Source organism: Heloderma suspectum, chromosome 1, assembly GCF_057233095.1.
Source record: "Heloderma suspectum isolate Gila_16-S chromosome 1, 16-S_ref, whole genome shotgun sequence".
Taxonomy (NCBI): Eukaryota; Metazoa; Chordata; class Lepidosauria; order Squamata; family Helodermatidae; genus Heloderma; species Heloderma suspectum.
The window spans coordinates 273716770-273777717 of NC_139458.1; the positions used below are offsets into that span (position 1 = coordinate 273716770).

A 60948-nucleotide genomic window follows, 5' to 3' on the forward strand; every position below is an offset into this window, starting at 1 on the left:
GAAGGCATTTTCTCCTTAAGAAACATGGAAGAGCTACCCCAGTGGCTCTGAACAGTCTCTCCAGGCTTTTCAAGAGTGTCATGCTAAAAACTATTGATCATCTGCTTCACTTTTGTCATATGGCAGCAGCGTCCAGACTATTGTGAAACAAACACAGAGCAAGTCCATGTTTAATAAGTTGTGGCAGGGGGAGGTTAATTGTAAGCCACCTTGAGGGTTTTTGTGAAAGGCAAGATAGAAATATTTTTTTTATTATTTTTATTTATTTAATTTCTATACTGCCCAATAGCCGAAGCTCTCTGGGCGGTTCACAAAAATTAAAACCAAACACACAATAAAACAATTTAAAATATATAGAACATTAAAACCACAATATAACAATACAACCACAATAAAATCCAGCAGCAGTGCAGGAGTTTAAAATACAGATTTAAAACAGCAAAGATAAAAATTTAGAAAGCTAAAATGCCTGGGAAAATAAAAAGGTCTTCACCCTGGCGCCGAAAGGAATACAATGTAGGCGCCAGGCGAACCTCACTAGGGAGCTCATTCCAGAGCTGGGGTGCCACAGAAGAAAAAGCCCTCCTCCTAGTAGCCACCCACCTCACTTCCTTTGGCAGGGGCTCATGGAGAAGGGCCGCTGATGATGATCTTAAGGTCCGGACAGACACATATGGGAGGAGGCGATCCTTCAGGTAACCTGGCCCCAAGCCATTAAGGGCTTTAAATGTTAACACCAGCACTTTGGATCGGGCCCGGAAATGGACTGGCAGCCAGTGCAGCTGGAAAAGTACTGGCGTAATATGAGCTCGCAGGCCAGTCCCTGTTAACAATCTTGCTGCCCTATTTTGGACCAGCTGAAGTTTCCGGACCGTTTTCAAAGGCAGCCCCACATATAACGCATTGCAGTAATCCAGACGAGAAGTTATCAGAGCATGGATAACTGTAGCTAGGCTATCTCTGTCCAGATAAGGGCGTAGTTGGTATACCAGCCTAAGCTGATAAAAAGTGCTCCATGCCACTGAGTTCACCTGTGCCTCAAGTGACAGTTCTGGATCCAAGAGCACCCCCAAACTATGAACCTGATCCTTTAGGGGGAGTGCAACCCCCTCCAGAACAGGTTGAATACCACCTGGCCGGGCAGAAAAACCACCCACTAACAGTACCTCCGTCTTGTCTGGATTGAGTTTCAGTTTATTGGCCCTCATCCAGTCCATTACCGTGCCCAGGCACTGATTCAGAACAGCCACTGCCTCACCTGGTTTTGATGAGAAAGAGAGGTAGAGCTGGGTGTCATCCACATATTGATGGCACCTCAGCCCACACCTCCGGATAACCTCCGCCAGCGGTTTCATGTAGATGTTAAACAGCATGGGGGATAAAATAGAGCCCTGTGGAACCCCATGGCACAATTGCCATGGCACAGAGCAATAATCCCCCAGCACCACCTTCTGGAATCGGCCATCCAAGTAGGAGCGGAACCACTGTAGTGCAGTGTCTCCAACTCCTAACCCAGACAACCTATCCAGAAGGATACCATGGTCGATGGTATCGAAAGCCGCTGAGAGGTCCAGGAGAATCAACAGGGTTGCACTCCCCCTGTCCCTCTCCCGGCAGAGGTCATCCCACAGGGCGACCAAGGCAGTTTCTGTTCCAAAACCAGGCCTGAAGCCCGACTGAAATGGATCTAGATAATCCGTTTCATTCAACAGTGCCTGGAGCTGTCCTACAACCACCCGCTCAAGCACCTTGCCCAGGAAGGGGATGTTGGCCACTGGCCTATAATTGTTAACATCCTCTGGGTCCAGGTTAGGCTTTTTCAGGAGTGGTCCAATTACCGCCTCTTTTAAAGCAGCAGGCACCACTCCCTCTCTCAAGAAGGAATTTACAACCTCCTGGACCCAGCCGGACAACCCCTCCTTGTTTGATTTAATAAGCCATGAAGGGCAAGGGTCAAGCACACAAGTGGTCGATCGGACTTGGCCAAGCACCTTGTCCGCATCCTCAGGCCTCAGTAACTGGAACTCATCCAATAAAACTGGACCAGACGGTGCTCTGAACACCTCTACCTTACATACCTTAAGTAAAAAAACAAACTCATGTAGCATGTGAGAACTTTGATTAGGCCTCCCAATGACTTTTTCTTTTGTCAATTTAAATTGTCCTCTGAAGATGCTATTAGCTGCAGAGGGGTGAGGTGAGGTAGGGAAGACAGGTACTGTATGTACCTTCCCCCTTGCCCACTTCATGCCTATGTTAAGGAAATGAAGCAAAGGAATCATGTTAATCCTTCTCTCCCCAGCACCACAATCCAAATCCCCACCCTACAGCTCTTTTACCACAAAAAGGGTGCTTAAAGATCAGATGTGCCACATCACTTCTGGTTTGGGCCTAACATGGGCTGAACTGAGAGTGTTAAAGGAAGGATTCACCACAAATTTTTACCTATCCAGGGCCACATCTACACCAGGCTTTTACTCCAGGGCGGGTGCAAGTTGAGGTCCCTCATGATAGTTGACACAGTCGGGACTTTGCAGCCACCCGTGGTTTTCGCCCGGAAAATGTGGAGTTCCAAGGAGTTGTTTTACTGCGATTTGGGGGATTTGCTGTGGGTTCCCCTGTGGTTGCGGGACATCTGTTCCTTCCTCGAACTGACTTTGCATTTTGCATTGCACATGTTGTAGGCATGCATAGTGCCTGCGTCACTCTGTGACACCCCTTTACTCCCCCCATCCCTTCGCAGCTGCGCAGTTACAGAGGTACAGAGGGCTGTTTTCATCTATTTAAGCACAGTTTCACACAGTTTTGCAGCTTCGTATCTTTGCAACAGTTGTGGACTCAGTACCCAAGCGCTGGGGGGAGGGTTTCTTGGGGAAGGACCAACATAATTCCGGCCACCATTTCGGAGTGATGGCTAGGCACGTAGTGCTCACGCTTGTGAGTGTGAACCATCGCGAGAGTCTTGGGCTGGGGAACTGACAAACTGATGGTATGGAAATGAAGATGCACAAAACACCCACATTTTACCTAAAAAGGGACGGAAAGACACAGCAGAGCCCCTCAAATACAAAACAGCCACTGAAGTTTCGCACCCCCACACTCACGGGACTGCACAGCTGTGCATTTCAGTAAAATGGCCAAACAAAGGGGGGACGGAGAGTCTGTAAGGGAAGCACGCTATACATGGCGAGTGTATCGCAGCGCATGCTGACTCAAAGCCGCATTGCTGCTGAGTTGCGACAGGGTGGGAGGTCAAAGCGGTGCCATATAGTGATGAAAGAGGTGAAGCAGCATAGGAATTACAGTTGAAGAGAATAGCCTATGAGCACTGCTGTACTTCAGTTTGCAAACTTCATTCCAGAAGCCTGACTAAAAGGTAGGCTTAATGATACATCTGTAGTGGGCGGCACAATGTCCTTAACAGGGCGGAAAGTGAGGCAAATTCTTGCCTGAGAAATGCTGCAGTTCAAATCCAAAGCATTTGCTTAGTTAAAGGGATTTTGGCCCACTGAGCCCCAAGAGGGTGGCTTCGATGCCATTTGCAAAATGCTACCAGGTTCTTCTTGGCACCTTTCATCCTGTGAGAACTCTGAGAACTTCAAAGCCTATGCAAGCAATTGTTTCTCAGGTGATAGAAGAAAGGTTAGAATCCTTTTAAAACAACATCAGAGGATGACATTTTAGCCAAGGACAGAAGGACAAACCTTTCCTCTGAAAACATTAAGGGACCTTAAAGGTTTACTGGAGTGGCTCTTTCACCCACGCTGCAGCTTTTAAACAGAAATGAGAGTCCCCTCCTCCAATAACAGGACATCAACCCCCCATGGAAGAATATAACATATGACAATCCTATGCAAACGTACATTGCAGCACATATGCACACTGAGGAGCTCCAATTGGCCATGTCTTCCCAGAGCATGTATGGCACAGGTGTCATAAATATATAGTTAGTTATGCATGCTTTGGATCATCACAGGTTAGATAGATATACAGGATTTGTGACATTCCCAAAGAAATGTAACTTCCATGTAGAAACTGTATGAAATGTGAAGCAGGCCTCATCTAGTGACTCAGGTGAGAGGCATACGTCCCACAAGCACAGCATAAAGAAGTTAAGCCATGGATCCTTTACTCCAGCGCTCCCTATCTGGGTGCCCTCCAGATATTTTGGACGGCAACCCCCATCAGCCCCAGCTACCATGCTCAGTGGCCAGAAATGCTGGAAGTTGTTGTCCAAAATATCTGGTGGGTACCATATTGGGGAAGGCTGCCTGAATTCACACTGAAGGGATGTCAGCTGATGTCACAAAACTTGCAGGATTTGCAAATACTTTAACAGCACAATGCTATACATTGAAGTAAGTCCCATTGAGTTCAATGGGTCTTACTCCCAGGTAAGTAGGTGCAGAACTGCAGCCTAAGAAAACATGAATAGTATTGCACTGTAAAGCTTAAGAACAGAAGGAGAGCCCTGCTGGATCAGACCAAGGGTCCATCTAGTCCAGCATTCTGTTCACACAGTGGCCAACCAGCTGTCTACTGGGAACCCACAAGCAGGACACAAGTGCAAGAGCACCCTCCCACCCATGTTCCCCAGCAACTGGTGTACATAAGCTCACTGCCTCTGGTGCTGGAGGTAGCATATAGCCATCAAGACTAGTAGCTATTGATAGCTTTTTCCTCCAGGAATTTGGCCAACTCCCTTTTAAAGCCATCCAAACTGGTGGCCATCACCACTTCATGTGGCAGTGAATTCCATAGTTCAACTATGCGCTGTTTGGAGCAGTACTTCCTTTTATCTATACTGAATCTCCCACCCATCAGCTTCCTTTTCATTCTCTTGGATACCTGAATAAAGCAAGGCCTTTCTTATCTCTTTTAGATTTTTCATTTCCTTCTAGTGTCCTCAATCTAAAATCAGATTGCTTGTGCTCTGTTCACCTTCTTGAAACTGCGTGGGCTGCAAAAAGGTCATTGCTTAATTCTGCTGTTTCGTTTGATCCTCTCTAATCCTGCTTGATTCAGCCCAGAAATTGGTATGAATCTCATAGAATGTCTCCTTTTGATCCAGTACGGTTCTTGTACTCTCCAAATATATTCTGTGCACAAAATGATGATTCTACAGAGCTTCTGACACTTTGATCTAGTTCAGACCTGTGAAATCGATCCCCCCAAGGTCAGCTGGTACTGAGGGAGACTAATTTTGTCCTTGATAACCCTTCAAGAGATTATTGTCAAAGTGCGAATACATGGCTGCTAAGTTTGTGTGTCAGGTTTTGAATCACACACAGTTGTACTAACAGGTTCTTTGCTCGTTTATTTATTTATTCAAAATATTGATACCCCACTTTTATTAATTATTTATCAGTATTTTTATACTGCCCTTTAATCCTATTCCCGGGGTGAACTAAGACAACAATAAGACAAGCATCCCTCATGATATATATATTATTACAGAATCTCTTTTTTGACACAACTCTGGCATCAAAGCAAACAGCACCATCTGCTGGCTATTTTGGTCCCTTGCACTGAGCCTCTGGAAACGGCAGCAGTACAACGAAACAACCCTCGCCACATACTTTTTTTTCTACAGAAAAACATCTCTGTATTTTCACAATAGTTGTTTGCACCTCCAGTTGGGTGCAACAGTATAGGGAGACGGTAGGTCTCCAAATGTTTTCGACTTCAACTCCCACAAGTCCTTGCCAGCATGGCCAATGGTCAGGAATGCTGGGAGTTGAAAGTCCAAAACGCCCATCCCTGCAATAGTGAACACAAATGTGCCTATTTCTCTCTCTCTCTCTCTCTCTCTCTGTATAGATGCTTTTGTGCCACCCTTTCCATGCTGCAGCTGGACGCTGTGTAGAATGTCATATATTGAGGGTGCTTCCAGGCGAAGGCTTTCATCACACCATTTGCCCAGCCTCATTCATGGAATCTTACCGGAGTTCCAGACTTTGGTGTTTTCTCACTGCTTCTTCCATGTTTTTTCTTACCACAGAAAAATCCGCTCAGGGAAAACGATGGCATTGCTGCCTGCTGGTTGTTAGGACTAGGAGCCCTCTGTCTGGAAGCACCCCCAGGCCAATATCCAATGCTGCCTGTCTGCAGGCGGGGCCCACCACTACTTTCATTCTACTTTCATTCTCAGCCCCGCTGAGTCCATTGCATAGGTGGCACCCACCAGTTCTGTGACAGAGATTTAGCACTTTCAGGGACACGCCCCAGAACAAGTGAAAATGCTAGTTTCTGGAATGCAGCAGGTTGGCAGAACAGCCTGATGCAAACTCTGCCAGCCTGTCCTTCTCCAGAGATGGGCATTCCAGTCATTGCAGGGCTTGCCTTCAGAAGCGCTTAATCTCTGTTCCACAAGTGGTGCGGCTTGAGGAATAGAATTGGTGAGGCTGGCCGTGCGCGGGTGGTCACTGTTGGATTCTGCCCTCAGTGTCTCCAGATAACTCTAGCTGTAGTAGGACTGAAAGGTATGTTACAGGACTCATTTCCAGGGAAAGAAAGTGATCATGGAATGAGCTCATGGGTTCCTTCACACAGAGCTTTTATCCTGTGATTGAGATTGCTCCTTCACGGAAGTTTGCAGGCTCTTTACATGAGGCCATGATCCTCAGGGGCGTCTCTTGCACTAAATGCCTTTTTCCATTTTTAAATAGATCACACAGATAATGAGCTATCAAATTACCCCGTTGTGTTCCCATTCAGTTCCCTCCATCAAAACAGTAAAAATGTCAAGAGGGGGAGCGAGATCAATGAAAGGGAATGGAAGACTCAGATACAGGGAGAAGTGGGGGGAAGGAAGCATGTAAAAAAGGGAGTTGTCGTGATTCTACATTTAAAACGGAAGCAGAAAACCTAGTTTTAAATGCCGGATTTTAGGCTGGTGTAGAGATGCCCAATGTCAAAACTAATTGCGTCTGTAACTTAGGACTACTTCTCATGTTACGCAAGTGTCATGCCTTCACTGGAAGACTCCTCCCTGGAGAAAGAGCTGGAGGACCAGGAACCTCCTGCCACCAGGAGAAACCTGGGCCCTTGGGGTGACTACCATGAGGGCACCACCTTTGGAGGATAAGGGGCTCCATCGCACGGGTGGAGAATTCCACATCAATGCTGGTTCTTTCCCCATCCAGTATCACTGCAAGACTGGATCGTTCTCTTTAGATGGCTGTGCCCCGTGGCTTTGTTTGTCATTTCTTTCCTTCCCACGGGGGTGGTGATGCCGTCTGGGGTGTAGTGATAATTCCTCTGCGGTTCCTGCCCCTTTCCCTCCCCTTGCATGTTACTGGTGGATATGGACTAACATGCTGTAAGTCTGCAACCCTCAGCACACTTACTTGAAATGAATGGGGTGCTCTGAATCAACAGAGGATGTTGATTCTGAGCTTGGTGGGGGATCACATCTGTCCCCGTTTATTGCAGGGAGGCATTGTACCCTCTTCTCCCTCCAATCAAGAAATGGGCTCCAGGATTTGGGCAGTTTGGCAGGGGGGTCGCCCTGAAGCAAAGGGGAAAATCACCAGCGGGGCGGGGGGTTGGGTGCAGATTGTTCCTTCCTCAGCAAGACTTGAGTGGAGGCAGGAGTGGCCCTCAAACCGGGCACGCTCCCCTCCTTTCAAGGAAGGGAGAGAGCACAAGCCCTCCTGCCTGTCAGATCTGCCCACAGCCCATTCTCAATGCCTTCACTGTCCTGACCACGCCCCCAACAACTGAAAACAAAGTGCCCTTAGCTGGTTTCTTCCGGTACTGGAGAATTTCACAAGGGAGGTCATGGCGCTCCTGTTCTGTGGGCTGGAAAAAATACATTTTTTGCATTTGGGGAAAACACGGCATAGGCTGGGGAAAATGGTGGGAGACACCCTGGAGGGTAACAGCGTTGTCTAAAGAGCCCACGCACTTCCGTGACAGAGACATCTCAACAGCAGGATTAACGGTCTGTGGGAAGAAGCCCAAAGCTTCTGCCTCAGAGATGGAGGCAAAGAAACCCCCAGGCCCTTGGGAGAGATAGGAACTCAGAAGGAGTGCTAGATGGTCTCCTCGTGTGAAAAGATCTCCTTGCATATAGGAGGCTTGCTCACAGGAGGACCTTTTCAGCTGCAGTCAATAACAGCTCACAGCTGAGGCTGAGGCATGCGCTCTGACAGCCTCTGCATAAAACAACAGTGTAGAGCAGAGAAAGCTACTGAAACAACATTAACCAGATCTTCCCGCATCCAGCTTCCCTGGACTCCAGACTGCTTCCTGGTGTGAGTACTTCTGAACTGAACTCTGACCTGCCCACCCCTTGTCTGTTGTGTTGTCTTGGAACCTTGTTGCCTGTGACCTGAACTGCTGGGACCTTGCCTTTTGCCGGATTGGTTTGTGCTGACTGCTTTGGAAATCTTGAACCCCTGAACCTGCAACTGCTAGGCACAGACTCTGGAAACATGACAAGAAGTATACTGAGGAGCAGAGAAAGGCATGTGACTGTAATATGGCTATGCCCTTATATCAGCAAATAGCTAGCCAGGTTCAGGCTGCATAGTGGTTTGTAGGGTGGCCAAGTGTCCTGCTTTACAGAGGACAGTCTTCTATTTGAAGGGCTGTCTAGTCTCAGTCTAGTTTAAAGACAAAGGAGCATAAGGAAGGTGAACAGGGGCCCAGTGGAGGTTGGTGGCCAATCTGATGGGTGAGGGGAAGAGTGGAGCAGTCTCTTAAATCCCCAGCAGCCCCTATCACAGAAAAGGGAAACTGGGATGTATGAATTGTAAGATCATTAGTGGGGGAGGGGGGAATCAGCCACAAAGAAGCACTCCTTTGGGCCCACATTGTCCTATTTCAGGAACAACTCTCATTGCACAGAGAACAAGTAACTTTAAACATGACTGCAAAATGGCGAGGGGAATCTACACAGAATAGGATATTGTTATGAGACCCACAAAGGGGGAAACAATCCCAGGTCTCCCCACCCCCAGAAGTGAGTCAAGAAGATCAGCAGCCAGCCAGCTGTAGTAAGAAACTAAAAACAAAACCCAGTCATGCTAGCATGATGCTCATGCAAAAATTGGCTGGGCTGAAGCAGTAGCCGCTGCTCTCTGTACCATGGCCTCAGGAGTCTAGCATGCTGTCTGAGCCACTCTCTATAGCCAGTGGCTCTGCCAACAAGAGCTCTGATTGGCTGCTGATCCGGCCGATGAGCCAGCCCTGTCAAATCGAGCTGCAGCAGTTGTGCACCCTTGTTAGCACCCTTCTGACCCCATCCATTTCAGAAGGGTCAGGATCAGATATGATTGGCTGCCCCATGGCACAAAGTCCATGCCTTTTTTTTTTTTTTTTTAGCAAAGCCTTGCCGCTTCAGAGAAGCTTGCCCTCCAAGAAGCCATTGTTTGTTTTTAGCAGTTGCATGTGCAACTGGTAAAAATGATGCTGCAGACCAGGAGTTCCTTCCTGGTCTGTGCACTGCAGCTGCCAGTGTGTTCGCCATGGATTACAGCAACAGGAAGCAGAGCATGCAGTCGCTCTGGGTCAGTCAAGGGAGAGTGGAAGGGAAGCAGTGGTTCTGCACCCTCCTTACCCCTGCGGACCAGCTGTGCATGCAGGAGCCTTGAAATTGCTCATCAACAGCACCAAGACATCAGATGGAGTGGTCACCTGGTCACAGTCTTCCCCACTATGGTGATATGTACTGTATTTCTATTTAAATTATGGCAATTTCTAATGTACATCTATACATATAAATTAGAATATGCAAATCTGTATCCTCTTTTGTCCTCTTTTTTTTGTATGGTGGAATTCCTCTTTTTTGGTAATGCACAGGTGGGCACTGTAGTTGTCTGTGTTGAAACATTCTGAGCATACCTTGTAAGCATACTCTTTGGTTATGAAAATGTTCCTCTCTGTATAGGTTTTTGATAATAGGCCAGCACTTGATGGGAAACGAGAGAGTCCCCACCTGTCAAAATGCTGCCTTAAAAATAAATAACTGGGTTTCTAATTTGGATGTAGATAAAAGACAGAAAACCAGCCTGGATTTGAAGCATGCTGGATGAAAAAGTTGCTTTTGTAAGAGATCCCCGAAAATAGCTTTTATAATACTGGGGAGCAAAATTGTCATGTTTTGGGGACCATTCTGCCTGTTTGCATGACCACTTCCCATCTCCTGAACTTGTACATTTGTTATGACAATGGCACCATATGTCCCCAGTATGGTCTCCTCCATTAAAAAAACAAGCAACCCCAACCCTGTTGAGCTGCCCCTGGAAGCAGGAAAGTGTACAGCGCAAACACTTAAATTTGGGGGAATGTAGTATGCAAAGCAGCATTTATATTTCGCTCAGTATGATGCACAGCTATATCAGTGAATAAAAAGTGCAGGCTCTTCTGACATAAAAACCAGGACTGCACTGTATGCTTACTACAGAGTTAGGGCTGAGGCATTGATCCAGTTTGCATGATCACCACAGCCCACTGTGGCTTACTGCACAGGCCAAGCAACTTTGGCATCTTCGAGCCACGACTGCAGCTTGTCATGTGAACCTGGAGAGGGTGGGTTGTTGGCATGGCTAACAAATCACCCACAACCCTAAAACAGCCCATGAGTTCTGGGTGATTTGTTAACCATGCTAACAACCCATCGTCACAGGGTTTGCATGATACGAGCTGCAGTAATGGCTTGAATATGCAAAATGGCTGCCCACACACAGCCTAACTCATGGGCTTGAATTAACTCATCATGGCTTAATGTGATGTGCAGACCAGCCCACTAAGTCAGGAACTACATTCTGCAACAAACTTCTGTGCCAGCTTGGTATATGGAGTTAGAGATGGGGTGTGGGGAGAAAAGAGCATTCAAGACTCTTGAAAATCCCACCCTGCTGAAGAAAAAGTTTTCTCATTATATTCCAAAATGCTTCTTCATGCTTGTGTGCTTTCCTATTAGGAACTATGGGCACAGTACCAGCTGCTGGGAAAAACTAAGCTATGCTGGTCCCGGTCCAAGTATTTTCCAAATGAAAGGCTTCTCATCAGTCAATACAAACTAAACTAGTAACTGTGTCTGCCAAATGCCCACATCCTGATCATCCACAATCTCACTGATGATGAAATACTGCCTGCTTGCACTGGGACAAACTTCAGATTCTTTAATCCACAAATGCTTATGCCAGGAGTGGGCAACTTCCAAGGTTTGCCTTGGAACCTTCCAGGGGGCTGCACACTCCTGCTGGTGCCAAATTTTCAAGGCAAGTGCCAGCACCAACACCCATCTGCAATTCTAAAAGGAAAAAAGGCATATGGGGTGCCTGTTGTGGATTTTTATGTTTTCTATGTTTTTTTCTTTTTGGTTTTTATTTTCTGAAATCTTTCTAAACTACCTTGGCTGGCCTCAGAAAGGCAGTATAGAATACAACAAATAAATCAATAATAGGCAGAATTGTGCCCCCAGGTGGCATTCAAGAACACAGTTCTGCTAACAAACAAGGCACACGCAGCATGCCTTGCTTCCTTGCAAAATCACTGAACATTTTTGTTGCCACAACAACAAATTCAATAGTGAGGGGCTTGCAAAACTGGCCAGGGAAGCCATGTGTTGCCACCTGTGGTTTATGTCATAATAAATTGGTTAGTCTTCAAGGTGCCACAAGACTCTTTGTTTTTTGCTGCAACTGACTAACATGGCTACCCCTCTGGAAATGGCTTTAAATCATTCCTCATGCCCTCTGTCTTCATGTAATGGTACAACACCTCTGTCATCTTTTCTTCATTTCAATATAAGTCTTTTGTTGGGGCTGTATTTGTGGGTGGCATAAGGGGAACACAAATGGCTAATCTCCTGGAGATATGTTAACCATCCCTGAGAGCCATAACTGAACGGCAGAACCTTGCATGCATAAGGCCACAAGTTTGAATCCCCAGCATCTCCAGCACAAGACCTTAGGCAGGAAGCTGGAAAAGAGACAACCCTAACCTAATCTAGATAGAGCAATGGTCTGGCTCAGTATAAGGCAGCTTCCTATGGTATGGCTCACATGCTCTAGATTACAGACACAGGGGTCAGCACTGCAAGTTGTTGCTCTGTGTTGTTAAAATTTAATCTTCTAATCTCTCAAATGCTTTCAATTCTGGCAGTTTTCCAGCAGAAATACTGGCACCTGGTGCTTGTTTAAACTCCAGGTGAGAGAAAGATCTTGGCATCAGTTCTTGACCACTTTCTGTGTTCTTTACTGCCCTGGGGCAGCAACTTTTCAACTGCCCACTATTTGCATACCATGAAAGAGAAATTAGCTTTTGCCTCTTGTAGAGAAGTAATCCTGCCAGAGATGATGTGGATGTGCCAGGCTGTACATCTTTCTGCTACACAGCACTGCCTGCTAGACTTTGATTACCTTTTGCAACTATACTAACTAAAAACAGATACATAGGAATTTGGCCCCAGACAATGTGTAATTTATTTTAATGCTGTGAGTCTTTGAGATTAGTATTAATTACTTTTGTTAAATTCCAAAAATTAAGGTCAAGTTCAGTTCCATTTTAAAACAAGGCTCAGAAATCATTTATCTTGTATTTATTTATATACTTCTATTAGACTGCAATCCTAGAAGTCCTGGGAGGGTGTCTTAGGGGCTGAGATCTCTAACGTGGTGCTTTTGGGTTCCAATATGCCCATAGATATCTTTCTTGGTGCCCACCTGGCTCCCTGCCCCTCCTGCTTTTTATTTTATTTCTTAAAATGTTTTTATTCTATTTTGTAAAGTCAATTTAGGTCCAAAAGAGTGATTTTGGAGCTCAGATCATACCTCTGCCTTGTGTAGGTTCTTGTTACTTAAAAGTTAAGTTAAAAGTCAAGTTACTTTTCTTTCAGTCTCACCAGTTTGCCTTCTGGGAAATGGGTGTTTTATGAACAGCCAGACTCAACTTGGTAGCCATTTTATGAATGGGCAAGCCATGCTCTTGGCACTTATTTTGTAAGAGCACCCACAACACCCTCTCAAAATTCCAAATGTGCCCACTGACCCCAAAAGGTCAGGAACTCCTGTGCTATAGGAATTTTCAGATCTTCCCCTCTGTCGAGGTTCCACTTATGACCTGGACCCCCTGAGCAACTCCTTAAGAATCTCTTGTCTCCTTAAGAGTCCCTTCTTTTAAACTTCCCCTTCTCAGTAACACGGGGTTTATGTGGGGTGACTGATACTCTAGACACAGGGTTTAACCACAACAGTTTACTCATAGATTTAAAGCAAGGTTCCTCCTGTGCAAGCACCAGGTCATTACTGACCCCTAGAGGGACGCTGCTTATGCTGGTGTTTTCATGGCAGACTATAGTGGGGTGGTTTGCCATTGCCTTCCCCAGTCATGACTATCTTTCCCCCAGCAAGCTGGGTACTCATTTTACCAACCTCGAGAGGATGGAAGGCTGAGTTGACCTGAGCCAGCTACCCGAGATCTGGCTTCCGCTGGGATCGAATTCAGGTGGTGGGGAGAGTTTCAGTTGCAATACTGCCGCCTACCACTCTGCGCCACCAAATTATAATTAAAGATATTTACACAATAGAGCTGAGTGATACAAAAGGCATTACAAGAAAATAAAAGTGCAAAACACAAGTTCCTTTACCCTAGCTAGACTTTTCTAGGCTGCTTCTTCCTGCTCACTCCTTAGACTCTGTTCTCACTTCAGGCTCTGGCTGTCTCTGCTCTTACTGGCTCTCTCACTCTCTTTACATAGCTTCCTCCCTCAAAACTGAAAGTACTGCTTCAAACGTGGAGAAATGAAGCTTGACACTTATCCGGAGGAATGAAACTACTCCTCTCAGGGTTACCCTCTCCCAACAGAAATCTCCAGGCCTCTAAGCCTGACATTTTCCCCCTTTGCTTCTGTAGGCCTCAAAACTTCACACCCTCCAAGGGTAGAGAGAGAAGCCATAACACATAATTGCCCCTCCAGCAGCCTCCACAAACCTTACCTTTTTGCTGTTAGAGGGAAAAGGAGGCATGCCAGGGGTAAGCTAGTAGATATGCTGGGCATAGTTAGGGGATTCAGTGCTGCTGATCTACAACAGGGGTAAACAGATATGATGCTGGTTTGGGGGTAGCCCCACAAACACATGCATACACACACACACACACACACACACACACACACCCCTGATACAGATTGCTCTTTCCTCACTGCTAGCAGTGCTGGGTAAAGAGCAATCTGTATGAGGATCCCTAGTCCCCAAGAGAGTGGAGAGTACAGACAGCAGTGAAGGGGGGGGGGATTTGACAGCAGCGGTGGGGTGCAGGGCACCCTTGGGGGAGCACAGTAAAAGCCTTGGAGAGCCACAGCTTGTGCCCCCCCCTTTTGTAAATGAAAGCTGATGTAAAAGAAAAACAGAGCAAGATGTTAATAACATACCGATGACACCCCACTCCATTGCTTTGGATACAGCAGCTGTGTTAAGAGGGACAAGTGGTATGTTACCACTTTATGGTGTTGCATAGGTTGGTAGGACTCTCCACACCTTAATATGCTGTTAAGAACATATGAAGAGTCACGTTGGTTCAGACCAAAGGTCTATGTAGTCCAGCATTCTGTTCCCACATTGGTCAAAGTCCAGCCCCAGACCAGCCTGCCCCCCTCCCTCCCTCCCTCCCCCATGTCCAGAGAGTGGCAGATGTCCAGAGCAGCAGATGCAAACTCCCATTTTATTCCTTCTCCCAGCCACTTTCTCCACACCATGTTTAATAATATGCTTCATATTAGTATTATCTATTAATATTTCTAAACAAGCATCTGAACTGACCGTAAACCCCAAGATGGGTTACTTGCTATCTGATCCCAAACAAGTACATGCATTGACCTGGAGGGACAGAGGCTCTTCCATCATTTAGCTGTTCAGGACACAAAGTAACTCCACTGGATGGCTGGGTGTTGATGTGATGGTGGTAGAGAAGAAAGGCTTCTTCAGTGTCAGCACTGCAGCAGCATGGGCTTTCAAATGCAGCTTAAGCTACACTTGCTTGGACTCATCCCATGTCTTCTGCCACTTGTGCTCAATTCTCTCCTCCAAATTCTTTTCTCACAGCTCCTCATTAAACCAAGCAGAAGCCCAGTTCAGCTGGTGAGAAAGAGAATGCCAAGGAAGAACCATGTCAAGGGGCTGTGCTAGTTGTTCATTCCAGTGGACTACCAGGCAATTGACAGGAAAGTCAGGGACACCAGTTGATGAAATCCTTAAACTGGAACATTGTGGAATTCCTTAAGACCTGTAAGTCTCTGGGGTCCCCTACCCCGGCCGAGGTTCCAGCAAACTCCACCTAGAAAACTCTCACTCTTCTGCCTCTTCCCTAGTTCAAAGCTGCAAAACTCCAGACTGTTTTTCTGCCCCCTCTCTCAGGTGGGAGGGTAACTATGTTGCTGGGATAAATAAATGAGACATGCACCATTTTTTCTTATAAGGAACTGATTCAAAATAGTTAATACATGCACAGATTATCATAGGTCAACCCAGACTGCTGAAAGAAACTGGATTCATACAGCCTGATACCGAAACTGAGAAATAAAAAAAAGTGACAATTTCTTAATAGAGTAACAGGGGCAGCGGGGAGACACTGAAGAACTGTTAGAGCCCCCAAATACCTCGATATGTATGGGTGTAGTCTAAAGATTGTAAACCTGAGGGCAGGGCCTGACTTTGTAAGCTGCTTAGGGGGCCCTTTTTGTCTGAAGAGTGTGGGGGGACATGCTTTAAATAAATAAAGCAAGCATCACTTGAGGCACAATCTTATGCATGTTTAGGCAGAAATCCTACAACTCCCAGCACTCCCCAGCCAGCATAGCTGGCTAAGGAATGCTGGGAATTGTAGGACATATTTCTGTCTAAACCTGCATAGGACGGCGCTCTTAATTTTAGAACTTGATACTTCGAATAGATACTGACAAGATAAATACAGGTATACATTGTATGGTGGGGAAAGGGTTGGAAATGAAATGGAGTTTGTCTTTTATTTTTTTTTAGCTTTGTTTTATATCAACTACTTCACTTAACCAATAGTTAAATAAACCAAAGGCTTTTAACAAAGGCTCCACAAAAGTCAATGGTTTCTACAAAGGCGCAGCCTGAGGCGAATCCTGAGCTCAGGACAGCGATGGCCACTGCTTTTCCCCCTAACTCTTCGGCTCGTCATCCGGGGGCCGAGACGTGCAGGAAGCAGATGGTCGCTCCGCGCCAGCTCCTCCCGTCACGCCGAGGCGTCTCTCTGACTTCCTCTCGCGAAGATGGGAATTAACTCCTCCCTCCCGAACGCTCGCACGCCCCGTTCCGGCCATGAGCCGTCCGACTCCCATTGGTTATGCAAAGGAGAGAACGCCGAGAGCACCAATGAGCGGCGGCCACGGCTGGGATCGCTGAAGCATCTGGCCCTCTTGGTGGAGGGGCTGGGTAGAATAGCGAGCGCGGGGGGGAAGGCGGGGGGAGTGTGCTGGAGCCTCGCGAGGGAGCAAGATGGGCGCGTTTGGCGGAAGACGCTTTTTGCTTGGTACGGGATGGCGGTGGGTGGGATGCTGTTGGTGGAGGAAGACAAGGTTAATCTCTTATTGATTGCAGGGGGGTTGCAATCGTTGCAAGGTGCTGGTGGGGCATGGGGGCTCCTAGGCCGATGGGGTGGGGGTGGGGAGTCAGTCCTGTTACCCGCAGTGTACAACCCGCATTGGTTTTCAATCTCGGGATCAAATATTTAGATTTAGTTCTGGATCACTGTGTGGGTCGGGAAGCTCTCCTCTTCCCCCCCCCCCCTTGGAATCGTCGCTGCATGTTGGAGTAGAATGCAAACATGTTAAAATCGGGGCAGGCGGCCGGACTACAAGTTCCGTAAAGCTGCTGCCCACTAGCCTTGCTGGTTGGGGCTGATGGGAGTTGTAGTACAAACTCTGGAGAGCCGCAAGTTGCCCACCCCTGTTTTAAAGGAAGGCGGCTCTGGCTTTTTACGCAGAATACTTTAGTTCAGCCTTCCCCAACCTGGCACCCTTCGGATGTGTTGGACTACAACTCCCAGCACCCACCAGCCAGCATGGGTGGCTGGAGGGTGCTGGGCGTTGTAGTGCAACACATCTGGAGGGTACCGGGTTGGAGAAGGCTCTGATTTGATGCTGACAGAAACAAAAGGGAGGTGCCTTAGGAGAGGCGTGAAGGGGAAGAGGACTGTCTGCTGCTAAAGAACATTACTTTTATTTATGTATTTATTATATTTGTATCCTGACCTTCTTTCCAAAGAGCTCAGGGTGGTGTGCAGGGTGGTTGTCTCCCCTTTCCTGCCTGATTTGTCCACGTGACAACCCTCTGAGGTAGGCTAGATGAGGCTGAAAAATAGTGAGTGGCCCAGGGTCAGTCAGTTGGCTTCATGGCTGAGTGGGGATTTGAACCTAGGCCTAGTCCAGCACTAACCATCACACCACATTGGCTTACAGTTATTCTGCATCCCTTCATCATTGTAGAACCAGAGGGCATCCAATGAAGCTGAATTGTGGGAGATTCAGCACAGACAGAAGGAATACACACAGTGCATAGTTAAACAGTGGAATTTGCTTCCTTAAGATGCAGTGATGCTCACCAACTTGGATGCCTTTATAAGGCCACTAGTCAGGACGGCTATATATTACCTGCAGATTCAGAGGTAGCCTGCCTCTGAATGCCAGTTCCTGGTGAACCCAAATGGGAGGGCGCTATTGCCTTTATAACCTGCTTCTGGGCTTCCCATAGGCAACTGGGTGGCCACTCTGGGAAGAGAATGCTAAGACAGGCTTTTGGACCGATCTAACAGGGCTCTTCTTACATTCTTACTTACGCTTATTTGGGAGTGAATCCTGTTGCATTCAAGTGGGACTTGTTCCTGACTAAATGCGTATGGTAGTGCAAGCCTTCTTGGTCCTGGTAAGCAAATGTAAGGTGATGAGCTTTCACATGTGGCGAAAGTTCTGTGACCTTAAGTCGTCAGCCTGTCCAGTGTAGCGGTCTCTCCTACGCATGCTAAGCTAGGCACATGCTCCTAAAATGCAGAACATAGAACAGACCAGGTTTCTGTGATCTTTTTTACAGGAAACGGCTTCAGTGCTACTGAAGGTGGTGCAAATGCTTTTGTAAGGCTTCTCTGTTCATACATTGAGTCAGACCCTTTCTAATCCAGAGCAGATACAATAGGTCTGACCGTTGTTCTGCAGCAACTTTGTATGGCTCGCCAGTTGCGGAAAGTAACCACGCACATCACTTGTAGACTTCATGCAGTGAGTTCTCAGGTTCTGATTTGGGAAGCTCTCTAGCAGGAAAATATAACTATTCTTACATTTTATAGAATGGCCTCTGTATGGGTGCATGTTGTTGGAATGAGTCATCACTGCAGCTTGCTGGTGGCCAATCCCATTAATTGGGTTATCCAGGAACTCTGTTCATGGAATCATCCACTCAGTAGGTTCTACTAGCAAGTAGTGAGGGGGACCCATTCCAACAAAGTGCTTTTTGCTTGGGATGGGTGTAATGGGTGGGGATTTTTTCTGGCACCCATCTCCAACCAGCCTTAAAATAACTGCTGATAAGCAGGATGCTTTGGCTGCAACAGGCTAACCTGGGCTCAACCTTTAGAACTGGATATGTGGGTACTAAAGACTGGATTTTCAAAAGGGATCAAGTGCTGACTGAGCTTGAATTTGTTTTCTTCATATCTTTAAAAAGACTTCTTGAAGAACACTAGGCATATTTTAATTAAATGCAGCTTTTGATTCAAATCCCCAGGCTGGTTAACAGTCATTTTAAAATGCCTCTAAAGCATAGCAGTAAAAATATATGCAGGATAATCAAGCATGCAGATTGCGCCAACCACCATTGGAAGCAGCGGTGCCTCTCCTGCATAGTGTGAGGTGCAGCGCGTTTCTGTGCGTACTTCCTTGGAAGTGAGTTCCACAGTGCCTGGTGGGGCTTATTCTCTAGTAAGTATGTCTAGAATTCCAGCCTTAGTTGGAGTGAATCCAGTCTGCATACAAAACCCTGGCTTAGGCTCAGTCCATTTAAGGTTAAGCAGTCAGGAGCGTTACCTCTGCGCAGTGCTAGCTGTGCCACGGTGTATCTTCAGGTAGCGTGCAAAAGTTATTTCGACCATACAAGCACATACCCAGTCTCTATGGCAGACCGGTTTATTTTGATTTTATTTGTTACATTTATATCCCACCTTTTTTCTCCAAGGAGCTCGAGATAGTGTACGTGATCCTCTTCCTCTCCATTTTATCCTCATAACAACCCTGTGTTGTTAGGCTTAGGTGGCCCAAAGTCACCCAGTGAGCTTCATGGCTGAGTGGGGAGTTGAACCCAGGTTTCTCGAGTCCCAGTTCAACACTCTAACCACTACACCATGCTAGCATCTTTATGCTTTGAGCTGTGGAGAGAGATTGTAAGCACCAAGGTATATCTCTTGTGGGTGTGTCGCTTAACCTCCCAGCAGTTCTTGTCCTGTTTGGATTGGTGGCACTTGATCAGGTTTCTCTTATGTTACTTTACCCCTTGTTTAGGGTTCTCTTGGCCATAAATGTAGCAAAGCTGCTGATTGTCTTTTGAAAGGTCTTTAATGTTGCTCTCTTTTTTTGTATTCTAGGAACTGTGAGCTGCACGCTCTTCCTAGCTGTTAACAGCTTGTATTCTTCCAGTGATGACGTTGTAGATCTAACACCAACAAACTTCAACAGGGAAGTCATTCAGAGTGACAGTTTATGGCTTGTAGAGTTCTATGCACCATGGTAAGCTTTCATTGACCCGTGTTCTTTGGACAATAATTACTACTGGCATATGTTCAGTTTACCACCTTCTCCGAATAGCTATGGGCTAGCCATAACCCTATGAACACTTCCTTTTATCCTGGCACAGAACGTCTGCCTAGAACTGCTGTGGTTACCATTAGGGATCTGGTTAGGCAAGTGTGTCCATGACAGACAAAGCCTGCTTCCACATGTTCACTGAACTTGTGAGTGGAGAGCAGGACCACACCTGTTAGTCCTGATGCTGACATGCCACTGGCCACACCCCTCTGGCAGCCATGTGTACTGTTTTGGTGAAAGAGTGTGTAGGGTTCTTTGTGCACTTGTGAACCTTGGTCCGTGTAGAGTTGCCAGTCACATAGAAATGGCTGCATGTTCAGGGAAATGTGTAACGCCAAATTTGTGGCTGCTGAAGGGTAGGATTTGCAGGGTGTACCAGTGGGCAAGGCTCCTGTTCTCGCACACGCACATACACCCATATGTATTCAATGTACATATAAGTGGAAATGTCTGCCACCCCTTATGTCTGTGTTTATCTTTATTATTTATTCGTTCGTTACGTTTATATCCCACCTTTCCTCCAAGGAACCCAAGGCGGCATACATGATCCTCCTCCATTTTATCCTCACAACAACCCTTTGGGGCACATTTGGCGGAGAGTTGGTGACTGGCTCAGTGTCACCCAGCGAGCTTCATGGCTGAGTCAAGACTTGAACCCGTAGCTCCCCAATCCTAGTCCAGCTCTCTCACTGCTACATCACAGTTTTGTGCACTACTAGCTTGCTGAAGTCTGTAGAATTTGAGAGCCCAACAGTAGGAATGCAGCCTTCTTATCAAGCCTGATTTGGCAGTCTTTTAAAATGAGTTAAACCTTGACAAACCAGGTAGTGTGCTTCTTAAAGTATGTATCATCTATGGGCATGTGACAGGAGAATCTCTCTTTTAACTTGCTTTTTCTTTTGTGTTTTTCAGATTCCCACCCTGTTAAATTTAGGGGGGCGGGATTAGCTGGAGGGCTGTACCAAGATGTAACCTAATGATTTTAGTTTCTTTGGCATGTGCAGAAAATACTAGGAAGGGTGTGGCTTTCTCTCCCAGGCTTTGATGAAGGTGAAAGTAGCACAAGTCTGTGACCTGGTTCACATGTTATGACAACCTTGAGTACAGGTTGTCGTTATGTGCAAGCCCTGCACTATGGTTTAACTATAACCTGATTTCACATGACACAACTGTGGCGTAATTTACTCTCAGGGGCCGTCGCATCATACATGGCACCCGTGGGTGCCCTTCCTTGCTGTGGCACGTCATGAATGCAGAGGGTTGTCTAACCCTCGAACAACCCTTTCTGCCTGGGTTCACAAGACATGACAAGCCACGGCCAGCCAGGCACCCATGGATTCCTTGCAGAAATAGTGGCTGCGGGTGCCCACACAGTGCAACAACCCCTGCAGGTAAGTTAAGCCATGGTGGCCTGTCGTCTTGTGTGAGGCAGGTCATTGGGTTGTTAACTATGAACAAGCTGTGAAGAGAACCCATAGTTGTCGTGGGTTGTGAACTCTGGGTTGTTCATGGTTCGCAACCCATAGTTAAGCCATAGTGCAGGGTTTGCATGTAGCAATAACCTATGATTCAACAATACGCCATACTCAACCCGTGCTCTGGATTGTCGTTACATATGAACCAGGCCTATGTCCCACTCTGTGCTGGGCTTTAGAGAGAGGCAGCAGCACAGTGACTCCACCTCTGCTTTGAGTTGCATGTAGAGCAGCTTTTCCCAACCTGCTGCCCTCCAGGAGTTTTGGACTACAACTCCCAGCCTCCCTGACCATTGGTCATGGTGGCTGGGGCTGATGGGAGTTGAAGACGAAAACTTCTGGAAGGCAGCGGTTTGGGGAAGGCTGCTGCAGAGAATTTGTGTTTGGAATGGGGTGAGTTAGTTTCTTCCCTCCCTGCCCCCATTCAGTTCTCTGCAATTTGTAAAGAACTTGACAGAAGGGAGGGAATCTTCTGTACACAGAGTCCGGGACCAGGGAAATCGCAACAGTGCCTGGACCCCTGGCTTACAGGGATTCATATTACTAGGTGAGCATGGGGGTTGCCATCTTTTTTCCTGGCAGAGGAGCTGCATCATTAGCAGGCAGGAATTCAAGAGATGCGCCAGTATGAAAATGCTGTGACGGAGCCACACCAGTTACATTTCTGCCTGTTGCGCACCTATTGAAAAGTGTAGCGCTTCTGCCGGGGAATTTGGGGGGTCGGGGGGGCAGCCTTTGGTGGGCAGCACTTCCATTTGCACAGTTGCACGTACTCGGAAGGCTCTGCTACAGACAGACACAGGTACCAAACGGCGTGGTGCGCTAGAGGACTAAAACGGAACCCCTGGTCATGCTTAAGATCTAATCACAATTTATTGTGTAGCCTAACGGTGTATTCCCAGCACGTGGCCTTGACAGGGTGCAAAAAAGACTGGCAGTGTGTATGCAAAGCACATTTAAGTATCTAGCTTCATATGGAGGCAGGGGGTTTATGTGATTTAGAATAAGTAATGTGCTTCCATTTTCTTTTTTCCTCCTGAAAGGTGCGGCCACTGCCAAAGACTGACCCCTGAATGGAAGAAAGCTGCAACAGCACTGAAAGTGAGTAACCTGCCCACCAGTGAAGTGTCTCCTTACTCAGTCAGAGCACTGCTCCATCCAGCCCAGAATTGTCTGCACTGACTGGCAGCAGCTCTCCCGGATCTCAGGCAGGGGTCTTTCCCAGCCCTGTCTGGAGTCACTGGGGATTGAACCTGGGACCTTTGGCATACAAAACAGGTGCTCTACCACTGAGCTATTGCCCTTGTCTGCCTTGTTGGTTGAAAAGCTGACTGTCATCAGCTGCCTTGGTACCACTTTTTTTTTTTTAAACTTGCATTGAACAAGCATAACATTTTACAGTCTTTCTTTTTAAAGTTCTGGAGTCTCGAGTGACATTTGGGATTATGAATATAGTATCTGGGATGTCCCATTTCATATGTAAAGATTTAGAGTGCAGCCTTGCATTCTATCTCATGGGTTCAGGGTTATTATAGTTAGGCTGCACCATTTAATTGGTTAGATCAGTTCAATTACAAAAATACTTAAGGGTGCAATCTTATGCCTGTTTAGACAGAGAAAGGGCTGGGAGTTGTAGGCCTTTTCTCTGTCTAAACATGCATAGGATTGCACCCTAATTAACTAAAAGGTTGCCCCCGCCACAAAACCTGAGCGCATCATTTAAAAACATGAGTGCTTCAGAAATATTTTATTCACATGCCAATGTATGCACATTTAATTGATGAATCATATGAATTCTACTTGATCAAGTAAAATTTCTTTAATAAGGATATATTACACCATATCCATTCAACATATTACACAACCATACAACATATTACACAGTTTAATCCCTTACAAACAACCTCATAAGATAGGTTAGGCTGAGAGTGACTTACTGCTATGTAGAATGGTGAGACATTAACACGAATTGTCCAGTGCTGGGGATAAATTGAACTTGGGTCTCCTGCTCTGTATGTTTCCTTACAGAGGAATCTATTAGTATTGCAATCGAACCAGAGGAGTGTGGTGGCACGCTTAGCACAACAGTTGTCTGGCATAATGGCAATTTAATCTACTTAGAGTGAAAAAAAATACGGCATCTTTAGGAGACCCTTGTAATCTCAGTACCATTAGCTAATTAAATGCAGTCACATACTTAGGCCTTTATGGGTTGGCTGTCACAGTAAATATGGGATTTTCTGGGATGTAATTTAAAGGGAATAAATGTATTCATACAGCCTCATTTTCTAATCTAATTAAAATTACTCTCCTATGATCTAGAGATAGCTCTTAGTTTTAGACAGCTTTATTAATGTCTATCTAAACAAAGACAGCAGTCCTGAAATTCTGTGTTCATGGATTGTTTCCTTGACTTATTACATCACTTTGGGCCAAGTTTAATGCACATGTGTTAGTTCAACAAAACATGCTATATAGAAGCCTGTGTCTTCCCCCCACCATTTTTTTAGAGGTTAGTTTTGTTCCTCAAGTGCCTTAATCGTAACTAACTGTTTTCCTTTCTTGCAGGGTGTTGTGAAAGTAGGAGCAGTTGATGCAGATAAACATCAGTCCCTAGGCGGCCAGTATGGTGTGAAAGGATTTCCCACTATCAAGATATTTGGTGCCAACAAGAACAAAGCAGAAGATTACCAAGGTACTTTTAAGTGGTACTTTTTATTGTTGTTGTTGAGTCTTGTGTACTTCATGGATAAGCACCGTAAGCAAAACTGCTTATGTTCTCTTGTTTCCAGCATATGGCCTGATTTGCGGCCCAGTGTCTTTAACGGCTTTATTAGTCCTGGCAGATGGGATTTCTCCTGATACATCAGTGCAGTGATTGAAGAAGCTGCATGGCTGTTTTTCTCCCTGCTGTTGAAAGTACTGGGGTGTCCTTCAAGGCTACCACTGAAAAGTGAACACCAGGGGCCTGCAACCTTTTCGTGTCACTGGGCACATTTGGAATTTTGAGAGAGTGTCATGGGTGCTCTCACAAAATGGGCTGCCATGAGGTTTGGCCATTCATGAAATGGCTACCATATTGGGTGTGGCCAGTCACAAAACACTCGCAGAAGGCGAACCGGAGAGACTAAAATAAAAATAACTTGCTCAAGAACCTCAGTGCGAGGCAAAGGTGGGGTCTGAACTCCTAGAGAGCACTACTTTGTTTTGCAGCATGTCAGTGTTGCAGTTAAAATAATAAAAACCTTAAAAATAGTAAGAAATAAAATAAAAATTAGGAAGGGTAAGGATCCTGGCAGGTGCCAAGAGAAGTGCCTGGGGGCAAATTGGTGTCCAGAGGCACCACTTTGGAGACCCCAGGTGTAGACGTGTGGGGAGTCTTAACTTTACTGCTTAGCATTCTGTCTCTCTCTTGTGCCTCAGGGGCCAGGACAAGCGATGCTATCGTTGATGCTGCTTTAAGTGCTCTCCGGTCACTGGTAAAAGATCGCCTTAGTGGTAGAGGAGGTGGATATAGCTCTGGAAAACAGGTACTTCCAGGCAGTAATAACCTATTGCTTTTTTCAGAGACCCAGTCATGAGTGTGTTTTCCAGGTAGGAGTTCTTGCATGAAGATACTAGAAGTTAAACGGAGAATTCTTTGGAGAGAGAGAGAAAAATGCTGGAATTTTAATGATGGGCTTTAAAAGGATATTTTTAACAGTTGGAACTGAAGCTATTGTAAAGTGTAAGCAGTATGTTTGCTCCTTTAAAACTCTTAAATAGCACACAGGTTGAACTGTTCAAATGCTGAGAAATAGCAAGTGGAATTGTCATTTGCCTGTGAAGAATTTATGGCATGTTGTACGTGTATCAAAATGTGGAGGACGGGATAATAAGAATAGAAGAGTGTAATTTGGGGTGTAATAAATGGCAAGGAATGGAACTGCAAAGAAAAGTCTAATAGAACCTCTTGTGGTTTTAACAGTAACATCGCCACCGTGGTCTGCAAGGCAAAATGCTTTCAAAAGCATGCTTAGAAATGGCTTAGAAAGGGAAGGCTGGGTAGACATGACTCCAGACTGGACAAGGCTCCCATTAACAGCTGTGTGGATGCTGTGAAGGATGGATGCTTCATGCGTGTGCACATACACACCTAGCTGAAAATCAGACCTCCGTGTATATGTGCCAAGTTACCATTGCCAGGTTGTGCGGACGGTGTTCAGATTTAATTTAGGCTGTTTTGTGTTTGTGATTCAAACTACAGAGCAGCCATGAAAGTGGAGGTTCAAGCAAAAAGGATGTGATCGAGCTGACAGACGACACCTTTGATAAGAATGTCTTAAATAGCGATGACATCTGGCTGGTAGAATTTTATGCTCCTTGGTGTGGACATTGCAAAAAGTAAGTAAAGGCTCTCTAGGCCCTGAGTCAAAGGTGTAATTAGTCGGTGTGCAAACTTGAAACAGACATTAGTCGAAGTTGTGTTTTGGAGTAAGGACATCAAGGGTAGAATCCAGTAGGGGCCCATTTGCACTCGGCCAGCCCCGCCAGCTCCAGTCCACACATGGCCAGCCCAGCCAGCCCAGGCCCATGTGTGACTGTGATATAACGCTTCCGGGGGCAACCCCAGCGTGAACAGAAATGCTGGTTTCTGGAAGGGGCGTTGAGGCTTGCCCCCGGAAGCGCTTTATTACAACCACTGACAGACCTGGGTCGGCAGGACTGGCCACATGCAGAGTGGGGTTGGCTGCATGTGTGAGGTCCTTATTGGATACTGTCCTGACAGTGCCATCTTATACACATGCCTACTCAGAAGTAAGCCCATTCAGTGGGCTCATTTCCAGGTAAATGAGCACAAGATTGCAGCCTAAATTGCCCTTCAGCTTTTTAATGTTAGAAATGAATGCACATCTTCATGGGGTTCTCTCTCTCTTCGTTTTGATGCGGTGCTCCTTGGCACCAGCTATCCTTCTGCTATTTTATTTATTTTAAATTATTTTTAGCAGCTTTTAAGGATGGAACTCTCCCAAGGCAGAGTGCAAGATAAAAAACATACGACTTGGATATAATGCAGTTCAATAAGCACATATTCGATACAAATTTATAAAAACGGTGATTACCAATAAAAACCCATAAAAACAGAAATTGCCCATAAAACCAGCAGCCCAAAACCGTATGGGAAGGCCAGCAAAAACAAGTGGGTCTTCAGAGCTTTCCAAAAGACCTACAAAGAAAGATTCTGACAAACCACCGATGAAAGCTGATTCCGGAGGTTTGGGGCTATGGCTGCAATGGCCCTCTCTCTTGTATCGCTAACCACCCTTGGTAGCAGGCAGGAGAGAAGGATCTCTGTTGATCAACATCAACAGTGCAGGCAGGCTGGTACAGGAGAAGGTCGTCCTTCTAATTTGTGATCACAGCTAAGCCCAAGATAAAGCTTGCTGTAAATCTAATAGCCTGTAGAATATTTTATAATCATAGAATAGTAGGAATCATAGAATAGTAGGGTTGGAAGGGGCCTATAAGACCATCGAGTCCAACCTCCCTCCAATTAATCATTCTAATCTCACAATTGTAGCTTTAAAAAAAAATTCAGTGACCTACAGTGCAATCCTGTGCATGATTACCTGGAAGTAAATCCCATCATGTTCAGTGCTGTTTACTCTCAAATAAATGCACACAAGATTGCTGTCCTGGTCCCCTAAGAACTTAACAGTCTAAAATATTTTCTCCATCCTACTCTCAACTTGAAGCTAACTGGCATTGTTCAATCACTTTCTCTTTCTTCAGTCTTGTTTTTTTTAATTCTGATGTGCCTTTTGCCAGTTACCACTGGTCTTTAAAAAACAAACATGCACACGCACAAAACTTTCTTCCCACAGTTTAGAGCCAGAATGGGCATCAGCTGCAACAGAAGTGAAGGAGCAAACCAAGGGAAAAGTTAAATTGGCTGCCGTAGATGCTACAGCGAACCAGGTGTTAGCAAGCCGATATGGGGTGAGTAGATACTGCAAGCAGTAATGCCAGTGCTTTTTCATGTACTGCCCCCATTTCATACAGAGGGGAACTGGTCTCTTTCTAATGACTAAGAGGATTTTTTAAATTGAATATGTTCAGCACTGACTTGTGCAACTTAACTTACTTCATTTTAAACTACAGAGTGAGAGCACAACCAGTTTGTCCCATGTCAGGAAGGGTTGTTTTTTTTTTAAACACAGGGACATGTATGCAATGGTTCCTGTGTTTGCATGTGACTCCCATTAGTGGATTCTGCAAAAGTACAGTTTCTTACAGTGCACCTAAGATAACTTAATTTTAGTTTTTAAACCATATACTATCTAGATGGCTATTTCTTCTGATCAGTCTGTCACCCTGATTTGTTCCTATTTGAAACCTTATTCCAGATCCGTGGGTTTCCTACCATAAAGATCTTCCAGAAGGGAGAAGACCCAGCTGATTTTGATGGAGGAAGGACAAAGTCAGATATTGTTGCTCGTGCTCTGGACCTTTTCTCAGAGAATGCACCAGCACCTGAACTCCTAGAGGTATCTTTCTCCTGATAAACTAAACTAATTCCTTCCCAGCTTACTTTTTAGTATTTAGAGATGGGACCTGCAACACAATGTTGTAGTTTGGGACGCTTCTGTTCAGTGTGCCACCCTGCCATGCCTTCTTTCAGGATACTCTGTTCTATTGGCTCTTCTCCCCCAACAGACATGCAGCATTCCATGGATGCTGAGCATGCTCGGTATTGTCTGGGCCATTTTGTGGGCTTTTGCTCTTGGACTGTTTTTTCCCCTGTAACTTTGTTCTACTTCTGCAAGCATTTGGGTTCCCTTGGGCATGATGATGCCTCCCTCTTGTTTCTTAGTAGCCTCCTTTTGGCTACATAGCCATCATAACTTAGCATCGGAGTTTTCTATTAGTGTATATGATTTTTAACTGAAGAAAAGACTGGTGAGAAATTAAGCATGTTCTCTTACTGGATTTCTGTACTTGGGTCTGGGATAGAAAATTACAATACTACCTTCATACATTTCATGTGGTTGGAAACAAACCTTCTAGGATATCATTCCTCCTACACATACGCGTGCACACGCGCGCGCACACAGGGCAGTATCCATTGTTGCCCATGTGCTAGCGGGGCCCACTGCAAGTGCAATAGGTACTTCTGAGCAACTGCAGAAACAAGCTGAAATGCTAGTTTCTGGAATGAGAGAGGTCAGCACAGCTCCCTTCTGAGAGCTCCACTGACCTTTCCCATTCCAGAAATGAGTGTTTCAGCTCGTTTCCATGGTTGCTGTAAGAAGCATTAGCACATCATCTGCGGAGGCACATGGGCAGCATTGGATGCTCTCCACTATTTTACCATTGGCGTGTATATTGCGTGTAGTAAGCAACAAAAGCTGTCTTTTTACTTGCTATTAAAGGCTTTGAAGCAATGGGTTCTTTGAAAATCCATTGGCGTGTTGGAAGCACTTCATGTGAGTTAATTATAACAAAAGTTGCTCATGGACTTTTTCAGAATATAGATTCTGAAGTCTCCTTGATTGCCTGAGCAATCTTGGCAGTTTCTAAGGCTGTCCTAGGCACTCATGATGTTGGAGCAACTAAAGTCAAATGGTAGATAGGATTGCTCTGATGTTCTTGGCTGCAAAACTGCTCTGACATGAGCACAGATAAGCCAATCACATTGGGGAAATAGAGCAGTTGGAGGCGGAGTAGGCTTTATGGAAGAATGAAACTATAGCCTGTCGCTGTAATCTTTTCATTAGTACTTTTTAATTTTAATTAGTACTTTTGTGGGTGGTAAGGCATTTGTTTCTCTCTCTCTTAGATTATTAACGAAGATGCCTTGAAGCAAACTTGTGATGCTCACCAGCTCTGTATCATTTCTGTCTTGCCCCATATTCTTGACACAGGTGAGCAAGAAGATGCATTTTCCCCTCTTACTGTATATTTCTAATGCTGGTATCAAACATGGTCCTTCCTTTTTTCAATTTCTATCTATCAAACAGGAGCTACAGGTAGAAATTCCTACTTGGAAGTCATGTTGAAAATGGCAGACAAATACAAAAAGAAGATGTGGGGGTAAGGACAGGTTATTTTGAAATATAACAAAAGGCATATACTTTGAGAAAATAACTGCCCTATCCATGATATAGTTTTCTTTTTTTATGCAGAGCGGTCATTTTATTATGCGAAAGAATGTGCCCCGGTAAATTTCCTGTAGAAATAAAAATATGGGGACAGCTATAAAGCTACTGTGGGCCTGTGTAGATTTAACACTAGCTTAGCTGTTAACTGGAGACAAGAGACTAGAAGTGGGTTGTATGCTTTGCAAAACTCCCCCTGTTTCCTTCCCTCTCTCCCATCCTGCTTCAGTGTTGTATCTCATTGGTGTTAACAGATACTGGAAAGTGCAGGGGCTCCCAAACTAGTTTGTGCACATAAACATGAGAACTGATCTTCATGTACAGTTGCTATGACACATGTATCGCAACTCTTTTTTTCCTAAGGTGGCTGTGGACAGAGGCTGGAGCACAGTCTGATCTCGAAAATTCCTTGGGAATTGGAGGATTTGGATACCCGGCCATGGCAGCAGTTAATGCTCGAAAGATGAAGTTTGCACTCCTGAAGGGATCTTTCAGTGAGCAAGGGATTAATGAATTCCTTAGGTACAAGTATTGCATCTTTACGTTTGTTCCTCTGTTAGTACCTAAATAGCAAGAAGATTTGTGTTATCTGCTGGGTTTGGACAAACATTGTTTGGTATCAATAGCGGCCAAAAACATGACTGTACTTGAAAATAATTCTTGGGGTTGTTTTATTTTCCTGTTTCTGTTAGGGCTCATATGCTTGGCTTTGAATAAATCTTTCAAAACATGTTTGGTAACTTTTTTTCTCTTTGGTATAGCAAATGAAACAAGTAGACTATATATTGCCGATTGGATAGTGAAAAGCATTATGATCTCTCAGGCCTAGCTTGTGCAGTCTGTCTGGTAGTTATGTAGAAAATTCTAAATTTGCTTTGAATCTTCTCCTTTTAGGGAACTCTCTGTTGGTCGTGGGTCTACAGCACCAGTAGGTGGGGGGGGGTTCGCAAAGATTAACACAGTAGAGCCATGGGATGGCAAAGATGGTGAGGTAAGAGGCACCTTTTTTATCTCTACGAATGTGAGCATTATATTTGAACTTACATTAGGGCTCGTGGGGCTCTTTAGGAATCCTGTCTTTCAAGGAAATTGCTATTGATCACTTTCATCAGTAGCAATTCAGACATGAATGTTATGAGAAGGAGTTTTCGTTTCAGTCTGCTTGTTCTCAGATCAATTTAATGACATCGTAAAAATCTGTTTCTTTCCATAAAAGGTGAAAACTTTGATTTTCACCCTTATTTCCCATTTAGATTATTGCTATATCTTTCTTTTCCGCCATCTACCTCATCTCTGAAAAAACTCCTTGCTTTCGAGTTAAGCTGAATGTCCTTGTTCTCTTCTGTTTTTCACTCTTAAGCTGTGAACATGTTTTGTTCTCTTTTGCTGGTATCCTTGCCTCTCTGTATTCAGTTTGAGCCCTTCTAATTCTCTTCCTGTGCAGGCTTCTCTGCATTTTTTCCCTGCATGCATGAATGCAAGTTGCTCACCAGGCTTTTGACCCGGCTTCCTGTCTTTCCCTTCTTCGCTTACAGTTCTGTCCTTGAGAATTCCTTGACATTGTCACAGCTCCTCTTTTTTTTTGTTTCCCATCCATTTTATATTGGTCCAGCTGTATTGCTGTTCTCTGTTACTCAGCCTATAGTTAGCTTTGACTACTTCCCCCTTTCCCCTTTTGTATGATGTGTCTATTAATTGTGACCCTACAAAGTCTTGTTACAAACCGCTGTACAAAATCTTAAAGAAATCTATAAGGCTGCTAACCATAACTTTAAAAATGTCTGATTACTTTCTGTTTGCTGCTGTTACTGAGTAAAATATATTACTAAAGAGACTGAAGAAACCCTGCCAGTATCAGAGCTTGTCAAGATTTTAATGAGCTCCATACTACGCTGTGAATGTTTCTAGTATGAGAACGCTCTAGCTTAAATTGTATAGGTAAATCCTAATTTGGGGGTAAATCCACTTAAGTAGTAGTATGGGATTTATACACTTCAGTACAGATTTCTCAAAGGTGTAAGGCTGTGTTGGTGGATTGTACAGCACCTGTCTGTAAGGTACCATAGAACAGTTAGGTCTTCCTTTTAGAATGAAGAAGTCACCTGCAGCAGTGGCTCACCTAAGTATAGACCAGGGGTGGGCAACTGGTGGCCCTCCAGATGTTTTAGCCTACAACTCTCATCATTCTTCACCATTGGTTATGCTGTCAAGGGCTGATGGAAGTCTGGGCTTCCAGATGCTTTGGCCTACAAGTTGCCCACCCCTAGTATAGACTGTATTTTTGCCAGTCGTGTAAACTCTTGTCATAGTTGAAACACATCACAAGGTTCTGAATTTGATCAAAGAAATGTATGGAGACATCAGTTGTGGTATCTGAATAAATGCCTATTTAATTCATACTCTGCTTAATTGTCTCATAGCTACCAGCTGAAGAGGATATTGATCTCAGTGACATAGATCTTGATGACTGGGATATTGGGAAGGATGAATTGTGAGAGCTTGAAGACATTTTGTTTCTTGAGAGACTTTGGGCTGTAGTTTGACGGAACACTGCTTTACATCACACGGACATACCGGTGACCTTTTTACTGAGAGAGAGAAGCCCTCAGTCAGCTGTTGGAAACACTGTTAATAGTGTGCCTCTCAAGAAAAAACATCTCTAAAATTCTATGAATTTTTTTGTATTGAGTAAAATTGATTGTATCCTGTGCAACAGACATTTTGAGGATGACACTGATCTTTCATTGAAATACTCCTACTTTGGCTTTTGTCCAGCTGGTATGTGGTGGTTAACAGTGACTTGAGACTTTTATTGTAACTAGTTTTAAAATGTGACCTATTTCCTCTCCCAAAAGCTAGTTGCTCTAGCCATTTCAATGAAAGAATAAAACAATATTTTTGACACACTGTGTCAGTGTTGTACAATGTACAGAGCTCCATCGTTTGCCAAACCAGTGCAATGTTTCAGGTCTCGTTTTGCAGTGAACATTTGATAGCACAGATAATTAATCTATATAGGTCATTCAGCATGTAGCTCTTTGTTAGAGAGGATACTTCTCGTCTCTCCTTTTTGGAGCTTGCGGGCTTCACAGAAGTCACATACTGCTTGAAAATGTGCTGGGGAGTGCCCATGGCAGATATACTCTTGACATGAACGTTATCATTTGGAATGGGAATGCAGCATGATGCTGATCTGGGAAAGGGGTTGATCTCCATGCCAGCTGAACAGTGTGACTTACTGAAGAGTCTCCTAGTATGGTATTCCTGTTGTGTCTGATGAAGAATGTACCCAGGCAACCTAGACCCATTCTTCCAGATTGTTTTTGATTTAGCTGCCATACAGAGGGACACCTCTCATCTCCCCCAGTCATTGTGTGTGTCATAGTTTCTTTGTAGGGAATGTGTGGAAAAAACCCAGTGTGCCAGTATTAAATGAATACTTCTTGAAGAGAGAAGTAACAGCTATTCTTTCTATAGAGAACTTACCTTGTATAGCATGATTTTGGCCAATTCCTTACTTAATACGCTTATTTCACCTTTTTGTAAGCTACCCTTTGAGAAAGGTTTATAAAGTAGTAGACCTATGTTATTTTCCATCCTGTACAGACTTAAATTATTACATTTTACTGTGAGATTAGATTATGGTTGTTGTGTGCATTGCAACTCTAACAATGGGGGATTAATTTTAAGAACTAAATGCAGGAGATGCACTTGAACTACACTGCCTTGTAAAGATACACTTCCTCCAGCAAACTGGCAACATGGATTAGATTTCCAGCGCTGTGCTTTATTAGTTGGTTGCGGGACATCCTCCTCCCCCCGCCCTTTTACCAAACATTGAATTAACTGGGGAAATTAGTAGCTTAGCTGAATCAGTTCTCATTAATAGAGATAATCAGTTCTCTGCCTGGATTCCTCTTAAATGCTAAACTAAAACAACTGAGCAGATTAGGATTAACACCTCAGAACACCACCACCGCTCTCCAGTTACCTGTTCTAGTGCTCAACTTTAATGCAAGGGTGCGTATCTGCTGTGCTGATTGAATCTGCATGTTAAACAGCTAACAGATCCATGACTTAAGAGTAGTTGATCATATTAACCACCAGATATTTCTTGATTTTATTTAAAATCCTGGTTTAGAACTTTTTTGTAACTTACACACACAAAAAATAAATACAACTGTAACACAATTGCCTTGTGAAGCATGTTTTCTAACATGATCAGAAAAGGCTTCCAGAATCTTAACACTTAAAATGGAAGAGGGAAACATTACTGTATCTGCATAGTTGAGCCAAACCTACTATCAACACTTGCTTAAAATTATTTGGTCCTCCAGCACAAAAAGGGGCTGCACTCCCGTCCTGTGGTCCCTTAGTACTGTGTGTTTTTTTTTTTTTAAAAACCATTGGGGTGGAGGTGCTTGCATATCACTTTCATTGTTCATGAACAATCAGATACTAAAATACTGGAGGACAAGTCATGCTGTAAGTCAGGCATCTCTTAGTTGCAATCAAGAAGGCTGAGGTCAATCTTGAAATAAACATAAGGATAGTAGTCTTGATTGCTTAACTGTAAGCCAGGAATGTCCACAGAGGTCTGGGGAAAGATTCAAAAACATAACTAATGTAGGACACTAACTTTAAGGTATAGGCACATTAAAGTTTTTAGGGCATAGTGGTAAGCTGAAAGTGACGGCAAGATTGTGTTGAGTACCACTTGAAAAGAATCTGAAAAGACGTTTTGTCTTTCATTCAATAGAATGAACACTTACATCCATTATACTGGCTGCTGCTACTTCATCCAGATGTTTGAAGACTGCATTAAGGACATCTCTCAGCCTTTTTGCAGATTTCTTGTTGGGCTGAAGTAGCATTGTCTGAAAATTCACTGGCAGTCCATACCTTTTTAAAATTTAAAGCACTGTGGTAAGCTGTCAAGAAATACCTGATTACATGCTGAATGCAACTGAATACTAATGTCAACTATTTCCATCTAACTTCTTTTTCCTGCTTATTCTGGAACAAGCTGCCTATTCCAGTGCAGAAAGTTCGTAACCTGAAGACTATTTTTTTTTCTGAAGTCTTAACCAGCATCAGACATTTCCTGTTTTCCCTTATTTATAATATCAAATTTGCTTAACTGCAAACAGCTCCCATCCCTATATTGTTTTTTAGAGTACATTTCAGGATGATATAGCCAAATTGATTTCAGTGAGAAAGTTAAATACATGCTTAAATTTTTTCCACTGCAATCAGTGGGCTTCTGGAAGTGTTGACCTTGGATTGTATCTTTCTCTCAAGAAAATTGATCCCTAATATACATTCACCCACTTACCGGAGGACAGATTCTGAGAAAACTCTAAGAGCCTTTATGTGAATCCAAGCCACAAATGCTTCACTGAAGTTCACCTTTAACCAGCGCAATAGTGGGCCCTTTGATGAGAAAAAAGGTACATTGTACTTTTATTTGGAAACACAAATACTGTAATTTCTATAAGATGTGCATAAAATGTTGTTAGCTATATGTATGGCTAAAGTCTGATCTAGGGCTTTCCATACAATATAAATACTGCTTCCCCACCCCCTATGCTCACCCTGCCCCTACCATTAGGCATTAGACAAGTGGCAGAATGCAAGGTATCATTCAAGGTCAGAAAATTGTTGGTTATTTAAGGAGCATTCCTATGCATGTTTAGACAGAAAGAAGTCCTACAACTCCCAGCATTCTCCATGCTGGGAGTTGTAAGACTTTTATCTGTCTAAACATGCATAGGACTGCACCCTCAGTTTATTATTATTATACTTTTACCACCATGATGGCTGTTGTTTGAATCTTCTGCTTAAGGTATCAACATGTCTTGCCCAGCTTCTGGATGCCAAAAGACACAATACCCCATCTTTGTACATTGCTGCAAGGCATTACTTTATTTGGGCTCCTCTCTTTTACTTTAAAAAATGGTGGGGGTGGGGGGAGATGTGCTCCTACTTTCCATTATTGCAGTACACAGCCTTAAAACTTAAAAGGGGGTAGAGGAAAACTTCCATAGAAAAGTGGAGGTGTTGCTTTAGAGGAGAGGTTAATCTTGCTAGTGCTTGAGTTTTAAAAGGTCATGAAGTGCACATATACTTGAATATTACAGTGGAGGAGCATTTAGCCTCTAAAGATGAAAGAACAGCTCTAAAGTAGATAAAATAGATTTGACATGGTGGGAGAGAGGAACTGTCATTTGTGACCAGTGATAGCACAAGAAGTAGTCAGTCAAAAGATGGACATGATACCTGTGCAATCACATTCCACACTGCACTGAAAGTAACAACCGAGTGACTAGTAGGGGGTGAATCAGACTATTCAGATTTTTTTAAAGTGATATCAAAATTATCTTAAGTACAGCTATGTAACTAGTTACTGCACAATTATTTCACTAAAAATATGATCTTGGAAAGCCCTTAAGGTATTCAGCCAGCCAGGGTATTAGTCCTGCATAATATGGCAGTCTTGAATAAATCTCTTAAACCATGATGTGTCTCACTTTCCCTCATTAACAAGTCAGTGCTCTACCCTACTGGAGCTGTATGGAAGCCAATAATCCCATGAGCGTTAGGCAAGGGTCTGCAAACTGGCATAGTGTACTTACATATTGTTGCTTCTTATCAGAAGCTAACTTCCTCATTTCTTCTTTTTCACATTTCAGTTCTTTTTCATCAAAATAAAATTCCCGCACCATGAACCTTAAAGCAAATGAAAAAGTATTGACATTCAGCAGTTGTTCCTTATTAAATCTGCATTTACAGTTTGGGGGTGTGTGTGTGTGTCTAGCTAAAAGACACGAAAGCTTTGTCAGGCAGCAAAGACAAGAAGACATCAGTGTAGCAGCTCCCCCAAGTAAGTCACACCAGACCAACTTTAAAAGCTTTCTAGGAACTCCTGTAATCATTAGTAGGCATTTTTATTCATGAGTTTCAACACACTTGTTATATGTTACCCATTTATGTAATGTGAATATAATTGGCTAGAGTGAATATTTGATTTATAAATGGCACTGTTCTCATTTCTATCCCTCATTATCAACAGTTGCACATACGCACAAATAATATCATGCCTGAAAATGCTCTTTAAGAAGTTTGAAACCAGATTAAACGCATAATGGAGGTGTGTTCTTAGTAAAGAATTCAGGAGCACTGATGTAATTATGCAGGTATGTTCCTAGTTTTTCTTCCATAGGGACTTCTTAAAGTGTTCCTGCTTCTCCTTTAGTATTCTAAAAGAAAATGAACAGTACTTGTTCTGCCTTGCTTTGGCTTTAAAGTCATCCATCACTTTTCGGAATAGCGTTACAGTGAAGAGCCCTCCCTCTGCATCTTCAGTAATCATCCTGTAGGAATGAAATACACTTATTTATTCATTTTAAATGACTATCCTGCCTTCCTGCACTAGGTGTCCAAGGCAATTAACAATAAAACCTACAACTACTATTTAGAAAACACCAAGAATGGGCAGAGCTGGTAGCTGCCAGATCACATTACCTTCTCAGTAGTCTCTTAATTAGGTCATGCTACACCAGTGTTATGTTATAATGTGTGTCACATTATTGCATTCCAGTTTCAGCTTTCTTCCCTCCCCCCTCCCCCAAACCACTGTACTTTTGCCTCTTACCTGATTAACAGAAAAGCAGGGTGTTTTAAAGCCAAAAGCAAGTTACACACAGCATAAATTGGTATCTATTTCCCCCTCACCACACAATCTCTCGATAACAGAGCAGCCTCTTCCAAAGAGTGTGCCCTCCAGATATCTACAATGCCCATAATCCCCAGCCAGCCATTATAGTCCCAACCCATCTGGAAAGCATCAGGTTGGGGGAGGCTGTAATAGAACCTGCCTCAAGCAGGGATCTGTAACCCAATGTTCCATTTCAGTAGGCATCCTACAGCAGGGGTGAGGAAGCTTTTTCCATCCAAGAGCCAAATTCTGATCTGGGAAGCGGGGAGGGGGAGCTGCATTCCATCTGTGGATGTAGGCAAAGTGGGTGGGGCTAAAATGTTGTTCTTAGGCCTACTCAGAAGTAATCAGGATTGAATAACAGGCTCCTCCTCGCACCTCTTCTCCCCTGCAGGGAAAAGCTCTTATCACCGATCAGAGATGAGAGCAGTTTGCTGCTGAGCTAGGGAGCCTTTTTCAGTGCCCAGCAACATGGGGGAAGTGTTCTGGCAGCCAACTCCCACCCACCCCCCAGAGAAAACACTGGGGGAAATTGCAGGCAGGGGGACAGTTCAAAAGTAAGGGGTAGGGGTTTTAAGGGGGCGTGTCCAGTGGCAAAGGCTTCACAGGGTGGATTAAAGATCCCCGCAGGCTGGAGGTGCCCACTCACGTTGTACGGTTACAGTGGGCAGAGGAGTAGGAAGAAAGGGATCCTGTCATTTCAGGAGTCATGTCAAAGGTGGAAATTCAGCCAATGCAGCATGAGACACCAGGAAAAGTTTGCAATAAGGGGGCAACATACAGATACTGTAAATAAATACGTTTATATTTTTAAACAAGAAGAATACTAACACTGCATCAACTGAAATACACTCTTCTTCAAAATTTCTAAAGGAACAGGAGCCCCATCCTCTTCTGCATCTAGTCACCCCAACTGCTGCCCTACCCTGCCAAATTACCTCTCCATGAGTAAAGAGCCAGTTCAGAAATCTCACTTACTTTGTCGAGCGAGGAACCACCATGTCAGAGAGCGATTCATAGGTTTTTTGCCATTGTACATAGCTTGACCTTAAACAAGGAAGATGATTCAGAAACATATGTACAGAAAAGCTATACTTAATACAAAATTTAGGTCCACTACTCCTCTCTATGCAATCCATTGGGTCAACATTTTACTACTTAATGCCGGGTTGATACATGGGAAAACAGCTCTCATCCAGGATTTGATCCTGTACGAGCATGTTGACCTGGCTTGCATCACCAAGACCTGGGAGGACCAGGATGGGGAGGTCCAGCTTTTACCGTTGTGTCCGCAAGCATAGATCTTTAATGGGCAAGGAGGAGTGGGCCACTGTGGCCTAGCTTCATTCCATCTCTTTTTCCTGGTGCCCTGTCCAGCAGTCAGCCAATTTTGAGTGTATGTACCTAATGCTAGGAGCCTAGGCCAGGAGAGGGATCCTATGGTATACTGCCCACTCCACTACCTAAAAAGTCTCCCTGCGCAGGCTGACAGAGGTGAACTCAAGTATAGTATTGGAAAACCCAAGACTTACTGTCTTGGGGGATGGGATTTCAGCATTCACATCGGGGCGGGGGGCTTACCTTGAGCTGCACCAGACAACATGGCTGCCATGACTTTTATGGGCCTGTCCCAGTTGATATCTCCCACATATCAATCCACAAGGATTACATCTCATCCTCCCTGCTTTTTAACATCTACATGAAGCCACTGTGTGAAGTTGTCCAGAGATATGGGCTGAGGAGTCATCAGTACACTGAAATCACACAGCTCTATCCCTCGTTTTCAACAGATTCTCAGTGGGTGTTACGTTTGTGTAAATAATATGCATAGGGTTGCGCTGTATGTATGTAAGTTGCTTTGAGTTTATTTTATAAACATAAAGCAGGATATTTAAAAAAACAAAAAACAGTCCTGGTTCTAATGTCATGTTTTGGGCCTCTTATCAAGTGTTCACATTTTACATGCAAAATGCATGCATTAATTATGTAAACTTTTGCAGGGTAGTAGCTAAGAGACTGATCTATAAACCACAAAGTCGCTGGTTCAAACCCCGCCTTTGCCATGAACTCTCCAGCTGGCTAGTGAGCTACTTTCTCTCAACTTCATATCTGCAAAATGGTGATAACAGTGGGCTTCATCCTTGCAGGTTTGTTGAGAGGATTACTGAGATAATGTGTGTGAAGTGCTTTATTTCCTCTCAAGTGTTCTGTAAATGCTGAGTGTTATGATTAAGTCCAGCCACAGGAGGGCCGCATTTTTTCTTACTTGGGAACGAAAACAAGCAGAGTGATGAGATATTCAGAATTCAACACAAAGTCTTCCTTGTTTACTATATCCGTTAAAGTACGCGTCAAAAGATTTCCCCTAGGAGAAAAGACAAAAACCAAAAAGTAACACTGGGAGATAGAGGTATCACTACTACTGATACTTCATAAAAGTTAACTAGTGGCAGTGGTTATACTTGTACTAATACTGAAAGATGAGCCATTGGTTTTTATTTGTGTGTGTTGGGGGGGGGGTCAAGACATTTTGGGCCCCCATGTCCCCCACTGACTTAAAACAAGCTTACAATTGCTTGGTATAGGCTTGGAAAAATGTGACCCTGTACCACTTCCCAAGCATCTACATTTACTTCAGCTCCTCAGCATTTCTATGAAATAGATTTTTATTTAACCTGAGTCCAGATAATTTCGTATTATCTAATTCATTTATATCAGGGATGGGGAACCTCCAGCCTGCAGGCGGGATTCAGCCCATGGAGGTTCCCTAGCCCTGACCTCTCCCAAAGCCCAGGCCCTGGAGGCTGGCAGGGAGAGGAATCCCCACCGTTGGCTGGAGATTCCCCTTAGCGGACCACTCATCAGCTCAACATGCTAAGTGCGTTGCTCGCCTCACATCCTCCCCAAAGGGGGAAGATGCCATTCAGGCAACATCCTCCCAAACAAGCTGCCGGGTGGAACGTTCCTCCATCCAGCACCTCAGTTGGGACAACTTTGCTGCATGCAGGCTTTCCACGGCTAGAGAAAACCACACACAGCAAAGCCAAGTCCCTGACTGAAGGACTGGCTGGAGGACCTCCAGCTGATGCTTTGGCAGGGAACCAGATTAAATATGTGGCCCCCACCCTTAATGTCATCTGGCCCCCCACACAAATAAAGTTCACCCCTGATTTATATCCTGCTTCCTCACCATCACATTCATTAACTCATGCAGTCCGTATTACCTTTCAGTAAGACTATATTCCAGTGCAAGAAACACATTAGATCATCGTATGAAGTAAATATCCCAATACGTATCAGATGCACATCACTACTACTTATGTACATACACGTTTTTTCTTTCCAGATTCTGGAGATTTCCTTTGATGTTGTTGTACACAGCTGCTCGGTTTTTCATGTCTGTTTCTATTTGTGTAATTTGCTAAATATTAAAAAGTGGGGCAGGGAGAGAGAAATCCAGCTGAACAACATGAATTCTGCGTACGTTTACAAAATTAAAAGTTTTACATAACATCGCAAAGGCAAAAGTCTACAATGAATGTGGATTGTATTGCCAGATTTACCAGGTCAGAGGGCCAACCAACTGTGATGTTAAATGCACCGTTGCATTTAATGTGTGTGTTTTAAAAATGAAAATATGATCAGATGGGTATATGCTACAATTACCAGGATCACAGCAGGAGTGAAGGAGGAAGTGCAGGCTTGAAGAAAATCACTCTCTTGAAGCTGGTATTTCAAAGCTGGCACCAATGGGGGATTTCCTCCCAGTGCAAATACCCGCTTCAAAGGAGTGATTTCTTCTGCAGCAGGAGAGGAAAGCGTTAAATTCCTCCTTCACTCCTGTTGTGAACCTGATAATAGCTGAAGCTCTTTGCATTTTTAAAAACCTGCACATTAAATGCAAATATGCATTTAACATAATGTATAGTTTAGCCCAGAGTTTGATACTCATTGTGAACAATTAACCTTCCTTGAAAGTCTATAGGGTAGGGTCTCAAGTAACTATTATAGTTTAACTGTTATAGGTTGCCACAGAATATTTGGCTCTTCCAGTAATTCATACATTAGACCAAGGCTGTGAAACTTGTAGCCCTCCAGATGTTTTGGCCTACAACTCCCATCATCCCTCACCAATGGCTAGGGCTGACGGGACTTGTAGGTCAAAACATTTGGAGGGCCACAAGTTGCCCACCCATGTCATTAGACTTTATCACATGGTAGTTTGGGGTAAATGGCTGTTACTGTGCCTTTGTCTTCCTCTCTCCCCTCAGATATGAAGAAAATATATACAGGGAAGAGACTTAAGTGATGCCGCTGTGAAAAACACCCGTGACTTTAGGCCTGGAATTATTGTTCTTTGACTTTCTGTGCTATATTACATCAGCTTGCTTTACTATGAAACTCAACGTGCCCAAAGTTGTTCCTGCAAAAGTAATCCACAGAACGCCCACTGCCTCTAAGAAGAGAGCTATCACACTTTATTATTATCAATTCTGAACTTGGGCGGGGGGGGGGGTGATTTTCAGAGAGAGAGAGAGAGAGAGAGATTATATTACCTTTGCTAATGCTTCTGAAATGTTCTTTAGTGGCTGTTTTATGGGATACTTTGCCATGTCCCACTCAAACCTCGTCAGGTAACTAATCAGGTCAACTGGAAAGATATGAGTAAATCCAGTAAGCAGCACATTGATACAGAATACACAGCTTTAATCAGCATTATTCTCCAGTTAGGAAGAAATCTAATCCAACGGCATGCAATTAGATTTGGCAATGTTTTCATTATATTATCATATAAGTGGATTATTTTAATAATCCAACTTCAGCTCACCTGATCATTCTTAGGTAAATAGTTTAGATGTACAGTGCCAAAATGCTCTCATTGTAATATATGCCTGTTTGGTGCATCCAGTGTATTTATGTACTATATTCAACTGGGTATGCTGCTTTGCAGGAGATTTACCCTGAATGGTGGCCTATAAATACTTTAAATAAATAAATGAACTGAATGTCAAAAGTCCACCTACAGCTTATATAATGATCAGTTCAGATATATAGGAGGTTTGCCACTGATTTCATGGTGGTGTGGACTGCCGCCCAAAGGTCTATTTGGGTCTCTCTTCACAACCTCCCACAACCCTGCAAAAAACCCCAGCATTAAATCCAGTCTCATGCTCATGGAAGTCCACTAGCACAACTGGATATTCTTCTCTCCTCCCCAATGGAGCCCTATGTGCCATCCAAACATCTGCTACGGATTTTTTCCCAGTCCTCAAGAGCAGATTTTCAGGGGACGGGGGCGAGATTGGATCCAACCCTCAATCCTGATACTTTTGAGAAATGTTCAGCCCCAGAATAAAACTGTTATAAGTCAAAGTAAAATTTTAATTGAGTTAATTCTGGAATCACGTGGAAATGAACCAAAGAAGAAAACAGTATAAAGAAGCCATTTTTCCTACACTTGGAGCCAGAAGCATTCTGCTCTATTTGACCTGAGCGCAACATACCTTGGAAGTGGCTTCTCCTATTGAGTCTCTGCTCATTAAGATTTTTCAGTGAGGTTTGACCCCATATTCCCTCATGCAATGTGGAAATCTGCAAGGACTTGAAGGACTTTCAGTTGTGGCACCTGAATTTTGGAATGTCTTCCTGAAAGAGGCCTGCCTAAGAGCCAAACTAAACGTGACACCACAGAATTAGCAATCCCATGAATAGCTTTGTAAGTGCAAACAGGAGGTGCTCCCCCTCTATGATCTGGATTGGAAGTGGAGAGAGGGGGTTTTAACCCTTTGTGCCCATCCCCACTGCAGTCCTAATACAAATCAGGGGGATGGCACCTACTATTTGTACTGGAAAGGGAGCTCCCATTGGCCCAATTGGTTTCCTTTGAGTGAAAACAGCAAGGGGGGCTGGCGGGGCGCAAAGGGTCTTCCACCAGAGTTCTGTTCCAGAGTTCTCTTCTATCTGCTATTTGCACTGGAAGGGAAGCTCCCATTCATGCCAAGGGGTTTAACAAAGGGTGTCCCCCCCCCCATCTCAATCCAGATCAGATCCGCTTTCAAAACCTTTCATGCAACTGCAGTTTACATGAATGGTGTCATGTTTAGTTTGTCCCTCCATCCTGACAATGCAGGTACCTAAGAAGCGAGTAAAGATGTTTTTCTTTGGCCTGGTTTAATTTCAGGAGATAGTTATAGTCGTACATTTCCTAATTTGTTTTAGTAATGCATTTTTTTCTGGAGTTATGCATGTTTATATTCCGGGTTTATATTTTTAAAAATTTTTGCATTATACTTGCATTGACAGATGCTCGGATCCCCTATAGAGGGACAAAAATAGGCACATTCAATCCATAAAGAGTACCCATAGCTTATGAAGCATAGTTATCACTTTTATCAGCTGTCTGCCATCTTGACATTCACCAGTTCAAAAGTCACTTGAACTGAGAAGTGTCTGTGAGGTTGTCAGTTTCTATACAGAAACAGGACTCCTGGCTTAATTACTAGTTTTCTTTCAACAGAGACATTGCTTTAATTGTTAAAAAAAAAAAATGGGGTGGTGGTATTGTATAGATTAGGAACTAATAACTTATAAATAACACTTGTGTAAAAGGGGAAATTTTGGCAGGCTGTGGGAGAAAGCGATGCTCAAATTCTTACTTAACATATGCACTATGGGTTGGATCCAGACTTGTGCGGGTGGAAGACCACTTGCACAGTGGGTTTTTCCACCAACTCCTCCCTCCTGCACCCCCCCCCCGTACATACATAACCCAAAAGCTGCTCCAGAGGGCTGAGGGAAGGCATGGGATGGGGTGTGGGGCCTGCAGTGGGACAAGGGGAAAGTAAAATATCAGGCATCATGTAAGGCTTGTGTGAGCAGTTCTGTGGGTTTCTTAAAAATACAGTTTGAAAAATATAGAGGGGGAAAAACCCCACTTGAGGGGAGTTTGAATAATAGGATGAGAAGCATTCCCAGATGCTAGTTCAGACAGTCACAAGAGACATGTACACTTCTTCAATGAGTCATTAATACACAGAGAAACCCCTAAGTGAAACCCTCCACAGGGGTAAGGGGATGAGATGTGATCAACACCAGCTATTCATGGAATGTTCAACCCCCTATGGTATAAAGCCAGCTGATCTTAGGAAAGAACACTAAGGGAATGTCTGGTATATAAGCATATTTAGTGAAGTCTGATTTTGGCTGTGTGACTGCCGAGAGAAAGTTGCCTCTTTCTGGTAGTCACGCTGCACTTCAACAACAACCTCCTCTTTCATGATGTGAGACTTGTTCCCTTTCAGTATCTGAATTTCTTTCCCTACAGTTTCTCAAGTCTCAGAACGAGTCACTTTACTGTCTCAGATTTCACAGGTGTGCAGAAAGTCTAATGTGCACAGAAAGAACTCGGAAAGAACTAGGTGCAAAGAGTCCTGGAGCCAACACACTCCATCTTTATCACTCTTAAATAAAGCATATCTGCAACTGCCAGTATATATACTTTATGAGAAAAAACTCATAAAGAGAAAAACTAGAAACCTGTAAGCGAAAAAACTGGATTCCCTATAAACTTACTATGAAGAGTGGCTGTGCTCTGAAAGTCCACTCACCATGTTCACCAGAGTCAAGCAAGCTGTGCCCCATGTTGACTAGCTGGCAACTGTGATATCACACAGCTGACTCCTTACCTCCCCTTGAACATTTTGCAATGAGGAACGAATTTGATTGGTTAAATGCACAAGGGGAATTAAACAAAAATACAAAACACAAACAGAGGCATTACAGTGGTTGGGAAAAGCTGGGCTCACCCAGTGGGAAGCAAAATTGTGGCTAAACGCTGTCCCAAGGACCATAGGATTGTTCTCTAGATAATTAAATACATTTTAAAACTAAAATTAAAAAGAATAGGCGTGAAGTCCATTTAAGTCAGTGACAAAACACCTACCTACATGGACAGCTCCTATCTAGATTTTATAATCTAAAATGCAGGGCTGAACTAGATGTAATATTAAACACTCTGCTGCTATAAAAAATGGCAGCTGTATATCTAATACTTCCTTCTCTCTATAATATCTAGTACAACTTACGTCATGTCACACTGTTCCAAATTTCCTGCCCTGTGCTACTAGCAGCTAATTATTGGAAGGGAGCAGGGATACCAAAAAAAATGTTGTGATATCACAACATGATAAAACTTCTATTGCATAAGGGGAGGCGGGAAAGACACACAACTGCCATTTTTTGGCAGCAACTGTGTGTTTTACTCCATCGTTAGTTTGGCCCTCTGTTAGGAGGTCTCTAATTTACTAGTCTACTGAGTAAAAAAATGCTGTTGGACAAAATATTTTTTGGAGGATTAAAAACATTGATAATGTACTTTAAGTACAGGACAAATGGATCATAAGAATACAGATGCGTGTAAGAAATTTTCACACAACCCAGGATTCCCTGCATCCTTTTTTTATACATGCAGAGTAGTTAGAAGGAAAGAAAAAAGATTGGGGGAAAAGAGGAATAGAAAGGGGGGAGGCAAACCTGCTGTTATCTGAGTCATAGGGAGATGGTGATCAAGCTACGAGGTTGATATTAGAGAAATCCGTCGTAACCTGATCACTGTACTCCTACAACCAGATGGAGATTCAACTCTATCATTAAACACACCATCACATGCTTGCAAAAACTCAACTGTCATCCATACTCAACATACTCTTTAGACATTTCATTTTATTCTTCGCTCCTGAAATATAGTAAGTGTGAAGATTAAACTTTAAAAGATACCTGACTTAAAATTAAGCTCGTTGCATCAACAGGATCTACATCAAAGAACAAAATTCCACTCTAGTCTTTAGATTATACCATAAGCATTTCAGCACATATTTAAGTGTTCTACCGGTTAATGCTGGAAAGGAAGCACTGCGGTCTAGATCTAGGCACAAGAACTCAGGAGCAGCCCAGGACTGCTTAGCCATTCTTGAAAAGTGGAAATCCCATCCAGGGCCAACATCAGCCAGGTTTGAGGGGCCCTGGGCAAAGTGTGCTCTCATGGAGTGCCAGCTCCAGGTTTTGGGGGGGCCTTGAACTAGACACCCACAATGCCTCCCCTCCAGCCGGTGAGTATAGAGTATACCCTCTCACCACCACTGTCACTAGCTGTAATTGCCGCTCTTTTTTTAATCATTGCTACCACTTGCTTGCTTAGCAGGCAGTGAACCAATGAGCAAGTAGGCATTAGCAGGGGCATCTGCTGCTCCTCCTTCTCACCCCCACCACTGTCTGGGCCAGAGCAAGAGTCAGGTGAACATGCAGGTGGAAATGCTGAGGAGGAGCAACTCCAGGTGACTCTTGTCAATGGGCCCCTACTGGGGTGCGGGCCCTCGGTGGGTACCCAATTATGCCTACCCCTGATGCCGGCCCTGCTTTGGTGAACCCCCTCCTCTGTCAGTGGGCCCTGGCAGGCCTAGCTGGCTGGGGTGGAAATGTTCTGAGCAGTATTAGGCAGCTGGGTCTGCCCTCCTTTTCATTTCCCACCATGTCCACAATCGTGGGAAATTAAAAGGGAGACTAGATCCTTGAAGTGCTGAGCCAGAAAAAAAACGGGGAGGGGGGCAGAACAGACATCAGCAGTGAGCCTGGCAGTCACTGGCCCTGGTCCCACCAAACAGCTTTTGGTTGGAATAGGCAGTGGGTTCTGGACTTAGCCTCTTCCCACTCCCCTTTCTCTGTCAAACAGCTGATTAGCAGAATTTTTGGCTGCAAAGGCACATCTCTGGTTGCTCTCTCCGTGTTCACCTGGATCAGAACCCAGTAACAGAATAAAACACCTTTTAATGTTTTAAGCAAAATATACTGGACAGTAGCTTCCATACACAAACACAACCTAGAACTACAAAGGATACAATTCATTTCCTGCAATATGTCTTTCATATTCCTGCAATATGTCTTTAAGGTGACACTTCACCACCACCACCCCCCACAGTTAATTTATTTTTTCTTCTTTCTGTTTGCAAATGTTGCTAATTGCCAGATATGAAATACAGTAATCATTTGTCTGGTTCACACATAATGCTAACCTATGGTTTATTTAACCCATGGTTTGTTGACCTACCCAGGGTTTGTCTGTCAGATGATCGAACAAACTGGCTGAGTTTGCATGACACAACACCCCACCTTGTGAAATAAGCCATGTAGTGTGGGTTGTCATTGGAACAGCCCATGGTGAGCCCGACAGACGATCGGGCTGACTGTGGGTTGTTCTCCCCCTCCTTCCCCCTCCGTTCTTCTGCCAGCCCCAGTAGGTACCCCAGGGGACTTGGTGGTAGAAACATCTTGTCTGCTGCCAAGTCCCCCTTACTGTGGGACCCCAGTTGCAGTTCCTGGCTTTTCCCCCCTTTCCCTCCTCACATTTGTGCAAATTGAGGCTGAAAAACATTTTTTATTATTTCTTCCGCCCCGATAATGTGCACAAATGTCCCCGTATTTTTTTAATTATTGTTTTTGGGTGGATTTGACAGCTGTCAAAGGAGCTGTCAAAAATTGCCATGGTTAGTGTGAAAGGGACTGAAAAGGGGGTTGCATGTAGATCTCTGTAAAAAAGAGTCTCTCTTTTTCATAGAGACTCTTTCACAGAGATCTACACGCAACCCCCTTTTCCCTCCTCCTTCTCCTGCTCCTTCCCTGTATCCCAAATGTCTTTGTGGCACTGCAGAACTGGCATGTAGAGCAGCTGGTTATTTTTACCACTCTTGCCCACTGCCTCTGTAGCCTGGCAAAACAACCCACAGTTTTGGGTTCACATGTAACAACAACCCATGGTTTAAACCCAGACTTCACAACCCAACAACAAACCATGGACTCTGTTTCTGGGCTGTTCATGGTTAACAAAACATGGTTTGTTAGCACAGCCATGTTCACATGTCATGACAACCCAGAATTCAACAACCTATACCATGGGTTAACATTATGTGCAAACCACGCAACTGTGTATGTCTCCATACTATTAGGAAAGCTAAAGAACTCAGGGAAGCCAATGAGTCATAGTCACCCTTGCATCTGGTGAAACAGTTCCAGGATTTTCATCATACAAACAGATGAGGAAGAAAATCACACCATACCACCTACAAAGAGTGATGAGATTAATGCCGGTGGAAACAGACACCAACTCTGTCTGAAGGAATACTTTTCTAAAACTGGAGCTACCCAATTCCTAACTGGACAAAAATGACAACAAAACAAAGCAAACACAACACTTCAAGCATATTTCTGTTTTATAGACTTACCTCCATTTGCCAGTAGGTTTTCTTGTACTTTATCTTTTGAGTCTTCCAAAACTTCTCCAATATACTGGGCAATTTTCTTGATTACACTTCATACAAGTAAAGAATAGTTTTAAAGATAGTTCAAATAAATTATTAAAAACCATGAAATAACTTACAGCAAAATACTCAAAGCAAATGCTTTTTGGAGAGTTGCCAGGTCCAGGCCCTGAGATGGCCCCAGTACCCAGTTCTCACGTTATTCCTAGTAGTATAAAACATTGTTCAGAAACGGAGAATTACATGAGGTGTTGCCTGTCCAGTTGATGCAGCACTGTGATGGGGAAAGCACAGTTGGGATTTGAGTGTGAGCATTATGTAAACTGTAGTCTACAAGTAGTCAAGCATGGAGGAGGAGAGTATTTCTAAGCATTGCTGAAGCAGGATGAAGCCACAGCTGCCCCTTCAGATGCAAGCTTGGTCACTTGATGGGGGAGCACCTGCCTTGAGGGTCAAATGGTGCTGATGCAGCAAAACTGGAAGAGTTCAACAGGGCTTACTATGCATCCAAGACATGCAGAGGGCTGCACCGTTAGCCTCACTTTTAAAGCTTTAGGTCAGCTTTCCTCGACTCAGCGCCCTCCGGATGGGTTGGACTACAACTTCTGTCATCTCCAGCCAGCAGGGCCAACCTAAAGGCTGCTTTAGGCTGACAGATAGGAATCCCATAACCCGGACCTTCAATCTACCTTTCATCTTGGCCAGTCATTTTAAAATAGGCCCGCAAAAGAAACGTGCTATCTGGTGAGGGAACAAAGCAAGTATAAACTGGCAGAATGCATCTGAATGCCACATGCTGCTTTATCGTGACATGGAAAAATACTCTGTCTCCCTGTGTAAATAAGTAATAAAAGAACATGGAAACAATAGACCCTGAAAACTCTTGCCCCTTCTCTGCTGTCCTGGCCAGAAGCAGCGCTGACAGGTTTCTGCTGCCTAGCTAAGTTTACCAGCACTCCTGACATGTGTTGATCTAATAACAGCTCTGCCAGCCAGCCATATGTTTCAGGGGAGCAGAAATGCAAATCCTGATCTCATTTGCATCGCTTCTGACCAAATCACCTTCTCTGTGGCCTTAGGTGTCTGTAATCTTAACCCTTGGAACATGCCCTGCTCCTTCACCAGCTGCGTTTGGCCTGCCACCCCTGCTTTGCCTTGTGAGACCTGCTGTAGTAGAGCATGACAGCTAAAAAGAGTGGAAGCCAAGAAAAGCTCTGGGCTCAGATCTCACCGTAGCCAGTTACAGCCTGATTCTATGCATCTTTACTCTGAAATAAGTAACAAGGGGCTTGCTCCCAAGTAAGACTGCAATCCTTAACACAACTACTCAGGAGTAAGCCACGTTGAACATAGTGAGACATAGTTATAAAAGGATAAGGTAGCTGGTGATGTGATCTCTGCCTGAGATCCTGGAAAGCTACTGCCAGTCACAGTAGAAAATACTGAGCAAGATATACAAAGGGTTTCGAGCTAGTATAAGGCAGCTTCCTATGACCTTAGGTAGGCTACAGTTGCCTCAGTGCCCACCCATCCCCCTTTCTCCCTTCCTTGCAATATGGAGGTAATAATATTAGGCTTCATTCATTCATTCATTCCATTTATATCCCGCCTTTTTTCCTCCCTAAGGAACCCAAGGCAGCATACATAATCCTCCTCTCCGTTTTATCCTCACAACAACAGCCCTGTGAGGTAGGTTGGGCTGAGAGTCTGTGACTGGCCCAAAGTCACCCAGTGAGCTTCCATGGCCGAATGGGGACTAGAACCCAGATCCCCCAACTCCCAGTCCAACACTCTTAGCCACTATAACACACTTATTGAGCTTACATTACAGAGCTCTTCAAGGATTAATGAGACCATATAAGTTAAGTATATAAAGATATTTATATGCTTGACATATGTATATGCTATATAAATGAGAAATATTATATTGTTTGTCTTTAAATATTTCTTACCATTTCATAATGGTAAAAAAGAGGTCATTTCTTTTTAAACAAGCATTTGACTTTGCTGTTGCTTAAATGTATTGACTGCTGATTATATTTTGTGTGTGTTTGCTGCTGCTTTTAGGTTGTTAGTGTGTTTTAATTATTGTTGCTTTTAAATGTTTATATTTTGTAAGCCCCTTTGAGTGACTCCTTTTTTGGAGAGGAAAAGCTGGGTGATTTTTTAAAAAAATCAGTACCACATGTTGAATTTATTAATATATGTATACCTTGCCTTCCTGGTTTATTTCTGCATCACCCAAGGTGGCTAACGCCTCAAGAACATTTTTTTTAAATCAACTGAAAAGCTAGTGTTAAAACAGTAAACACATAACAGAACATGGCAGATAAAACAATCCAAGAAGTCAAGGGAGATGATAACATTGTCAGCCATGTAGGCTAAAGGCCTGCTGAAACACTTGTGCTTAAATGGCATCTAAATCCCATTAAAGACAGAGCCAAGTGCATCTGCTGGGGCATGAAGTCTGACATCCTAGGTGCAACCATGTACGATGCCCCCAACCCCCATGCACATCCCAGCCAATTGCATACCTGACAGTTCCTCCCTTTGCCACGCCTCCCTCTCCCTCCTCTTCTGCCCCATTGGTGAGGAAATGCGGGCTGGTTGCCTAGCAACTGCAGGGTGGCTGTGTATCCTCTTTTACAGAGGACAGTCCTCTGTTTGAAGGGCTGCCAGAGGACTGTCCCCTATGTTGAAGGCATCCTCTGTTTGAAGGGCTGCCCATCTGAAGTCTGGTTCAAAGATAAAAGAACCATCAGAAGGAAGAGCTGGGCCTGGAAGTTGCCCTTGGACAGCAGATGGAGCGAGACATACAAGTCACCTGGTCACAATCTTCCATACAACGGTAAGATGTACTGTATTTCTATTAAAATTATGATCATGATTTCTAAATTTGCATCTATACATATAAATTAGCAATTTGCAAATTTTATGCAAATCCATGTCCTGTTTTGTCCTCTTTTTAAAAAAAAATTCACAAGTAGCCACCCTAGCAACAGGCCTGAGTGCCCTGCTATTCCTTCTGGACAGTTCCAAAGCCAGAAGAAAACATGCAACACCATTTCCTGACATATCTATCCACTAGACAGGATAACAGGAAGAGAAGGTGCTTGACTCCTCCTTTCTCACTTTCCAACTGGAAATGGGAAAAGGGCCAGACAGCACCTCACAAAGAGCTAGATTTGGCTCCGGGCTGCCAACTGCTGACTCCTACTTTAGTATCCAGAAAAGATAAATCAGTCTCAAGCCTGCTTGAGCCACATCCCCCTTCCACAATTCTGTGCTATGCTACAGTCCTGACTGACATGACTAGACTGCATCTGGCAATGATTACTGTTATCATTGTGGTAGGCACAAACCCACACTGCCGTGCTTCTAGCTTGACAATACAATTATTTCTAAGGCCACAGTAGGGGCAGACAAGAGGAGGCAGCCCTTCAGATATGTAGTGCCTACATGTAAAGACTTTTTGGGGAGGGAGAGATGGATATCCTCTTTAAATAAAATAGGAAAGGACAGAACTGAGGTATTTATCCTAAGAATTCTTGCTGTAGTCATTGGGGTGCTGTTATTGCTTCTGCAAAATGCTGTTTTCTTTTCCAGGATCAGTCTAGAAAAGTGTCCAGTTTAGTGCCATTGCATAGAACAGAAAATATAGAAGGAAAGGTACCATGTTCCACAGGGATTTGCCTGCCTACTCCCAGTAGGAAACTTACTCTGTCTGTCTGTCTGTCTGTCTATCTATCTATCTATCTATCTATCTATCTATCTATCTATCGCATTTATATCCCACCTTTTCTTCTCTAGCAAGGAACCCAAGGCAACTTACATTCTCCTCCTCCTCCTCTCCATTTTATCCTCACAACAACAACCCTGTGAGGTAGGTTAGGCTGAGAGTCTGTGACTGGCCCAAAGTCACCCAGTGAGCTTCCATGGCCGAGTGGGGACTAGAACCCGGATCTCCCAGCTCCCAGTCCAACACTCTAGCCACTACACCACGCTGGCTCTCTGAACATTACCACCTGCATTGATCCCTGAGGCTTCCAGTATTCTTGTTGGTTTGAGCAGAAAATGCAGGATCTAGGCCTTCTTTAGGGTAACCCTTCTTTATGCAGTAAAGTCAAACCTGCCATTCCTGGCTGAACTCTAGGACTAGACTTGAACAAGTCAGAGTTAGGTTAACACAGGAACACTGTGTCCTATAAAAACAACATCCCTTGGCTGTTTGTGTGTAGTAAATAAGATCTATTTTACCTTTCAGCAAAGCTATCAAGTTTCCCCAACTCATCTGAGAGGCCAACAAGAGCATCCAGTGTTCCCACCTGCAGAAAGGAACACAAATACATTAACCATAAACAAATCAGCTGCAGGGCATATTCTACCAGATTTTTTTTTTTAAGAGTGACCTTGCTTCAGCAAGTAAGATCTTCTAGGTTATTCAAATTAGGAAGGACATTCATGGGACATTTGGGGGAACTTTTTCCTTCAATGGAAAATGGCCACAATACTTCTTAGAAAGAGTCTATTCCAAGTAAGGAAAGATTGTATGTCGTTGTCTCATGATTATAGACCACTGTGGACTTCTTCCCAATTTTTTTGTTCCTCAATAACTTTGTCACTCATGTTGTGACTACTGTAAGTGCAATCCTGGGGCCACTGAAGTCAATACAAGTTTTACTGCTAACTTCAGTGAGAAGGAGACTATTGTTGCAATCCTATGGGGAATGCTGGGAGTTGTAAGACTTTTTTCTGCCTAAACATGGATAGGATTGCACCTTAACAGCACAGTCTTGTGCATGTCTATTCACATGTAAGTCCCATTAACTTCAATGAGGCTTACTCCCAGGTAAGTGTGTATAGGACTGCAGTCTAAATCTTTCATCCATTGGACGAATTAAACTCCCCCACTACAGACACACACACATACACAAACCCCAACAGTATCTAAACATGATGTGGGAGGAGCTATGCCAAAAAAATAATAATTAAAAGATGGTTATCTCTGTTCTTGATGTTACCAGAGATTCCTGTTAGAAACAGAGAAGTGGGTTTTATAAACCAGCACTTCTGTCATAGGCACATGCTTATGATATCATAGTTTTGTACTGTGTCTACTACTATAAGAAAGAAGGTTAGTAAGATAGGCACCAATGCAAGCACATATAAAAGAAGTCAGTGAACTGAGAGAAAAGCCCACACAACATAAATTAAGATATACAAAAGTCTATACAGCAAACTGATGTTGAATAATGCGATTAAATAAGATAACATTTTAACCACCAATACATACTTGGACATTTCCACAAATTATACAATCCTCCTTTTAAAACAGAGTGCCCAGAAGTTTAACAGAGGCTCAGACTCTACTGGGGACGGCAGGAATTGTAGTCAACATGTCTGGAGGACATCATGTTGGGGAGGCTTTAGCTGGGAGTAAGCCCTACTGAACTCAGCAGGACTACTTCTGAGTAGACATGCCTAGGATTGCGCTGTAACACACTTTTTAATAGCCCAATCCTGCGCACATTTACTTAGAAGTAAATCCCACTGAGTTAATTGGGGTTTTCCCCATGTAAGTGTCTAGGCTAGAAAACTACACACACTTACTTGGGAGGAAATTCTATTGAACTCAGTTCAAACATATATAAGACAGCACTGCATAGTGATTAATTGGGAGCTTTGACAAGCCAAGGTTGCCCATAGATCATTTAGTTCATCTACAAAAAGGTTTTCAAGACTTCCCACAGAAGATAAGTCTCATGGAAATAGTTAAAAATCCAGTTTTGTCTGCTGTTAATTAATCCACTAATTAATCATACAAAATTGTTCTTATTTTCATCCCTGAGGTCAAGACACCTCAAACAGAAAGAAAACAAAAGCTATTTCTCAGACTTATCTTAATTTGACCCATTGAGTAGTCATGTTAGTACTGCAGTACAGACCCACCCCATGAAGAAAGATGGGGGCGGGGGGGGGAGGAAAGCCTACTCCATCCCTGCCCCCTCCATATTGTTGCTATTCTGATTTCTTCCTCCTCTTTTTAGTCCCATCTTTACCTTGAGGTCAGGGATGGTGAACTTGCTGTTGCTGGACAGATTGGCTTTGGAAGTCACAGTGCCCATCCTATCCCAGGCCATGAGATTTGCCTTATCTCCGGGTGCCGAAATTAACCAGAATTCTGACATGGTGTAAGTGGTCTCCTTCACTCTGAACCACTGTAGCCAAACCAAAAACAAAGGGGGGGGGGAACAGTCCAGAATAATAATAAAAAAATCCCACACACAACAGATCAGTGCTAAGGCAATCTTCTCCGTTTTTCGAAAGCAGTAGGAACATTAATATGTCCGTCTATGGAGAGAATGAAGTCAGCATGCAGTCCAAATCTTGAATAAAATGTGACCTTCCCCTGAATGGCACCATAAGGCAGTAGTTCCTTTTTTCCTGCACTGGGTTGTTACATCCTGTCCATGAGGAGGAGTTTGCAGTCACAAGGCCTCTGATGCCTGGAGCATTCCACAACATTTGCAAAAGTAATAATCCAGTTTTTTAAAACAACATTCCAAGAGTGGGCACAATAATTGGAATACAACTATTTTTAAAAATACTCAAAACTTGCTTTGATCAAAATAAGGTAGTGGGGATGAGGATTGGGGAAATCCTTCTCAAAAATAGCATCAAAGGTTGAAGAACCTTTTAGATTTTTCTTAAAGTAGAGGTCACAGCCTCTTTTAACATTTAAAATATCACAGGGAAAAATAAAAAGGAAAAGCAATTTTCTCTACTCTTACGAAAAGGGAAACTGCTACTGTATCACTTGTATTCTACTATTATTACTATTAATCTCAAGCAACAGATTAGAGAAGGCTATGGGCACTGGAAACTAAAAATGAGGAGGAAAGGCCAGTAAAAAAAAGTATGACAATTAAAGGTTTGGCAAATAATATAATACAAACACACATCCTAGAGAAGAAAAGATGAAAGTTTATTTAGGGCACAATCCTATGCATGTTTGGACAGAAATAAGTCCTACAACTCCCACAATTCCCCATGCTGGCTGGGGAATTGTGGGAGTTGTAGGACTTTTTCTAATCTGAGCACACTCCGGAAGAGAGCGGAGGACAGGAAGGCCTGGCGTGCTATGGTCCATGGGGTCACGAAGAGTCGGACACGACTTCACAACTGAACAACAACAACAGGACTTTTTCTGTCTAAACACGCATAGGATTGCACCCTTATTTTAAAAATTCAAACCTCACTGTTCTGTCCCAAATTGAGACCTCTATAGTGGCTACTATCTCAATAACTCCACTAACAATACAATAAAAAACTAAAATACCTATAATTCAGCCCCAAGCTGGGGAAGAGCGTGTATGTACGCACACAGAAACAGTCTTCCACACCTGTTTCCCTAGCTGCGTTAGGAACTGTGCTACTGAGTTTTACTGCTGATTATCTGACCAAGGCTATTTGCCTATGTGAAGTTGGAACAAAGCATAGGTCTCCCAGGGTCATATATTTCAATACTCTTTGTACTAGGAAAACAATCTTGGGTGTGAAATGCACATAAATGGTATCATTTATGAGTGGTGCACATTAGTGTATAGATTGCTGTATTTGGTCCTTACTGGGTCACCACTTGTGTGTATTTTGCCTGCAAAATCCTTGATGTAGTCACATGTGCATAATTCATAACTTATACCGTTTGGATGCATTTTGGACTCCATGATGCTGTCCCAAGTACAAAGAGTTAACCTCAATCACATTTGCTCATTATTTCCCCTGTTTTAATTTATATGCATAGGATTTACAAATCCTATGCATGTCTACTGAGATATAAGTCCCACTGAATTCAATGGCTCTTACTCTCCAGTAAGAGTACATTGCAGCCTTAAAGGAGATTTTATTTGTTGTAGTCTAAAGTGGAGTCTAGTGTGTTCTATTTGCTCTAGCCCAGACAGACAGAGTGACAAGGATTGCAGCCCTTGTTATATCCCCAATCTATATACACTTACCTGGAAGTAAGACTCATTCAGCTTGACGGGACTTACTTCTGAGGAGACATGCCAAGAACTGCGCTTTAAACTATCAACATACATCCCCAGAGATAGAGATGAATATCCAAGTTAACCATTTCCCTGCCCTGCCACAAGTCCTAAACACATTAACTTGGAAGCAACTCCTGATGAGGTACAGTGTACCTCTGCCAGTTTAGGACTAAACCTAGACCTAGAAGATCTGGCACAAAATCCTGGCTCGGCCATGGATTCACTAGGCAATGTCTGGCAAACCAGCTTCAGCTTCCCAAACTGCAAAATGGGTATGATAATAATCCACCTCACAGGGTAGTGGGTGATTAAACCAGATTAAATTTATTATAAATAGTTCTATCCCACCTTTCCACTACTAGGAGTGACCAAGATGGCTAAGAACAAAAATGAATGTCATATTAAAAGGTGCAGATAAATGGCACGCAAGTGATACATGAAATGTCTTGCAGTGTAGGCATGCCCAGTGCTTTATTACAAAAGCTGCTTCTGTTTATTTTAGAGAAATCAGGTCAATTAAATGCACATAAACCACTTAGGTGCCATTTAGGGAGAGTGGGGAGGGGACAGTCTCCCCCTTCTACCAGGTTGCAAACCCCATGTGATTATTCATCAGGAATACATCTGTAGCCAGCTTACTAGTTCTACACACCAGCTATTGTTATCTATAAATAAGGCTGCAATCCTACACCAGCTACCCAGGAGTAAAGTCCCACTGTACTCAATGGGGCTTACTTCTGCATAGACAGGTATAGGATTCCACTGTAAGTGAGCTTGGGTCCTAGCTGTGCATGTCAAAGTTACAAAGCCCTTGCCAAAAAAAAAATGGAGGGAATGAATTTGCCCTAATTATAATAGGTATAAAAAGTTACCAAAACAACTGTTTTGAAAATACCGTGTTACTGATTTCCCCTCAACATTTATTGTTTTATTTATCTAAGAGTGGGTCTTTACATTTTGCCTCTGCCACGGTGTGCCATTCACCCTGGGTAGTGCTATGCGTTTTGTTCTTTAAACTTAAGTCCTTTTTGTACTGGAGTCGAAAATGTAAAATGTGCATAACCTCTAACTTTTGTTTCAGCAATTCTGTGGAAACCCCAAAATCGTGCATGCTCCCCCACCCCAAGTAACCCAACAAATATTTTATTAACGATGCTTGCCTTTTACTCTGCTAACTTACATTTACTTTGGTTTGGATTACGGCTCTTCAAGTACGAAAAGGCTGGAGAAAAAACTGTTGTCCATTACTCCGACCTGTTTTCAGAGAGAGAGAGAGTGAAACGGCCGATCTATACGCAAAGCCAGACGTCTGATCATTAGAGCATTTTATCCCCCTCAAGCATTGGGACTTTTTAAATCCGAGTGCTTCGGTTTAGTTGAAGCGCTCCTCTCGTTTGTTACCTGCTTAGGGTCTGCAGTTTTGAACTTCTCCAAAGCAGAGCCGGCAACTGACGGGCCACCGGAGCCTGGACTATAGACAGGAGACTTTCTGCGTGTTACAGATGCTTCTTTGGGCAAGCGAGCCCTCCTCTGCAGAAGGACGGGGGGAAAGGCGTCCTGCTATCTGTCGCCCAAAGACCTTTCGGGCCGGCTGCTCCTACCTGCCAACGGCTGTCCCGTCATTCCCCAGCAGCGGGCGGAGCGCGGCGGCGGCGGCGGCGGCTTCCCCTTGCCGCCGCGAGTTGCACGCTTCGCCCTCTCCGTGATGTATTGAACACCCGCATTTGCCTCCAGGCGCCGCGGCCTGAAGCTCCTCCTCCTCTCGCACGCATCCGTAATTCAGGTAACGTGGGGCAGGAATGTAGCGGCACTTGCCACGGATTAGCTGCTTCCCAGCCGTCCCATCATCAGGTTTCGAAAATGCGGACGGACACAAACTGGGTTGATCTCAGACTTACTCAAGGAAGCAAGAATGTGCGTAGGTGACTCAATAATACTCAGAGAATTAAAAAAAAGAAAAAAAAAAGATACATCTATTCAGGTGTGATTAACTAGACTGCTTAACAGAAGGCTGCAATCCTATTCATACTTGTGTGGGAGTACGTCTCATTAAATTTACTGAGTAACTTTTCATAGGATTGTGCTGTTAGGCACCGAGAGGAAATGAAGGGTTGCATCCAGTGTTAGTACTACTTAGAGTAGACCCTTTGAAATTGATGGGATTTGACTCACATTGGATACAACGCTAAGAGCGCAATCTTATACATGTCTATTCAGAAGTGAGTTGCTCAAAGGGACTTACTCCCAGGTAAGTGGGTACAAGATTGCACCTAATTTATCCCCCATCCCCTGGAGGTGGTAGTAGACTTGCTATATACTGGAGACATTAGGAGTCTACCTAATCAGACTCAAGACGTTATGTTATTACAGATGGTTTTAATAGGTTGTGGGCTGCCTTGAGAGGTGGCCATATAGCAAGAAGTAAATGAAGGTGAAGTTGGCTTAGTATTAATATTTTGATTCTACTTCTACTGAATTTTCTCAAGAAAGACATTGCAATGCATTACACATATGTGCCTAATCCTTACTCAGAAGTAAATACCACTGATTTCAATGGGCTTCTTACCAAATAAATATATTCTTAGGATTACAGCCTTATCAGCTAGAACTGTAATCCTAATACAAATGACAGTGCAACCATATATATATATATATATACACACTAAGATGTAAGTCCTCTTAAGTTCAGTGGGTCTTACTACCAGGTAAGTGGGTACAGAATTGGAGCCTGAGTTATTTTTCCTTCTTGGTAGCTGAAAGGTGGGCTTCTTCCTGCCCCTTTACACATAATTATTGATTAAAAGGGAATACCAACCTGTATTTGTAGATCAGGGACTGATAGTTATTCTGGATTTATTAAAATGGGCTAAGGGCACAATCCTATGTATGTTTAGACAAAAATAAATCCTCCAACTCCCAGCATCCCAGACAGCCATGCTGTCTCAGGATGCTGGGAGGTGGAGGATTTATTTTTGTCTAAACATGCATAGGATTGCACCCTAAGAAGATGGTCTTCTGAATATGACATTGAACAAAGCCTTCTTACTGTATGACTCATACACCTTCATGACTGGCAGCACCTTCCTTGATGCAATGTAATCAGTAGCAGTAATAGATTATATATTTGGTTTCAGCCCAGACAATAACAGATACATAAGAGGTACAGTTATATGTTTAACAGCATTGGATTTCAAACTTCGTACCACCAGGGGACCCTTTCCACATCGATTTGACTGCCGGAAAAGTTATGCACATTGAAGAGGATGCTGGGCAATGTGGAAAGTGAGTGGGATTAGCCCTACAGAGTACAGCCTTTAGGTTTAGTGTTGGTGGTGTACAAATCAATAAGGTAGAAGCTTTAATGGGTTTCCTAAATTGAGAGGGAAAGTGTCTTAACATTGCCAAGTGAGATGATAATGACAGTGCTTAATAAACAGGGCCCCTTCATGGATCACTGCCTTGTTGTGGCGAAGGGGCGTGCGTAACTCAGTGAAGCCATAAGCTATGCTGTGCAGGGCCACCCAAGACGGACAGGTCATGGCAGAGAGTTCTGACAAAATGTGGTCCACTGGAGGAGGAAATGGCAACCCACACCAGTATTCTTGCCAAGAAAACCCCATGGAACGTATCACAAGGCTAAAAGATATGACGCCGGAAGATGAGCCCCTCAGGTCGGAAGGTGTCCAATATACTACTGGGGAAGAGCAGAGGGAATTTCCAAGTAGCAGCAGAAAAGTGAAGCGGCTGGGCCAAAGCCGAAAGGACACTCAGCTGTGGATGTGTCTGGTGGTGAAAAGAAAGTCCGATGCTGTAAAGAACAATATTGTTTAGGAACCTGGAATGTCAGATCAATGAATCAAGGTAAGCTGGAGGTGGTCAAACATGAGATGGCAAGATTGAACATCGACATCTTGGGAATCAGCGAACTAAAATGGACAGGCATGGGCGAATTTAATTCAGGTGACCATCATATCTACTATTGTGGGCAAGAATCTCTTAGAAGAAATGGAGTAGCACTCATAGTCAACAAAAGGGTGAGAAAAGCAGTACTGGGGTACAATCTTAAAAACAATAGAATGATCTCAGTACGAATCCAAGGCAAACCATTCAACATCACAGTAATTCAAGTCTATGCCCCAACCACTGAGGCCGAAGAAGCTGAGATTGATCGGTTCTATGAAGACCTACAACACCTTCTAGCACTAACACCAAAAAAAGATGTCCTCTTCATCATAGGGGATTGGAATGCTAAAGTAGAAAGTCAAGAAATCATTGGGATAACAGGCAGGCATGGCCTTGGTGTACAAAATGAAGCAGGACAAAAGCTAATAGAGTTTTGCCAAGAGAACACGCTGATCATAGCAAACACTCTTTTCCAACAGCACAAGAGACGACTCTACACATGGACATCACCAGATGATCAATATCGAAATCAG

General features: G+C 43.8%; 2 protein-coding genes across 4 annotated transcripts; one reads left to right on the forward strand and one right to left on the reverse strand.

Moving 5' to 3' along the window:
* The first annotated feature begins 16377 nt into the window (after positions 1-16377).
* Positions 16378-33628, forward strand: PDIA6 (protein disulfide isomerase family A member 6). 2 transcript variants are annotated; one of them, XM_084826632.1, is made up of 14 exons: positions 16378-16423; positions 16456-16506; positions 19606-19747; positions 22344-22401; positions 23869-23995; positions 24724-24830; positions 25547-25683; positions 27165-27279; positions 27687-27827; positions 29120-29204; positions 29301-29373; positions 29802-29960; positions 30333-30429; positions 31859-33628. In XM_084826632.1, the coding sequence occupies exons 2-14, from the start codon at positions 16473-16475 to the stop codon at positions 31931-31933; spliced, it is 1350 nt and encodes a 449-aa protein (XP_084682758.1). In that variant the 5' UTR covers positions 16378-16423; positions 16456-16472; the 3' UTR covers positions 31934-33628. The 2 variants fall into 2 exon arrangements, with proteins under 2 accessions (XP_084682758.1, XP_084682757.1); XM_084826631.1 differs by lacking the exon at positions 16378-16423 and having other exon boundaries at positions 16439-16506.
* Positions 33435-58221, reverse strand: ATP6V1C2 (ATPase H+ transporting V1 subunit C2). 2 transcript variants are annotated; one of them, XM_084826634.1, is made up of 14 exons: positions 58114-58221; positions 57693-57766; positions 54524-54682; positions 52722-52789; positions 48429-48514; positions 41712-41806; positions 40485-40576; positions 39422-39520; positions 38134-38202; positions 36719-36811; positions 36074-36167; positions 34774-34871; positions 34211-34340; positions 33435-34035 (listed from the first exon to the last, which is right to left on the reverse strand). In XM_084826634.1, exons 3-14 carry the CDS (start codon positions 54650-54652, stop codon positions 33940-33942), a joined length of 1149 nt encoding a protein of 382 aa, XP_084682760.1. In that variant the 5' UTR covers positions 54653-54682; positions 57693-57766; positions 58114-58221; the 3' UTR covers positions 33435-33939. The 2 variants fall into 2 exon arrangements, with proteins under 2 accessions (XP_084682760.1, XP_084682759.1); XM_084826633.1 differs by having other exon boundaries at positions 57914-58221.
* Positions 58222-60948: the final 2727 nt, after the last annotated feature.

Excerpts from the sequence above, each read along its gene's own strand:
- PDIA6 (XM_084826632.1), top strand. The coding sequence starts at position 16,473 with ATGGGCGCGTTTGGCGGAAGACGCTTTTTGCTTG. Across the intron at positions 16,507-19,605 it reads CGGAAGACGCTTTTTGCTTG|GAACTGTGAGCTGCACGCTC; the intron begins GTACGGGATGGC and ends TTTGTATTCTAG. Across the intron at positions 27,828-29,119 it reads CAGCACCTGAACTCCTAGAG|ATTATTAACGAAGATGCCTT; the intron begins GTATCTTTCTCC and ends TCTCTCTCTTAG.
- ATP6V1C2 (XM_084826634.1), bottom strand. The coding sequence starts at position 54,652 with ATGTCAGAATTCTGGTTAATTTCGGCACCCGGAGATAAGGCAAATCTC. Across the intron at positions 36,812-38,133 it reads GTGGTTCCTCGCTCGACAAA|GATGATTACTGAAGATGCAG; the intron begins GTAAGTGAGATT and ends TCATTCCTACAG. Across the intron at positions 34,036-34,210 it reads CAGCAGCCAGTATAATGGAT|ACCTCTGTGGACATTCCTGG; the intron begins GTAAGTGTTCAT and ends ATCTTTCCCCAG.